Source organism: Eulemur rufifrons, chromosome 30 (assembly GCF_041146395.1).
Source record: "Eulemur rufifrons isolate Redbay chromosome 30, OSU_ERuf_1, whole genome shotgun sequence".
NCBI classification, from domain to species: Eukaryota; Metazoa; Chordata; class Mammalia; order Primates; family Lemuridae; genus Eulemur; species Eulemur rufifrons.
In genome coordinates, this window is record NC_091012.1 from 14,585,175 (window position 1) to 14,657,263 (window position 72,089).

Below are 72,089 nucleotides of genomic sequence, written 5' to 3' on the forward strand. Positions count from 1 at the left end.
AGCTCCTTCAAGTGTTACCACTCCCCAAACGGTGCGCAATGCACTCATTGTGTAGGCATACCCCCATCCCCTCCCCCACCCCCCACCTCAGTCTGATGTCCAATTGGTGTCGTTTCCAGATTTGTATTTAGGTGATGATCAGGGAAACCAATTGTCTGGTGAGTACATGTGATGCTTGTTTTTCCATTCTTGGGATACTTCACTTAATATAATGGGTTCCAACTCTCTCCAGGAGAACCATAGAGATGTCGTATCTTCATCATTCCTTATAGCTGAGTAATATTCCATGGTATACATATACCACAGTTTACTAATCCAATCATGTATTGATGGGCATTTGGGTTGTTTCCACATCTTTGCTATTGTGAATTGTGCTGCTATAAACATTTGGGTACACGTGCCTTTGTTACAGAATGACCTTTTTTCCTTTGGGTATATGCCCAGTAATGGGATTGCTGGGTCAAATGGCAGGTCTACTTGAATCTGTTTAAGATACCTCCATAATGCTTTCCACAGGGGTTGCACTAGTTTGCAGTCCCACCAGCAGTGTATTAGTGTTCCTGTCTCTCCACACCCACGCCAACATGTGTTGTTTTGGGTTTTTTTGATAAAGGCCATTCTCACTGGGGTTATGTGATATCTCATTGTGGTTTTGATTTGCATTTCCCTGATGATTAGAGATGTTGAACACTTTTTCATATGTTTGTTAGCCATTTTTATATCTTCTTTTGAAAAATTTCTATTCATGTCCTTTGCCCACTTTTTGATAGGGTTGCTTGATTTTTTCTTGCTGATTTTCCTGAGTTCTAAATAGATTCTTGTTATCAGTCCTTTATCTGATGTGTAGTATGCAAAAATTTTTTCCCATTCTGTAGGTGGTCTGTTTATTCTCTGGACTGTTTCTTTGGCTGTGCAGAAGCTTTTTAATTTAATCATGTCCCATTCATTTATTTTTGTTGCTGCTGTGATTGCCTTGGGGGTCTTCTTCATAAATTCTTTGCCTAGGCCAATGTCTGTAAGAGTCTTTCCTACATTTTCTTCTAGAATTCTGATTGTATCACGCCTAAGGTTTAAGTCTGTTATCCACCGTGATTTGATTTTTGTGAGAGGTGAAAGCTGTGGGTCCTGTTTCAGTCTTCTACAAGTGGGTAACCAATTCTCCCAGCACCATTTGTTGAATAGGGATTCTTGTCCCCAGGGTATATTCTTTCCCGCTTTGTCAAAAATTAGGTGACTATATGAGGATGGTTCTATATTTGGATTGTCTGTTGTGTTCCACTGGTCTGTGTCCCTGCACTTGTGCCAATACCAGGCTGTTTTAAGAACCACGGCCTTGTAGTATTGTTTGAGGTCTGGCAAATTAATACCTCCCATTTTGTTTTTGTTGCTTAAAATTGCTTTTGCTATACGGGGTCTTCTTTGATTCCATACAAAATGTATAATTATTTTCTCTATGTCTGTAAAGAATGATGTTGGTAATTTAATAGGGATTGCATTGAATCTGTAGATCACTTTGGGTAGTATAGACATTTTAACAATGTTGATTCTTCCGATCCACGAGCATGGTATATTTTTCCATCTATTTGCAAGTTCTGCTATTTCTTTTCTCAGTGTTTCATAGTTTTCCTTATAGAGGTCCTTTACCTCTTTAGTTAGATATATACCTAGATATTTTATTTTCTTTGTTGCTATTTTGAAGGGTATTGAGTCTTTAATTTGGTTTTCCGATTGACTGTTATTGGCATATATAAATGCCTCTGATTTGTGTATATTAATTTTGTAGCCTGAGACTTTGCTGTATTCGTTAATCAATTCCAGGAGTCTCTTGGTTGAATCCTGGGGGTTTTCCAGATATAACATCATATCATCAGCAAAAAGTGAGAGTTTGATCTCTTCCTTCCCTATTTGGATTCCCTTGATTCTGCCCTCTTGCCTGATAGCTCTCGCAAGGACTTCCAATACTATGTTGAAAAGTAATGGAGACAATGGGCAGCCCTGTCTGGTTCCAGTTCTAAGTGGGAGTGCTTTCAGTTTTTCCCCATTCAGTATGATGTTGGCTGTGGGTTTGTCATATATGGCTTGTATCATTTTTAGGTAGGTTCCATGTATGCCTATTTTGTTAAGCGTTTTTATCATAAAAGGGTGATGAATTTTGTCAAATGCTTTTTCTGCATCTAATGAGAGTATCATATGGTTTTTGTTTTTGCTTCTATTTATGTGGTGAATTACATTTATAGATTTACGTATGTTGAACCACCCCTGCATCTCGGGGATGAAGCCCACTTGGTCGTGGTGGATTACTTTTTTGATAAGTACTTGGATTCGATTTGCTAGTATTTTATTGAAAATTTTTGCATCTATATTCATGAGGGAAATTGGTCTGTAGTTCTCTATTTTTGTTGTGTCCTTTCCAGGTTTTGGTATTAATGTTATATTGGCTTGGTAGAACGTGTTGGGGAGAACTCCATCCTTCTCAATATTGGAGAATAGTTTATGTAAGATGGGCACCAGTTCTTCTTTGTATGTATGGTAAAATTCAGGTGTGAACCCATCTGGACCAGGGCTTTTCTTTTTGGGAAGGTTTTTTATTGCTGTTTCGATTTCAGTTCTTGATATTGGTCTGTTCAGGTACTCTATTTCTTCCTGCTTGAGCCTGGGAAGACTATGTGTTTCTAAAAATTTGTCCATTTCCTCCACGTTCTCCAGTTTGTGTGCATAAAGATTTTTGTAGAATTCATAGATGATATCTTGTATCTCTGTAGCATCGGTTGTGATTTCTCCTTTCATGTTCCTAATGGAGGTTATTAGAGATTTTACTTTTGTGCTCTTGGTTAGTCTAGCCAGAGGTGTGTCTATTTTGTTTATCTTTTCAAAGAACCAACTTTTTGTTTTATTAATTTCCCTTATAGTTTCTTTGTTGTCCTTTTCATTTAGTTCTGATTTGATCTTAGTAATTTCTCGCCTTCGGCTGGGTTTGGGATCGTTCTGTTCTTCTTTCTCCAGCTCTTTGAGTCTATTCGTTAGGTTGTCTATTTGCATGTTTTCTGTCTTTTTGATATAGGCATTTATGGATATGAATTTTCCTCTCAGGACTGCTTTAGCTGCATCCCATAGATTTTGATAAGTTATATCTCCATTGTCATTTAATTCAAAGAAATTTTTGATTTCCATCTTGATTTCTTCTTTTATAGAATAATTATTCAGGAGAAGGTTATTTAGCTTCCATGACTTTGAGTAAGAGTGAGGGTTTCTGTTTGTGATCATTGTTGCTTTTATTCCGCTGTGATCTGAGAAGATGCATGGTATAATTTCTATTTTTTTGAATTTTTGAAGACATGATTTATGTCCTAGGACATGGTCAATCTTAGAGAATGTCCCGTGAGCTGATGAGAAGAATGTATATTCTGTGGACTTTGGGTAGAATGTCCTATAGATTTCAGCCATGCCCATTTGTTCTAGCATTCTATTTAGGTCCATTATGTCTTTGTTTATTTTCTGTTTAGAGGATCTGTCCTGTACTGTCAGTGGGGTGTTAAAGACTCCAGCTATTACAGTATTGTTATCTATCATTTGGTTGAGATCTAGTAAGGTGGGATTATGTGAAGAAACCTAACTTGAGAGTTATTGGCATTCCTGAGGGTGAAGAAGATAATAAGGAAGGGTTGGACAAGCTATTTGAAGACATAATCGAGGAAAATTTTCCAGGCCTTGCCAATACTCTAGACATACAGATTCAAGAAGCTCAAAGGTCCCCTGGGAGATTCATAGCAAATAGGAAAACACCACGCCACGTAGTCATCAGGCTGACCAAAATATCCACTAAAGAGTCCCTTCTCCGAGCTGTAAGGAGAAAGAAACAAGTAACTTACAAAGGAAAACCCATCAGAATTACGCCAGATTTCTCAGCTGAAACCTTACAAGCAAGAAGAGGTTGGGGCCCCATTTTCATGCTTCTGAAACAGAATAATGCCCAGCCTAGAATCTTGTACCCAGCTAAGCTAAGTTTTCTATATGAAGGAGAAATCAAGACATTCTCAGATAAACAAAGATTGAGGGAATTCACCAAGACAAAACCAGCCCTCCAAAGAGAATTACACACGGATCAGCACAAGAAAGATCCACGAATGTAAAACTACTCAAGAGCTAAAGATCAAATTCCAGATACCACAATGGCCCAGGAGAGAGAACATCACAATGAAGTTCTACCCAACAAGCTGAACAAAAAACTGTCTAACTTATCAGTTGTCTCAATAAATGTGAATGGCTTGAACTCCCCGCTCAAGAGACATAGACTGGCCCAATGGATAAAAAAATACAATCCAAGTATCTGCTGTCTTCAAGAAACTCACCTAACCTCCACAGATGCATTTAGACTGAAAATAAAAGGATGGAAATCGATATTTCAAGCAAATGGTAACCAAAAGAAAGCTGGTGTGGCAATCTTAATTTCCAATAACTTAGCTATCAAACCAACAAAAATAATAAAAGACAAAGATGGCTACTACATACTGATTAAAGGCACAATTCATCAAGAAGCCATGACTATACTCAATATATATGCACCCAACCTAGGTGTACCTAGATTCACAATTGCAGTATTTTAACCTTCTATATTCTCTCTCATGTTTTGCTTGATAAATAAATAGTACAATATCCTGGTGAACCAAAAGATGACTGGTGGAGACTATTGAACACATGAGACATGAGGAGAGGCAATGCCTGCTGCTGAGGCAGCCACCACTGGGGAAACAGGATGAGCCTCGGGTGAATGCACCCCCTCCCCACTGGCTATTACATTCCAAGTTGCTCACAGTAATCTGGTAGGGCTGGATGTCAGACTGCAGGAGTTGAGGAGATTTTAAGATACATAACAAGGGACACCCTTGCTCCTCCCTTGGTAAGATTATGAGCTGCTATGCCATACTGTAACTCAGTGCCAGCTTAGTTTTTATGGTTGATGGTAGCACCTATCCCTCCTTTGATGGAGGGACTGAAATACAAGCACTTTGGATAGACTAAGTCAGTAATAAAATTCTCCACATCAACAATCCCATTGTTGGGAAAGCAACAGTCCTTCCAGGATATATCAAAGACCTTGGATCTAAATCTTGCAGTTGACCAAGATTGATTGTCTAAAGAGCTGAGCAATAATTTGTTTCAGTAGAGTGTTGCAGGAGGCCAATCTTCTTCCGAGAGGCTAGGGTGCAAGGGATAAGTTGATTTTGAAGGAAACAATAAAACAATTTAAACATGATATTTTTAAATGTCAGTTTTCTAAAAAAAAAAAATACTTTAACTGATTTTAATTATATTACTGTACACCAAACATGAATACTGGTACATATAAAAGGTTTTGTGTTAAAATTGCTCAAAATTTCATCTGTTTTGATAAAATTTTTAAAATGTATTGCAGAAATGCATAAAAATTATATTTCTGGTTTCTGTGAAAGTTAAAAGCTTGTATATTGGAGAAATGAAATAAATCATGCTACACTGAGAAAATGTAAAAGAGAAAAGGAAAGTAACATTTTCTTATGCAGCATTAGTTTAGAATTAAAGTCATCTTCCTTTACTGAGACACCAATATATTTTAATTTATGGTATGAGTTTTATATCACTATTATTATGATTAGTTATCAAATAATCACTATCATAACTATCTAACTAGTTACTAAAAACTAACTTTTAAAATGTTATTAAAATGGTTGTTCTCCTATAATTTAACTAGTTCCTAATAATGTTTGTGTCAATCTTAATTCAAGTCTCCAGTTACTCCTTGAAACTTTAACAAAAGTATATATGATTAATTCTGGTTTTGCATATACATTACAAACAGCGTTAAATTTCATTGACATTCCCTAGAGAAATATGATCTTTATTATCTTAGCATAAATCAAAATGGCCACTAAAGAAGCACCGTAAGTCATTACCTCCTATATTTAATAACTTGAGGAGATGTAACTACAATTTTTAGTTCAGGCGAAATGGCTTTTTCCCTTCAAATAAATGATACTCTCCTTTGGAATACTGAGTATCTTGTTGAATTGTTTTATTACCTCTTTTTTTTTTTTTTTGGAGGCAGAGTCCCACTCTGTCACCCTGGCTAGAGTGCCATGGCGTCAGCCTAGCTCACAGCAACCTCAAACTCCTAGGCTCAAGCAATCCTCCTGCCTCTGCCTCCAGAGCAGCTGGGACTATGTGACATGCCACTGTGTGTGGCTTGTTTATCTTTTGGATATCAGCCCAAGCATTATTTCCTCATAAAGTTTTTATTTTTAATTGCATAATAGTATATTATCAAACTGTATTGCTTTTCCTAAATCATCTTTTTCAGTCAATAATCACCGATACAAAAGTGTGATATTTTGATTACTGTCCTCTTAGCTGCCCCATGTGAAGCCCATAGCTGATCCTGGCTGTGATAGAAGACTCACATCATTCCTACCAGAGCATTTGGTCTGATCTCAGTAATTAGTTTGTTTGCTTTGTTGATTAATTCCTCCTTTTTCCTGAAGTGGAATTAGAAAAGAAAATTGAACTATGAAAGGACTGGTTTATAAAAATAGTGTCTGTCCTACTATCTGATCTGAAAGCTGTGTGCATCACTATTGAGGTGGTACAATTTAAAATATAATGTCTTGAGCCCAGAAAGCTAAGGGAGAGGACCCTTAGTTCCGCCAGCTCACCAAGGCAACCGATAATGTTTAAAGTCTCTTAGTAGCCAAATTCTCACAAACTCACTAATGTTTCTTCTTCAAAAATGCATTACCCAGTTACCTTTTTTTTTTTGCTCTATGGTGACAATAATACAAAATGATCTACCACCAAGTCATTGTAGATCCTTGAACTTATAGTTTTATCTCTGTATATTTTCGTATCCACTTCCAGCAAAAGAAAACAAATAAAAAATTGAAACACTTGGATATCCTCTTTAAAAAAATACTAAATCATATTTTTACCTTTAAAATTCTTGAATGATAAAACATTTATTATTTTAACCATTCTTCAGTGTACTTTAAGTGCATTTACATAGCTGTACAAATATTATCACCATCAATCTCCTGGGCATTTTTTATCTTTTCAAATGGAAACTTGGTCCCATTAAACAATAATTCCCATTCACTCCTTCTTATAGCCTCTGGTAACCAACCACTAATCTACCTTCTGTCTCTATTAATTTGTTCTAAATAAGTGAAATCATGTAATAATTGCCTTTTTTGTGCCTTATTTCACTTAGCATAATGTTTTCAAAGTTCATCTATATTGTGGAATGCGTCAGAATTTTATTTCTTTTAAAGGCTGGTAAAATTCCATTGTATCTGTATATTGCACCACATCTTGTTTATCCATTCATATGTTGATGGACACTTGGGTTGCTAGAAGTTTTTAATTTTAGATGTCCAACTTACTTTTTTTCTGTAATGAATAGTGCCATTTATGCTGCATTTAAGATGTTATTGAGAATCCAAGATCATCTAGATTTTCCCTCATGTTATCTTCTAAGATTTATAGTTTTATTTGTTTTACATTTATTTCTATCATCTATCTTGAGTTCATTTTTGAAGGGTGTAAAGTGTGTGTCCACATTTTTTTTTGCATGTGGATGTCCAGTTGTTCCAGTATTACATTTTCAAAAGTCTATCCTTAATAGAATCGATTCCAGCTCTCTCCAGGAGAACCAAAGAGATGCCATATCGCCATTATTTCTAATAGCTGAGTAATATTCCATGGTATACATATACCACATTTTGCTAATCCATTCATGAATCAATGGGCATTTGGGTTGTTTCCACATCTCTGCGATTGTGAATTGTGCTGCTATAAACATTCGGGTGCAGGTGAAGTATCCCAAGAATGGAAAAATAAGCACCACATGTACTCACCAGCAAACTGGTTTCCCTGAGTGCAGATTTGGGATTAACACCAATTGGGTATTGGTCAGAGGTCGGGGCTGGGTGGAAGGGATGGGTGTATACCTACTTGATGAGTGCGATGCGCACTGCCTGGGGAATGGACACGCTTGAAGTTCTGACTGGGGGGGATGCGGTGGGGGGAGGGGAGGGGTGCACACCTACATGATGAGTGTGATGTGCACTGTCTAGGGAATGGACACAACTGAAGCTCAGACTCAGGAGGATGGGGAGGCATGGGCAATGTATATAGCCTGATCTTTTGTACCCCCATAATGAGCTGAAAAACAAAGAAAAAAAAAAGAATACATGACTTGCAGCAAAAAAAAAAAAAAAAAATAGTATATACAGTATTAGGATAGTGAAAGAACTGAGTAAGGTACTGAAAAAAAAAAAAGTCTATCCTTTCTCTATTGAATTGCCTTTGCTCCTCTGTGGAAGATCAGTTGACTATAGTTATTTCTGGGCCTTCTATTCTCTCCCACTGATTTATTTGTCTATTCTTTTGCCAACACCACACTATCTTAATTATTGTAGTTTTATAGTTAGTCTTCACATTCAGTGTTGTCAGACATCTTTATTATTCTTCAATATGTGTTTTCTATCCTGGCTTTTTTGCCTCTCCATTTAAACTTTAGAATCAATTTGTCGATATACACGAAATAACTTGCTGTGGTTTTGATTGAGATTGTGTTGTATTCTAGAACAATTTGCTAAGAATTGACATTTTAACAATGTTAAATCATCGTATCCATGAACATGAAATATATCTTTTGTTTAGTTCTTTGATTTCTTTTTCTCAGAGTTTTGTAGTGTTTCTTATATAGATCTTCACATATTTTGTTGATTTATACCAAGTATTTAAATTTTTTAGTGCTTATGTAAATGGTATTGTTTTCATTTCCAACTCTGATTGTTAATTGCTGGTACACAGGTAATGAATTACTTTTTATATTAATCTTGTACCCTGCAGCCTTGCTATAATCACTTATTAGTTCCAAAAGTTTTTTTTTTTTTTTCTGTCAATTCTTTAGAAATTTTCTATATACCCAATTAATCATCTGGGAAATGACAGGTTTTTTTTTTCTTTCTACAAAATCTATATATCTTTTATTTATTTTTATGATCTTCAACAGTCCCTGGTGGTCTAGTGGTTAGGATTCCTTGCTCTCTCTTTTTCAGATCTTTTTGTATTAACATTAGCTAGGACTTCCAGGGCAATGTTGAATAAGAATGGTAAAAGGGCATAAACTTCCTTGTTCTGGATATTAGTGGGAAACCATCTAGTTTCTTACCATTAAGTATGATGTTAGCTAAAGGATTTTTGTAGATGTTCTTTATCAAATTGAGGAAATTTTACCTCTATTCCTAGTTTGATAAGAGTTTTTTCATGAATGGGTGTTTTATATTGTCAAAGGATTTTTCTGCATCTATTAGTGTTATTGTGTGATTTTTCTTATTTAGCCTGGTGGTGTGATGAATTTCATTAATTGACTTTCCAATATTGAACCAGCCTTGTCTATCTGGAATAAATCCATTTATTCATGACTTATAATTCTTTTTATGCATTGTTAGATTTGATTGCAAAGTTTTATTAAAGATTTTTGCACCTACATATATGAGAAATATTGCTCTTTTGTAGTTTTCCTTTCTGGTAAAGTTTTTCTCTGATTTTGGTGTTAGGATAATGCTGACATCATAGAATGAGTTCTGGAAGAGATTATAAAGTATTGGTATAATTTATTCCCTAAAGGTTTGATAGAATACATCAGATAACGTCTCTGGTTCTGGTGCTTTCTGTTTTAGAAAGTCAATAATTATTGATTTTATTTCTTTAATAGATATAGGTACATTCTAATTATCTATTTCTTCTTGTGTGAATTTTGGCTGATTGTACCTTAAAAGAAATTGATCCATTTTTATCTATTAATAGATTATCAATTTGCTAAGGATGAAGTTGTTCATAATATATATGTTTCTAGTGTCCACAAGATCACTAGTGATGGCCCTCCTTTAATTTTTATACATGTCCGCTCTCTTTTTTTCTTAGTCAGTCTGGCTAGAGATGTGTCAATCTCACAGATCTTTTCAAAGAACTAGCTTTTGATTTCATTAATTTTCTCTATGAAATTACTGTTTTCAGATTTATTAATTTTTTTCTGTGGGGTTGTTTTAAGATGTTTGCATTATTCTATTTCTTAACTGGGTGATTGTACAAATTTATTAAACTAGCCAATTAGTTTGCATGCACTTTTCTATATACATGTCATATTCCCAAGAAAAATTATTAAAAATAATATGGCTGAAGAAGTGATAACTTAGCAGAGCCGCAGAGATTAACAACTGTCATCAGATGGGTATTCAAGTAAGAAACAGGGCGGCAGGGGGCTTGGGCTATGGCATAGCAGGCGATGGCCGAGAGGCCTTGGTGAACCCGGATGGGGCACACGGGGCGGAGGCGGCGCTGAGCCCGGTGGAGCCGTCTGGGGCCTGGCGAACACAGCCCTGTGCACTGTCCTCCATGCGTTGTATAATTATTTGGGGGCAGCGAAGAGCCCAGCTTTCGAAACGCGTTTTCAGGCTGGGCTGGGCAGCATGCCCACCTACAGCCCGGCCGCCCAGAGCGCCGTAGCCGCCATCCCCACCTCCGCCTCGGCTTCCAGCCCAGCCGCCACTGCAGTCCACGAGGCTGCCGCGCTCCACAGCCTGGGATGCAGCCGATTCCGAGCGCCACTCGCCTCCTGGGGGCCCCCAGCCTGCCCAGGCCCCAGCCCACGACCCCGCCGCCTCAGGCTAACCGCGCGCTAGGGCCACAGCCCTGGCACCCGCACAGCGGCTTTGGGGAGCCAGGGAGGCGTCTGCTGGGGTGGCACAGCCGCCCACCATGGAGCCCCAGCTCTGGGAGCTGCTCGCTCAGCGTCAGCTGGGCCTGGCCCAGGCCATGACGGGGATGGAAGCTGTGCTCAGGCTACTTGAGGACAGGGGAGCGCTCAGCCCCAGGAGGTGGGAGGCGCCCAGGCAGAGCCCTGTGCAAGCTGCTCTTGGCCAAGGAGTGGGACCAGTTCCAGGACCTGCGGAAGTACCAGGACCTGGAGAAGACTCACCTGCTGCCCATTCTCTACTTGAACAGCGTCGTGGGACCTCGCAGAACGCTGAGGCTTCCGCCTACAAGGGCTCCACCTACAGTGTCCTGGCCACCATGTCCTCAGGCTCGGGGAACAGCAGCTCCCTCAGCAGTGTGGGCGCCACAGGGAAGGCGCCATCCCCACCCCAGCCCCTCACTGTCTGGCAGTTGAACAAGAAGGTAAAAAACTCCCCATCCAGCTACCCCAATGACCCAAGAGAGAAAAAGGAGCTGCACAAGTCCCTGCCTTTGCAACGCATGGGTGGCCTTCGACAAAAGGTCCGTCGCAGGCTGAATCCCCACTAGGAGAGGGTGAGGATCCAATGCACACTGGTGCCCGCAGAACCAGCGCACCAACGCCCTGAATGGAGAGGTGCAAGGAGGTGGCCAAGGAGACCGACTTCTACCACACACTCTGCAGCCAGCCACTGAGTGCCGAGACCCAGCTGAAAGATGACACTGCGGGAGCGTGGCCTGCTGCAGCAGTCGCAGGAGGACAAGGAGCGACTCCGCGAGGAGGATCAGAAGACTGGAGACCTCTGGGCCCAACAGCGGGTGTTGAAGCACAATGGGTCATCCGAGATCCTCAGCAAGCTATGGCCATGGACAAGCGGGAGGTACTTAAGAAGGACTATGGTTCCCTGTGGAAGAAGTACGGAAGACAGCTGAAAAAGTCGCCATCTACAACTCAGACCTGAGCCGCTTGGAGCAGCTGGGGGAGGAGAACCAGCGCCTGCTGACCTTGACCCAGCAGAGGGACACGGCCCTCCAGATGCAGCACCAGTAGCGCCCTCTTTCTGAGGAGGTTGGAGGCATCCACCATGAGCTGAACGAGGCCCCGGCCCAGAACAAGGGCCTGTAATGGGAGATGGAGCTGACAGAGCTGAGGACCACACAGGTGAAGACCCCAAGGAGTCAGAGAAATACGGGGAGGAGCGGGCTGCCGTGTACAGCAAGCACAAGCTCATGATGAGCCAGTGGGACCAGGTCATCTCTGAGCTGGGCAAGCTGCAGACGTGGAGTTGGCTGAGTTCAAGCTCAAGAGAAGCACGTCTGAGATGGTCAGCGAGGAGATGTAGGCACTGTGGCAGGTAACAGTGCACTGAATAATGGCAGTTTCATACAAAGGGTGCAAGACTTTTCAGAACATCGAGGTAAAAGCTAATGTGAAGAGGAATATTTACTTTGATGAATTTTTCTTCTATCTCCTAAATCTTAACTCAAGCTTTGATGAAATTTTTGAAAAGACTATCATGTGAATACATGTATAATAAGTAATGATAATGCATTAGAACTTTGTAATTATCCTAGAAAAACCACCAACTCATTTTCGCATCCTGGTATCTGACGACGTAATTGTTGGAGGAAAATGACATCAAATAAGAAAAAGAAAATGAAGAAAAAAAACTTTGAAAATGACTGAGTTAGTAACTACCCTAAAATGTCACAGAATGTCAGATACATGAAAGGTGAGTCTGGGATAGGACAGAGCACATGTATGGAGGGTTTTCTTTTTTTGTTTGTTTGTTTGTTTTTTTGAGATTTTTGAAGTTAACTGTGAAAACTGTATAGAAATGTGGAAAGCACAGAGAAGGACGAAGAACACCTGAATTCTCCAGCGATAAGATGCTGAGGTCTCATGTCTAACAGCAGCTGAACACCCCTCCCGGCACTGAGGCATGCCCTTCAGCCTGAGGACTGGTTCTGGCCTCTGTAGGAGATTTTAGCTGAGCATGAAGTCCACCTGTCAACTGAGGCAGGAATTTCTTCCAGGCACTGTTCCGAGTCAGCAGGCAGGAGAGAGGAAACCCGCCCCACCCCCTTGCAGTATCCAGAAATGAATTTTGGGTTTTAGTATTGTATTTGGTTGTTATAATTGGCTGTAAATTAGTGACAACAGTGCAGCTTTAGAAACAGGAACAAACTGCCCTAAAAGTTCTACAACTATGGACAGGGGTGCCATCAACAAACTTTATGCTAGATTGATTCTCCAAGTTATATTTGATAAGAGATATTCTTAATCCTATGATGACAGTTTTACATGTTCCTAAGAATCTGTGTCACAGTAGTCTTCTCAGGTGAGGCCTCTCCTGAGAGAGCTTTCCTGACTCCTGTCCCACAGCCCTTGTCCTCTTCACCAGAGCCTTCCCACCTTTGCAGAGATTTGCTTATTTATATACCATTAAGGGCAAAAGTTCCATGAGGATGAGGTTCCCATACCCACGCCTGGCCCTAGGCACTTAATGAATATTTATTGAAGGGGTGAGAAAATAATCTGCAAAGTAGATGATATTACCTTCCCATTTCAGGGGAAGTTCTTGAGATTTTACTCCTGCATGGGTCTCATCTTGTGTGAGTTCTTTTTGAGTTTTCCGAGACTCACATACCCCCGCATGTAGGGGTGTGGCCTTCACTACAGCACCTACCTGGAGAGAAGAGTGATTGGATAGATTGTGCACCCATTTCTGATGCTGAGGAGACATCATTTGTGCTTCATCAATCTCCATCTTCTTCATCAAGGGGACCCTGTCATTCTTCAGGGTCACAGAATGCTCCAAAGCCTTTCCCTGTGACCACCAGGAAGCAGACCAGTTGCACCTTAATTCATGAAATTTCTGAGAAGGGGATCACAGCATCAGACTCCTTGGCATCCTGAGGCCAACTATGACCTGAGAAGGACACATGGGGACCTGCTACCAGGAAGGCACTTTGCAGAGAGGTCTGAACCCTAGGGCCCATCATTGCAGGAGGGCTCTCCTTCCCATAACAGTCATTAAGCCACTTCCAGGAAGGCATTTTTTGAGAAATTTAAATGAGGACCAAGATGTTCATCCCAACATTTTTAAAATCATAAGGAATTGGAAAAACAGAAATATCCAATAATAGGGGAGTGTGTGCCCTGGACCTTTTTCTCATGCATAATAACATTGCTAACATTTTATGTTTAAAAATAGATTTGACTGTGACCTAGTGTTTTGAAACCTGCTTTTCCCCCTTCACAGACCCTCTACAAAGTCAATGCCATTCGTGGACTTCCTAATGTTTAGTGGCTGCTTATTTATTTAGTCTAGGACCCTATGTGATGCATTAAAGTAATGCCTTTTTGATGACCACACAGGTTGTTGAAATCACCTGGTTCTCTCTGAATCACTGCACAGACAAAACACGATCTTGAAAGAAACACACAGACTCATACTATATTCTTCCTTTAAAGTTCTGTATTGCTTATTTAAAAGGAATTTTCATTCCTAATTAGAGCTTTAAGTAACATTCTTTGTAGAACTTTTGGAAATTATAAAAATACAAAGAAACCAAAGAAATAAATTTTTCACATAATCCCTATAAGCAACACCCCATTCTTAATGTTTGGCATAGTTCCTCCAGGTCACTTTTTATGGACTTTAAATTTTGAGCTCATACCATACAACATTGGCTATAATTTTTAAGTTATCAATATAATTGCTATTTTAATAGTATATCATCTCACATAAGCATTTCCTCATGTTTTTTAATCCAATTTTTAATAAATGCCTAAGGTTCCAATGAAGGGGCATACATCATTTATTCAACCAATCCTCTATTATTGGACCATTCTCTTTTAATAACAGAAATTATAAAGAAGATTGAATTAGTTTTAGCTGGAAGAAAAGAAAAAAATATATAAGTAACCAAGGGAAAAGATAAAAAACACAATAGAAATAGAAAATGGAATTATTTACAGTCACTGCTATCTCTGTCCTGTCCCAGGGGGCTCTGCTGGCTTGGGCCTTGTACATCAAATTATGTCCTCCCTTCCTTCCTCCCTTCTTTCTTTCTTTCATAGATTACCTGAGTAGTGATCCACCTTCCATATTCAGAGATGTGTGGGAGGCCATAGACAGGAAAAATGCCTTTACCTCTCTTTCCTGCCCCTTAGTGTCATCTATAATATTAATCTCCTCATTATTCACCTTGAAAATGCCTTTGACTGGAACCTCATTTTTCTCCTTTGCTTACCTCAAGCCAGTACCCATATCCACAAAGCCCGTAGATAAAAGAAAAACAGGAAACAACTTAACAGGTAATATTTATTGAGAAGATTAATCCCTTCTGAAACTATGAGAAGGGAACCATAATTAACACATTTTGCAGTTGAGAAAACTAAAGCTCAAAAATGTGGTCCAGATCTCTGAGATAGAAAGTGGTGAGATCCAGGATATAAATCTGGGCGCCATAATTCCAGAATCTTGAACAAACCTCTATTTATACTGGCCTTGAAAGTAACTGGAAAAAAAATTGGATCCAATTTAGTAGATATGTGTCTTGAAGCATAGCATGTATGCCTAAATGTATGGGAATGGCAAGGACAGGTTGAGCATCCCTAAACCAAAAATTTGAAACTTGAAATGTTCCAAAAGCCAAAACTTTTTCAGAGCCAACATGACACACGTGGAAAGTTTCAAATCTGACCTAATGTGATAAGTCACAGTCATAATACAATTGCACAAGACACAGCTTATTCCATATCCTCAAGGGCAAAAAAAAAAAAAAAAAAAAAAAAAAAAAAAAAAAAACCCCTCTCAGTCCCCTTCAGCTGCAATAGCTCTTTTCTGTGCACACCCATATTTCCCCATGCAAGCAGGCCCACAAAGGGCAATACTTAATAAAATGGCATGTGTGCAGGCCAGAGGCAGCAATGGTATGTTCCCCATGGTGCCCCACATAGTTTCAAGACCTACATGTATTGCTTACTGTGTTTTTGCTTATTTTCTGCTTTGTGGTATAAAGATACATTAAATTGTCAAGTCTTGCAGATACTCCTATGGGTAACAATGATAAGAAAAGCAGGAAGCATTTACGTTTATCTATAGCACAAAAAGTCAATCTACTAGAGAAACCAGACAGTGGCATAAGTGTAAAACATGTTACAGAAGAGGATAGTGTTGAAATTATCAACATATATGACCTGAAGAAATGGATAAAAAGTTAAAATTCTATGCTAAAAGTGGCAGACAGAAGTTAGTGAACACTGCATAAAGCTAAAAATGAAGATCTTGATTGTGTATCGCAAAAGTAAATTGAGAGTCACAGTGAACACATGCCACTTAATTGTATGTTGATCATAAAACAAGAAAAGATCACAATAGACTAAACATTAAAGAGAACTGTAAGTATTCCAAAGGCTATCTGCAAGAAGACATCACATTACATTTTTAAAGATCTATAGTGATAAAATGTGCTAATCATGAAGCAGTGGAGAAATTTATTGATGTGTTTACCAAAATCACTGCTGGTAAAAATTTCATGCCAGAATGAGTCTACAATGCTGATAAAACATCACTGTTTTGATGTTATTGCCCCAGAAAGAAACTGACTACAGCTGACAAGACAGCCTCTGCAGGAATTAATGATGCCAAAGACAGAATAACTGTGCTGGAATATGTAATGCAGCAGGTATGCGTAAGTGTAAACTTGCTGTGATAGGCAAATGTGTGTTTCCTTGCTGTTTTCAAGGAGTGAACATTTTACCAGTCAAGTGTTATGCTTTAAAAAGGCATGGATTTCTAAGGATGTCTTTTCTAATTGGTTGAACATATATTTTGTAACAGTGGCTTATGCTCACCACAGGGAAACTGGACTGGAAAATAACCGCAAGACTTTGTTATTTCTTTTTTATTTCTCCAAATATGATGAACAATTTTGCTTGTCTTCCAGCTAAAATTTTCATTAAAAGTAATATTTATGCCATGTGCTTTCCCCCAACGTAATTTCATTAATTTAATCATGTGACCAGGATATTCTTATATCAATAAATAGTAAATATAAAAACACTTTCTTGAAGAGCATGCTAGCAGCAGCGAACACAGGTGTGAGTGTGGAAAGTTTTATAAAGGAGTTTAGCATGAAGGATGCCAATAGCTGTTGCCAACACTTGGAACACAGTTACTAAAGATACAATTATGCATGCCTTGAACAAGCTCCGGCCTGAGACTATTTTTAGTGGTAATGGTGAATAAGTTGATGACATTGAAGTTAGGCATATCAAAAGAAAAAAAAAGTCTGAGCTCCTTACACATGCAAAGCATTTACTTTGGGAGACCATCAGTAAACTGGACAAAGTGGATATTAAAGAAGTTTATAACACTGATAATGAAGCTCCAGTTGTTTATTCACTGACATATGGTGAAGTAGCCAAAATGGCTCTGAATAAAAGTAATCATGATAATAAGAAAGATGAAGATGTTGTTAACAAAAGTTAACAACCTATAGGTGACATGGTGAAACGTGTGGCTGGATTACTGAAGGACTAAGAGTATTTTGCATTCTTACAAAACAAGAAATAATGATGGTTTACAAAATCAAAGAGACTACTGAGATGATAAGCACTGTTAATGAGGCAAATGACTCTGGAGGAAACATGTTAGGTGTTCAGCAGAATGCCCTCTCATTTCTAGAGGACCCACTTACTGGCGGTCCCTTGATTGCTTTGATTCTTCTTCTCAAATAAAAAGGAAAAGAAAAGAAAGTGTGCAGTAATCTTTTAATGAAATCACAGATCATATGTAAAAACTGCAAGCCTGCCATTATTTGTTGTTGCTATTGTTTAAAAGCTGAAACAGATATTCTGGTGATGCTACTGTGCTACGTAGCTACCCTGAACATATAATTTTTTTTTTTACTTCATTAATGGTATATACTTTTCTTTAACTATAAATGTATAAGAAAATTGTTGATTATTAGTAGACAATTAGGAATGATGGTGACTCCATACAACCACAGATTGCCCACACGGATAGTTGAGATACTGACATTTTTGCTTTCTTATGATTTTAATGTACAAAAATTTTACTTCATGAAAAAAATTATTTAAACATATTCTATAAAATTACATTCAGGCCATGTGTATAAGGTATGCATAAAACATAAATAAATTTTAGGTTTAGACTTGTGTCCCAATCCCAAGATATCTTATTGCAAATATGCAAATGTGCAAATATTCCAAAATTTTAAAAATCTAAAATTTGAACCACCTCTGGTCCCAAGCATTTTGGATAAGACATACTCAACCAGAACATACTAATGAAGTATCTGACAGGAGCACACCCAGCTTCCAGTGGCCACAAGAAAAAAAATATATTACAAGCCCTCCATGAGATACCTCATATTATAATCCCAAATCCATACTTTCTTCCTCAATGGTAAAAAAAAAAAATCAAACTTCTGAATTTGGTTTGCTTATTAGCTTTTAATCAAATAAAATAATACAGAATGTACTGTTTTATGCTAGTCTAATTTCATGATATTTGCAAGTTTCATACATATTTTTAAAGTGGCTATAAATAATTTTTATATGCATATCACTTTTGAAAAGATATAAAATCTATTTTATTAATTATTTCTATTATTAAAGCAGAGTTGAGTTGTTTTGGATAGTCCGGTTTGGAACCTGAGAATATCTTTTGCCTGGTGCCTGATTGTTCAATTTGGAGGCCTGACCCCATATATGCTTGGCAAGCAGAAAGCTGGGATTGCATTCACATCAGCACATTTTGCCAGAGGTTGAGGAAGTGGCCAGGACAAATGTCTTGGTGGCATCTGGGGAACATCATGAGCAAACATCAGGCCTGTTTACTGTTAACTTGGCAATGAATGTTTAGTCCTGGCCAAAATGCTTGGATGCAGCATGGGCCCATGGAAAAATCCACCTCCCATCCTTTATCTGTTCATGAGGTGAGAGGGAGCCCAGTTCTTGTCTTGATGGGAGGCTCTGCCAGGGCCATGGATCACAACTCAGGTTTCTTTACAGCCGGCTCATTTGTGAGACCAGACCCAGGTCAGATCTATTCTTGAATGTATAGACAGGAATCAGCTTCCTAGGATGATGTGAGAGGGACAGCATTCAAATAAAATATGTTAGGAACCCCTGACAATAAAGAGTAAAAACACAAACAATATAAAAAAACAAACAGATGCAAGACCTATGAAAACATTTCACAGTAAAAAAAAAAAAAAGTGCAAATGGTCATTTCCCACACAAAGAAGCATCCAACTTCAATGGTGGTTGGAAAAAATAAATTAAATTAAAAATATATGTGTTTTGTGTGACCATCAGATTTTAAAATTAAATGGTTCCTAATCCTATATCTTTTTCTGATCAGTAGTTTGTACATGCTTACACAGAGTATAAAGGACCAAAGAACTTTTGAAGAATAATTAAGGAATATGTGTCAAAACTTAAAAGATGCATGCTTTTGCATATAGGATTCTACATCCTGGAAGGCATCTGATAAGAACACTTGAACATCTGCACCAAAGTGCCCACACTAGCCTGCTGTTGGTGGACATGTAAATAATAGCAAAAAAGGAGAACAAGGAGGAGGAGGAGGAGGAGAAAGAGGAAGAGAGAAGTACACATGTGTGAGGAATCCTCTTGGTCATCCTGGGTTTTTAAGATAAGCCGCACCCCAGAAGGTCACAGAAATAAAACAAATCAGGGAACCCATGAGGACCAAACGAGCAGGGAACTAGAGGGAAAAAACACCCTCAGAGTGCATTTCCTTTCAGTTTGCTGATGCTTCAGTTGAAGTCTCCTGGGAATCTTCCACAGTAGGATCTTCCTTTGCAGCTCTTCTTTCCTGTAGAACAATTTATGTTAAGTGTGTGGACATATCTCAACTTACTGTTTCCCTTGGGAGATGGGAAGAAAGAGTAGAGTCCTTGCTCATATTTGAAAGTGAAGGAAGCACTGAAGGTCTTGCAAACTTTGCCAAAGTTTCTCCTACCCTCATGTTATATCAGTACCCAACTCCAGGCAGTCCCCAACCCCCATAATGTTCTGATGCACAATCAAGATCCACTTTCATTTGGAATCCATTGCTATTCTACCTGCCATACACAGTTTCAAGATATCCCCATATCCCATCCAAAATGATCCTCCAGGTGTAGCATGTGCTCCTGAGTGAGGAATTCTGGAATATACTGTGCTCTTTGTGTATTTCTGCTGAGTTCCTCTACCCATGCTTGGAGAAGGCAGTAAACACAGAGTAAATGGGAGACACTGGGAGGTCCAAGGATGATTTCAGTCCTTCAGATGTCTCACCTTTGCCATTGTTTCTTCTGTCAGTCATGGTGTAGAGGCCCAGAGTCTGGAGTTGCTGGGGCTCCTTTGGCTGCATATTCACCTTATTTTTCTTATTTGCACCCAAGGGCTGTGGGACAGGGCCCCACCTGACTCTTCACTGAGCACCTCCATATCTTTATCATGTGCCCTAAAACCTGATAATCCCTCCACAGTCTCTGTGGGTTGAGAAGTAGGGAGGTTAGTAAGTCAGCATCCATCACAGGCAACTTTCAAAGGTTAATGTTAGGACAGGCTTTTTGGATTTGTGTATTTTTTTTTTTTTAGGACAAGACACAGACAAGTGGCCCATTAGGTCTCTGAAAACTCATAATGCAGTAGTCATATCCTCACCCGTTATGAACAGAAACACAAGGAAAATGTGCCAAAGGTGTAAGAATGATAATAATCCAGCTGAATTTATCGGCTCAGATTATGGATGCTGAATAAATTCTACAGAACACAGTGGAACCCCGGGATGACTGAGGTAAGGTAGAGGGGAGGTTCCCCTTTCCAGCTGCACTCTTTGCTGCCTCTAGAATTAGCAGTCACTTAGGTTAGCATTTTTTGTTTGTTTGTTTTGTTTGTTTGTTTGTTTGAGACAGAGTCTCATTCTGTTGCCCAGGCTAGAGTGCCATGACATCAGCTTAGCTCACAGCAACCTCAAACTCCTGGGCTCAAACGATCCTCCTGCCTCAGCCTCCCAAGTAGCTGGGATGACAGGCATATACCACTATGTCTGGCTAATTTTTTTATATTTTTAGTTGCCTGGCCAAATTTCTTTCTATTTTTTTAGTTGAGACAAGGTCTCACTCTTGCTCAGGCTGGTTTTGAACCCCTTAGCTCAAGCAAGGGCAACGGGAGCCTGTATCTACCCTATAAAATACCTGTGTGGAGTTTCAGTCTTGGATATATTTTATGCAGGAAGAAATATATCAATCCGGATACACTCCTTTTATCTATTTTCATAAACCTTTACTTTATAAACTATATATTTGGCTCTGTGTATTTTTATTATCCTTATTTTACTTTTATTTCTGTTTCCTACTATTTTTTCATCCTTTGCGATGACCTCTGCCTGAGAGACCTGATCAGAAGAAAGAAAAAAAAAACCTCTTTGCGGGGAGCGTAGCTAACTCCCTGCAATATAGGCATTGTCATTTTCCTTATATATTGTTATATTTTATTGATATATTTTTATTGATAGTTTACACTAGGATCATGCAATATTTCAATATATAAATTCGCTTATTTTTTTATGTAGCAAAAATAAAAGCATTTGGCTCTGTTTTGTTCTTTGCCTGATAATTTCCATATTATAGAGGATGAGGTAAACATTCATATTTTCTGAATATTTTAAATTTTAGATAATTATGCATTTTATCCACATGTAATTTGTTTTAACTGCATGTGTGGCTTACAGGTCTGCTTTCTCTTCACTTCTTCTTCATCCCCACCATGGCTTCCCCAGAATGTGCAGCTTTTGTTGTAGTTGGGGAACAGCATTTTATTATTATAGTAAATGGGGGCAATTCAATGATATCATTGATTCAGTTTGAAACCACGACATGTCTTCAAATACAAGTGCCTACATGGGCAAAAAAATTAAAATTTACAAGTTAAAGTTGACAGGGCAGATGAAATTTTTAAAAAAATTGTTAAGTTAAATGGAGACCAGGTCTGAAGAATCCCTGAAATAGGCCTTATTAGTCACCTCAACCTTGCTTAGTTTGCAAACATAAGTAAAACTTAACTTGAGCCATTACTTGCAAAGGCCTATATTAAAAAAAAACACATAAATTAAGCTCAACCAATCAGAAGTAGCCAACAAAATTCTTATGTAACTATGGTCTTTCTAACAAGGTGTGAACTAAAATAAAATCTTAATTCCTCCCCCCCAGCTGACTGAATGGACCACCCCTCATTGGCCAAGATATTAAAAATAATAAGTGAAAATTTTTTGTCCTCATATGAACAGTTGTCAATGACCTATAGCTTGGAAAACAGTAAATTAAAAAACAATGTAGAATGATACAATTTATGTTAAATTATTTTTATATTTATAATTTCATACAAAGTATCCAGAAAAATAAACACCAACGTGTTAACAATAATTTTTTCTATGAATGGAGTGAGTTTGGAGGAAAGGGGAGACTTTCACTTTATAAAGATCTGTATAATTTGACTTTTTTTTTTACAGTATGCATTTCTTTATAATTAAAAAAAGACGAAAAAGTGTTGTTTCCATTTGGTAGGTGGGCAATAGTTTCATTTTCTTCAGTATCTGTAGCATATGTTAGTTTACAGTACAAACCTGTGAAAGCCCAGAGGAAAAAATAACACAAAAAAATCACACCTGCAAAAAGTGAGTGGTTTATCTTTGCATGACAGCAAATGTTCAAGGTGAAGACTGGTCAGGATCCACCATTGCTCCAGCTCACTGGATAAATCTAGCACCTGCCAGGGGGAAAGCAGAGGGCAGGGAAGGCCAAGCTACAGCTTCTTTCCTCCCCGCAACTCCTTTTCATGGAAGTTTCCTATTACTAAGTAGAAAATGGACTCAGAATGCAATGTGTACCTTTAGGGATTCAGGTAGAGAGACACAGAATAGAATATGAGGTCATTGAACACACCTAGAGGCAGAGCTCCAGGCTAAGACTCAAAATGCACCATGAACTTGTGTAAAGCTAAGATGTTACTCAACCTCCTCTCAGTGTTAATTTTCTAACCTATTAAATGAGAATTACATGCCTACTTGATTAATTTGATTTGAGGGTTAAGTTCATTAAGGTATTTAAAAGTGCCTTCTACAAGTGTTTCCATTATTAAAAAAGTAGTATTAGACTGCAAAACACACAAAAGAAATGATGTCAATGAGACCAAAGACAAGATGTCCAGCTTCCTAAGCAGCCTCAGCAGCATCAGAATGAGTGAGATCAAGTAACTAGAATTGTTCACAGCTCCACTGGAGTAGATGAACATGGGGCTACAACAAGAAAAATAGTGGCCAGTGTAGACTTAGGTAGTGAGGGTGGAATCCTGTGACACACAGTTACACAACTGGATCCCAGGAAACAACTGGAACAAACCAGACAACAAAGCAGATATTTCCAGGAATGAGGTGAGCAGGGTAGGATCAGAGCCACAAAATCTAAACAGAAGACACTAAGCCACAAGGAGCACCCAGCTCTGTGAACAGCAGCTGTGGTTGCATCAGGACTGAACTTCTGAAATAGCCACTGTGGGACTGCTGAGACCACAATCTTTGTAGCCACGCACCAAACAGCATTGCCTCTGAACACAGATCACAACACCCTCCTCTCCATTAATCCTTCCTTTAATATGGTGGATACTCTTATGTTACAACATCCCCATCCATCACTTGTGGGATGTTGGAAACTCCCACCTAAAGAGGGCTTAGGAAGGAGTAGGAAGACAATACTTGAGGAATAGGAAGAGATGCATGCCCTTCACCATACAGACTGTCTGCACAAGCCTTATTTAAAATCAGAAAGGAGCCTTAGTATTGTCCTGTGGTCTCCTCCTTCTTTTGCCATGCTTATAGATGACACGATGATTTCTTTCCCTTTCAATACAAAAGTGCTTATGAATGAACATGTAATTATTTCTAAAGAAGTAAACTCTTCACAGAGTAATAGGGTCCAATTTCCATGGTCGGGTTTTTCAATTCTTTTGATAGTATCCCATAGTCAAAAATTACAAATGAAAGCTATTGGAATGCGTACTATAAATAAGGTCTTATTTTCATGTATATTAACAGCCAAGTTTTTACAGATTATATATAACACCATGAAAGCTGGCACCATCTGGGAATTTTTTAAAAACTGTCCCTGAGGGCATAAAAATTTAGGGGCATCTATCATTAAGAGGCTACATGCAAACAGAAGTTCTTCTGGATGTTTCCTTTCTCTAGGCAGAAAAATTCAACAGAACAGGAGTTAAGGTACATCCCTGACTACTGTCATCCAGGACAGAGATATAAAACCTGACGGGCTTCAAATGCCCCTCAAATGCTCCATACCTTGAAAGTCACTTCCACAAAGCTGAAACACTTTTTCTGTTCTGAGGGATCAGGTCACTATCCGTGTCTCTGAGACACTGGCCAGTCAGGCCTGAGTTGAGATGAGGGGGATCAGTTTCAAGTGTAAAGAACTTGAACCATAATCACTTCCAGGTTGATTTGAGGCAGGGGAGGGCCTGTCCACGTAAATGGGTTGGTGAAGGTAGCCAACCACACATGCCTGGGAATTGGGGTTTTCCCTTCTGCTCTGAGCAGATCCTGGGTAATGCAATAATTAGCATGTCTCACCTTCCACATCTGGGTATCAGTGAGGGTGACAATTCCACAAAGGCACAGTCCATGTCATCCCCTGCAAAACTCTCAAGTTGTTCATAGGTGGGCCAGGTGATTGATTTCTCCTAAAAGCAGTGGAACTGTTGCTCTGGCTGGAGAAAGCTGGTGGGGCGTGGGGCGGGGGGCGGTCAGCAGCACAATGGACAGTGTTGTGGGCGTCACTCTGTTTCCATAGCAATTTAGGAAAGCAGGCGGCTCTGTGACCTGGAGGAGGCAAATAATCTGGAAAGATCCCCTGGTGCTGGTGGGAGAGGAAAAGGAGCTGTACAGCTGAAGGTGGAGCGAGCAGACCCACCAGATTAAGGTAAATGCAAGGTGTACTTCTCAGCCGCACACCCTCCTCACTGCCCTGCCTGGACTGGCCCTTTATCTCTGCCCAGAGTAGGTCATAAGGAGGGCGACAAAGAGGCAACAGCTAGCTTCCTTTGGAAAAGGCGAGGCACAGACTTCCCTGTCCCTCCTTCTATACCTGCGCACTGCCCCCGAGCCTGGCGCATGCTGGGATTGTAGTCCCACAGCTCTACAACCAAAGGCCTGGCAGCAGTGATGAGACTACAGCTCCCAGAATGCAGGGCGAGGTGTGCGGCTCCCTACCCCTCCTTCCAGGGGTGCGCGTCACCCCTGAGCCCTTGCATGCTGGGATTGTAGTCCGGCCTCCCTGCACCCAAAAGGCTGAGCTGGTAAAGGATTAAGATACCCTGCAAGCCCTGCGAAGTCCCAGCCTTTGGCCCACCCCAACATGCATGGACAGAGCATTTTCACCTGGTGGACAGGAACCTGGCTGTTCTGAAACCTCTCCTGTCTGTGGTGAGTGAGCATAGTCAGGGCGACCTGTCTCCCCCTATAAGTGTGAAACCACATCTTCAGGAGATGCCATTTTCTGACCTGTCTTGCCTGAAGTTTGATTCTGTACGGACCAGCTAGGGACCCAGGGGCTCTCTCAGTTTACTCAGCATTGCCATGGTTACAGTTGTCTTCCCCGCCCCTTCCATTCACCGTCCACTTGGTATTTCCCTCCACCCTTCCTCACATTCCCTTTTGTCAACCATGGCCTTTCCTGCCCCACCCCCTCTCCTCTGCCTTGCTCTTTTGGACGTGCACAATACTGTTCCTCCATAAGAATGGCACTGAAGGCCTATGGGCCTGGAAGTTCTCAGGTTTCTTGGGAACCAGGCAGAAAGTTCCCTGGTGAGTGCCTAATACTGTCAGTTCATTGCCTAAAATGAAAATACCTGGTCCCTGGTAACCTGGCACTTGCCTTTTCAATGCTCCCATTCTCTGTATTTCTCCAGGCTGCCACAAATCCCGCTCTGCACCCTGGGAGCACCCCTTGGATGACCAGATTGGCAGCATAACTCACATCTGGCTTAGGTCCCTTAGGGGGATGCTCCTGCCACTACCAGGAGGAAAAAACATAACAGGGGAGAAAGGTCTGACCCCTGATTGATACAGTTAGGAAACTCAGTCACATGGAAGAGACACCCAAAGCTGTTTGGAGGCCACATCTGCCACTTCTCTGACTCCCACCCAGGCTGGTTCCAAAGTCCTTGCCATTTTCTCTGCCCCTCCAAATACTTGGTCCCCATCTCCTGGCCTTCACACTTTCTTGATGAGCAGACCCTGCTTAGTGTGTTTCCTTTTGTGAAGATTTTTAAATTTTCTGTGGAGACAGACAAGAAGAATAAATTCAAATATAATGGGGACTAGTGCAAGTTCGATTTCCTTTTATTTGAGGAACAAATGTATCCACACTGCCTGGTGGAGTTTCCACTGGGCTCCTCTGAACCCTAAGGGCTCCATGGCACAGGAAAGGGAGCTTTGTGGAGGCTAAAGTAACTCCTCTTGGATGCTAAAATGGCATATTTACTTCTGATTAATGCCTGTTCTGGGAATGCCTCGGAGGTTTTTACTTTATCAACTGCTCCATGTGTAAGAGCACATATTACCATAAATCCAGCCCTTACATCAAAACAAACTTGAAGTTATCACACAAATTACAGGCCATGAAGTACACAGCATTGGTATTTTTGTCTTTTCCTGAAAGGTCAAATTTAATTGTCCTGCACCTTAACATGTATACCCTTTCCCTATAGTATATAAACACTGTATCTAGGGTGTAACAGCATGGGGATCCACCTGTCTTTTTCCTACCTATGACCATGCACCTGTCCATAAACCCCCCAGTAAGACCCTCTACTGTCAAACTGATTTGTCTGCCTCTTTATTTGGTTTCTTGACTTCTTCTGCATTTGGACATCACTTTGCATGTGTGGGAATTTCACAAAACAATTGATGAGCTAGCCACCACTAGTCCAATAACCAAAGTATAAATATGAGGAAGGAAGTTTTGGAGTGGAAAAACTGGGTTGTTACTCTTCATCTATTTCAGGTGGTGTTGCCAATTTGTGAGATGCATGTGGACTACTGAGTACAGGGATGCTCCTAAAATGCCAGAGGGACTAAACAAGTTTTTAGTAGAAAAATGCATTACACCCTAGAGTAAGGAAGATAACCACGTGGCATTAACCATGGATTGGCCATTACTGGGAACTTTGCAAGTGGTCACAAAGCCAGTTATCAGCTGAGATGAAGGTACAAAAGCTAGGTGAAGAATTACTGTTAGAAAAGCATATGAAAACCTCCACAGTCATGTTATCAGTCAGCTTTGTGGATAAGTTTGAAACCGAGAAGCTACAGCTAGAAACTCTATCTTCCTGTTTTGTGCAGCTTGAAGGATGGAGGTGTGAGCATATGACAGTCCATCTATGCTCAACAATTTCAGGGACAATAAAATCATATAATTACTCTAACTGAATAAGCAGAAAGTTAAAAAGACAGGATTTGTATGAAGGGATTCTGCACCCTGGAGACATGAGATTTGCAAGAAATAAATTTAATGTACAGCAGAGAAACTAAGTTTGCTTTGAGAATTTGTAAGGTCCAGTTTGCTAGTACATCATCAACTCTTCTGAAATTTGTTTTGATCATTGTTTCCATTTTCTTCTGAAGATAGGTACACACACACACACACACACACGCATTTCTTCCTCTATAGTTCTCTTATACAGTTTATTTTTAGCTTGAAATATTGTATACTGCATTCAATGTAAATCTAAACAAAACATCTCTAGGTGTTCAACTATCCCAGAAAAGGACCATGTGCAAAGAAAAATATTGCATAAAATTTTATGCATAGTGATTTAAAATTTAAAGGTATGGCTTTGAATTATGCTCCCATATACTCTTTATTGTAACTATATCAACATACCCATAGTTATAAAAAAGAGAAAAAGGACACAAAATAGTAACTATGAGAGCAATATTACAATAGTATTGAAAGTTTAGGTCCTCAAAAAAAAAATAGATTACTAAAGAAGTTATTCCATTGTGTTACCCAAATACTACATTATTTTTGTCTGTTAACTACAATCTTGGACAACATAAGATAGTTTAACATTGGTGGCAAGGTAACATTTGACTCATTGCACATCACTGTTAAAACATTAGAAACCATTTAGTTTTACTAATCAAAACAAATTAATTAACCCAGAGACTAAATAAAGAATTTTAAAATCCACTATATGCTCCTAGGTCACAAGCACTCAAGAAAGATTATTTTCTGTCTACTATAGTGATCTTAGAGTTATGTTTTCTTTAAATTTAAAGATTGAGACTAACTATTTAGTGCACATTGATTTTAATACATAATGCAACCTTTCAGATAGGAGTTATCTTCACTTTCCTCTGATATATGTGAAGATGTTCTTATTGCTATCACATCAAATAACATTCAATATTTCTATGTCCTCTAGCACATCAAATAGTATTTAAGACTTCTATTTCATTCTATTGTTCAGATATGTCAGTATTTTAAATAATTGGCCAGTTTTTTCTTATGTAAGGAGCAATTGGTAAAATGATTTATTTTGAAAATTTAGGATGTTTTTCTCTTACTTTAATACAGAAGACAAAAACTGATTACCTACTGTACACTTGCACATATCATTATTTTATGCTTCCAACACCAACATCATCTTTCATTATATTTTATTAATTTATTTTACATTTGCCATTAAACTTTCATTAAAAATTGATATTCATCATATACACCTAATATTGAATGGCCTCTCATAGCTCTGATGAAGAAACATCAGAACACATATTTTCATATAAACATTAGGAATGAAGGTATTATATAAACTAATTTAAGAATTGAATTACATTAGGCCGGGCGTGGTGGCTCACGCCTGTAATCCTAGCACTCTGGGAGGCCGAGGTGGGCGGATCGTTTGAGCTCAGGAGTTCGAGACCAGCCTGAGCAAGAGCGAGACCCCACCTCTACTAAAAATAGAAAGAAATTATATGGACAGCTAAAAATATATATAGAAAAAATTAGCCGGGCATGGTGGCACATGCCTGTAGTCCCAGCTACTTGGGAGGCTGAGACAGGAGGACCGCTTGAGCTCAGGAGTTTGAGGTTGCTGTGAGCTAGGCTGACGCCACGGCACTCACTCTAGCCTGGGCAACAGAGTGAGACTCTGTCTCAAAAAAAAAAAAAAAAAAAAAAAAAAAGAATTGAATTACATTAATATTTGCTTTTCAAAAATGTCAAATGCTGTCTATGCGAACTACCCACTGAATATAATTATGCCTGTCTAAATATCAATGTTCTTGTTCTTTTGAAAAATATGATCAGATAAATTATCTAATTGCTTTGACTTCACATTATTCTGTACAATAAATACTCTGGGTTAGTGTAAAATCTGAAAATGTGCTTCAGCTTTTACTTGTGTGAATCCCCTGATGAACTTAGACTTAGGTTTGGATTAAATACTTCCATACATTGCACCTGTAAAGTTTCTTTCCCTATGAACTCTCTGGAGATGTCTAAGTTGTAGATATATTTGGAATAAAAGATTTTTCACAAGTATTACACATATTGGGTTTCTGTAGTATGAAGTTGTTGATGTTGAGTAAGGTGTGAACTACAGTAAAAGATATTGTCACATTTTTTACACTTGTAAGGTTTCTGTCCAGTATGAATTCTCTGATGTTTTCTGAGGCTTGAGAACTGAGTAAAAGTTTCACCACATTCTTCCATTTATAGGGCTTCTCTCCAGTGTGAATTCTCTGATGTTGAGTTAGGTCTGAACGACGGTTAAAGGCTTTATCACATTTGTCATATTTGTAGGGTTTTTCTCCAGTATGAATGTTTTGATGTTGACAAAGGTTTGAACTAGAGTGGAAAGGCTTTGGCACATTCTTCACATTTGTAGGGTTTTTCCCCAGTATGAATGAATTCTCTGATGTTGTCTAAGGTTTGAAAACAGAGTAAAAGTTTTGCCACATTCTTTACATTTGTGGAGGTTTTCTTCAGTATGGACTGTGTTATGTTTTCTTAGATTGAAGGACTGACTAAAGAGTTTCTAACATTTATTATGTCTGTATGAATATTCTCCAATATGAATTCCCTGATTTTGAGAATATTTCCCTGACTGGGAAAAAGCTTCTACACATTCATTATATTTGTAGGAATAATCTTGAATATGGATATCCTCATGGCTAACAAGCTTTAAACATTGATGAAAGACATTCTCACATGTTTTACATTTGTACTGGTTCTCTGGATATTGACCTTTCTGATATTTTCTAGAGCATGAGACTGGGTTCAAGTTTTTTTCAGGTTTGTTGCATTGATAATTTCTCTCATCAATATAAATATCCTGGTAATTCTTTAGGGTTTTATTGGACATGTAAGTTTTTCCCAATTTTTTATTCCCTGATATTGATTAAGCAATGATGATTGGATATACTCCTCACTATACTGATCACAGCTGTAGATTTTGGCATCTGGTGGTAGTATTTGTTGGTGGAAGAATAATAAAGTTTCAATGAAGGACTCATCAAATTGATCATATTTAGAAATATTCTCTTCAATTTTAAATCTCTGGTCTTCAGAAATATTTGAGTGAACACTTAATCCAATCTTATATCCAAAGTCCTGGGTTTCTCTGGTTATTTCAAAAGACTGCTTATTGCTTCCTTTAATATGTAGTGCTGAAAATAATTCAGATATAGTTTAAATGGCAGGCTGACTCTAGTGAGAACAAAGGTTAACAACAATTACAGCAACAGAGAGAGTGCACAACATATGGAATTCATCATGGAAGGTAAAGATTGAGCGCTTTTAACAAGAAATAGGCAAAGCTTTTTAGTGGGAAAATATACAGAGTACTCCAGAGAAGATACATCCTGCCAACAATTTGGAGAAGTGCCCAGAATGTCCAGTGTGGCTGTATGGTGCTAAATTTCCCCTGAACAAAGCCATTCAATAAAAGATGGAATAGGCAGCTTTTTTTTAATGACCAAAATCTCATCAAAAATGAACCAAGACGTCAAAATAACTAAGAAATATAGTCCAATAAAAGGACAACAATAATATTCAAGTGACCATAAAGAAGTGAAGATCTATGAAGTAATTTTATTTTTTTAATATTATTTTATTTCAGCATATTATGGGGGTATAAATGTTTAGATTATGTATACTGACTTTGCCCCAGCTGAATTAGAGCTTCAAGCATGTCCATCCCCCAGACGGTACGCACCACACCCATTAGGTGTGTATATACCCATCCCCTCCTCCCCCTTCCCATCTACCTGACACCCAATGAATATTATTACTATATGTGTACTTAAGTGTTGATCAGTTAATACCAAGCTGATGGTGAGTCCATTTAGTGCTTGTTTTTCCATTCTTGTGATACTTCACTTAGTAAAATGGTTCCAGCTCTATCCAGGATAATACAAGAGGTGCTATATCACCATTGTTTTTTGTGGCTGAGTAGAACTCCATGGTATATGTATACCACATTGTATTAATGCACTCATGTATTGATGGGCACTTGGGTTGTTTCCACATTTTTGCAGTTGTGAATTGTGCTGCTATAACCATTCTGGTGCTAATGTCTGCTTTATAGAATGCCTTTTGTTATTTTGGGTAGATGCCCAGTAATGGGATTGCTGGATCAAATGGTAGTTCTACTTGTATCTCTTTGAGGTATCTCCATATTACTTTTGACAGAAATTGTACTAGTTTGCGGTCCCACATAAGGTAATTTTAAAAGTATTTAAAATAACTTTTTTAAAGATGCCCTGCTGGCTTAATGAGAACACAGACAACTAAATAAAAAGAAAAAAAATGCATAAAGAAATTGAGATTATTAACAAAGAGATTTAAACTTGAATAAAACCCACAAACATAAAGTATGGAGCTGATAAATATAAAAACTGAATTTAAAGATTCACTAATGCAAGAGCAGACCTGATGTAGAAGAAAAAAACACCCCAGCTGCTTAGTAATAGGCCATTTGAAATTATAGACAAGAGAGAAAAAGAGAGAGAGAGAGAGAAATGAGCAGGGAGCATACCTGAAGAAATAATGTCTGAGAACTTCCTAAAGTTGAAGAAGATAGCAGAAAATTTAAAGAAGCTAAAACTACTCTAACTAGAAACAACAGAAAAAGACCCAAAACAAGACACATCATAATCAAAAATTTAAAAGATACTAAGAGAATCTTTAAAATCAGCAAGAAAAAATGTGACTTGGCATGTACAAGGGCACTCCTATAGGATGATCAACAGATTTTTTAGCAAAAAAAACCTTGCGGGCCAGAAAGGTATAGGATGATACAGTCAAAGTGTTGAAAAAATGACAACTAACAACCAGAACACTATTGCTAGCAAAAATTAAAATTAATATTAGTTAAAAATTAAAAATTAGTTGAAAACAAAAAATTTCAAAGATCAAAAAAGCTTAAACAATTTATACTCAAGGGACATACCCTACACAAATTGCTAAAAACAGTGAGTTCTTCATAATGAAAAGTAAAATATTAGCCACATAGTTATGTGAATATATCAAGTTCCATGGTAAATGTAATTGTGTGCATACATATAGTATTCTGTGTTATCATAATGATGGTGAATAAAATACTTTTAATTCTGCTATAGATTTGAGTAGGCAAACCCTTAAAATAACTACAAATTTGAGTTAATGGATACACAATACAAAAGCATATAATCTGTGATATCAATAGAATGCAATGTAAAAAGGCAGGGACTTTGTATTCAGTTAAAGTTTTCAGCTTAAAATAGTTTGTTATAATAGGCAGATGTTTAAAAATAATTATAGTAAACACAAACAAAATATCTATGGTATATACACATCTCAGTGCTCTTGGGGTTTTAAAGAAAAAAGAAAAACATAATAAAATATAGTAGATACACAAAAGGAAATGAAAAAGGAACAAAACCATGTCACTACAAAAATCAGCAAAACACAAAGGAAGACAGTAAAAGGAAACAAGAACAAGATAGCTATAAGACTTACAGAAATAAATAAAATGCAAGTTATTCCCTTTTGTTGAGCCTAAGAATACTGAGTTATAGAAATGCCCCTTGTATTTCTGGAGACAAAATTTGATTTCAGAAGTCAAATAAGGCTTTGCCTTAAAGAAAAAATAAATGTGTTAGTTGAAAAGCTGCCTCGTCTCAGGAGGGCGTATCGCTGGTCAGTAGAAGCTGCACTTCAAAGAGACAGTTGTAAACTGGGCCTTTGGTTCTCATCTGTTTTGAAAGACAAGGCAGGCCTTTCCCTTAGAACCAAAAGGTTGCCTGAGCTGACAGGCGTAGACCCCCAGAGATGAGATCTGATGAGATAGATATGCTAATGCCCAAGCCGGGCCCAGAAGGAACCATGCGGTTAAAGTAATTATCACAAAGCACAGCTCATGTTGACTTCTGAGATCATCTCTGTCTCCAGGAACACAATCACCGGAGCCAAGATGTCTCTGTATTTTGCTAAAGTAATAGCCTTATCATAAAACTTAGAAGTTTGCCCCAAGAAGAATTTATAACTCATTGTTCCCCTAGTTAGAGTTAGTTAAAGGATCTGTAGTAGCCTTTTAGGAGACTTTGACCCTACAGCAAATTGCCTGTTAGTATGAAAATTCTGTTGCCGTTGGCAACCGGAGCCTGTATCTACCCTATATAATACCTGTGTGGAGTTTTAGTTGAGAATATATTTTATGCGGGTAAAAATATATCCATCCGGATACCCTCCTGTATCTATTTTCATAAGCCTTTACTTTATAAACTATATCTTTGGCTCTGTGTATTATTATTGCCATTACTTTATTTTTTATTTCTGTTTCCTACTATTTTTTTCATCCTTTGCGATGACCCCTGCCTGAGAGACCTGATCAGAAGAAAAAACCTCTTTACAGGGAGTGTAGCTAACTCCCTGCAAACTGGTGTAGTCAACTTAGAGATCTGATCAGAAAAAAGAGAAAAAAACCTCTTTGCAGGGAGTGTAGCTAACTCCCAGCACCCTTTCAGTATTTACTTTCTCGAAAATAAATTAAATCAATCAAAAGACATATTTTGTCTGAATAAATTGGAGAAATAAGATCCAACTCTATGCTTTCTACAAAAGACCTACTTTTTTGGGGTGGGGGACAGAGTCTCACTCTGTTGCCTGGGTTAAAGTGCCGTGGCATCAGCCTAGCTCACAGCAACCTCAAACTCCTGGGCTCAAGTAACCCTCCTGCCTCAGCCTCTCGAGTAGCTGGGACTACAGGCATGTGCCATCATGCCCAGCTGATTTTTTCTATATATTTCTAGTTATTCAGCTAATTTCTTTCTATTTTTAGTAGAGACAGGATCTCGCTATTGCTCAGGCTGGTCTCAAACTCCTGAGCTCAAACAATGAGAGTGCTAGGATTACAGGAGTGAGCCACCACACCCGGCAAAAAACTTACTTTAGATGTAAGGGCACAGAGGATTGTAAGTAAAAGAATTGAAAAAAGTTATTGAATGCAATGTCAAATATTCCCACATTGACAAAATATATGTTACGTCAAAAATTGTCATAGGGGACAGCAAAGGGAATTATATAATGATCAAAGAGTCTATTGATCAGGAAGCTATCACAAGTATTAATCCTTATGCATCTACCACTACAGCTCCCAAATATATGAAGCAACTTTTTACAGAATTGAAGCAAGAATCAGACAATATCACAAGAACAGTAGTATAATTTGATAACATCCTTTCCATAATGAAAAGAAGTCAAGAGACAACAAAACAAAATGAAACAGAAGATGTGAACACTATAGATTACATCTAAAAGTCTTATACTGAACTCTCCACTCTACACACTATTTTTAAGCAAACATAGCACATTATAGCAGATAGACAACCTGCTAAGCCACAAAACAAGTCTCAACAAATTTAAGCACATAAAAATCACACAAAGTATTATTTCTGACTACAATAGAATAAAACTAGAAGTAAAAATCAAAAGGAAAGTGATATGTCCACAACTATGTGGAAATTAAACAAAAAACTACTTGAAACACTTATTTTTTCAAAAGCTAAAAGATTTAATATTATTAATATGTCAATGCTACCCAAAGTGATCTACAGATTTGATGAAATCTCTGTCAAAATACCAATGCAAATTTTTACAGAAGTGTTAAAATATTCTAAAATTTCTATGGAATCTCAAAGATTAAAAAAAAAAAACCAGAAGAAACAATATTGTAATAGAAAAACACAGAGGCAACAGATTTTCCAATTTCAAAACATATTACAAAGCTATGTTATTCAAAACAGTGTGGTGCCGGCATAAAGACAGACAAATAGATGATTAAATACATTTAAAAACCCAGAAATAAACACTCATGTATAATAAATATATTGACAACTTATTCTCAGCAATTCTCACCAGAACATCACAGTGAGGAAAGGACAGTCTCTTCAATAAATAAGGTTAGGAATACTGGAAATCCAAACTGGACAAATTAAAGTTGGACCTTACCTTGTACTACACACAAACAAGAACTCAAAATAGACTGACTTATTTTTTGTAGCCTTTCTAAATTGAATTTTTACATTTCTATTTTAGTTTACTGTTAGTGTAGAGAAATAGTATTAGTTTTTATGTTGATTTTGTATTCTGTAACTTTACTGATTTTTTAAGAGTTCTAACAATTTGGGGTGTGTGTGTAGTTTCTTGGGTTTTTTTTTTTAAATATAAGATCACTTTGTCTGCAAACAGGGACAATTTGTCTTCTCACTTTCCAGTTTAAATGATTTTAGTTCTTTCTCCTCTTTTTCTCACAATGGCTTCCAATACTATATTGAATAGGACTGGGGAAAACAGGTATTCTTGTCTTGTTGGAAATCTCAGAGAAAAAGTTTGCAGCATTTCCCTGTTCATTATGTTATCATTTTTTTTATATATGGCCTTTATTGTGTTGATATACATATCTTGTATACCTAATTTGTTGAGTGTTTTTATTATAAAGAAATGTTGTCAAATGCTTTTTCTGCATCTACAATAGCTGTAAAAAATTAAGATATCTAGCAATAAACTTAAAAAGCTGAAAGATATAGATACTAAAAACTATAAAATAGGGATGAAGAAATTGAAATACACATGAATAAATGGAAAGTTACCTTTTGTTAATGGATTTGAAAAATAATTTTTAAATGGCCATACTACCCAAAGTGATGTACAACTTCAATGTAATTTCTATCAAAATACCAATGACATTCATCACAGAAATTTAAAAAAATTCCTAAAAATGTATATGAAACTAGAAAATGTCCTAAATAGTGAAAGCAATCCTGAGCAAAAAGAACAAACCTGAAGTCACAGTATATGACTTCAAAATTTACTAAAAAGCTATAGTAACCAAACAGCATGGTACTGGCATACAAACATGGATGGATCTAAAGGACATAATGTTAAGTGGAATAAGCCAGACACAAAAAGACAAATACTGTATGATTGTACTCATGTGTGGTATGTTTAAAAAAAAGTTGAGATCATAGAAGCAGAAAGTAGAACAATGGTTACCAGAGACTAAGGGAAGGGGACGATGAGGTGAGGTTGGTTAACAGGTACAAAATTACAATTAGAAAGAAGAAACAAGTTTTGGTTTTCTATTGCATAGTAAGATGAATATGGTTAAGAGTAAGGTATTGTATATTACAAAATAGTTAGAAGACCAGCTTGTGGATATTTTCACCACGAAGAAATAATAAATGCATGAGGTAATGAATACACTAAATATCATGATTTCATTATTATACAACAGATATATGTGAAACATCAAATTGTATCCTGTAAATATGCACAATTATAAGTGTCAATTAAAAACATAGACAAAGACTTAAATGTAAGACCTAAACTCCTAGAAGCATATATAAAAGGAAAGCTTCATTACAATTACCCTTTGTAATGATTTCTTGGATATAATATCAAAGTTATCACACAACAAAAGCAAGAATATGCACATGGTACTACATCAGTGTATCCAAAATATCTCAAACTTATTCAAAGCAAAACATGGAATAGATATTTGCACATTTGCAAACATTGCAGCATTATTTACTAAAGACAATACCTGGAAACAAACAAAATGTCCCTTTATCGATGAGTAAATAAAGAAATTGGCATATACATATAATGGAATATTATTTAGCCTTAAAAATGTTCATCTTGACACATATTACAGCAAGGACAAAATGTTGAGGATAATATGTTAAGTAAAACAAAGCAGTCATAAAGAAACAGTCACTGTATTATTATACTCATAAAGTATGTGAAGTAGTCAAACTCACAGAAAGAGACAGTAGAGTGATGTTTTTCAGGAGCTAGAGAGAGGTAGAAAGAATCATTTCTTGTTTAATGTCTATTCACTTTTTGTTTAATAAGATAAAAATGATCTAGAAATATGTTGAAAAACTATGTGAATATACTTAACACTACTGAACTGTATACTTAAAAATGTTTTATATAACAATTTTATGTATTTTACCACAATTAAAAATTTGGCTACCTAAAGAGATAATTAGAAAACTTTTCAAAAATCACCTTCAAATAACAAAATTGTTTCTCTCATAAAATAACATAAATTCAAACAATAAATACATTGTGAATTTAAGACTATTTCCTTCACCACTCACATAGATAGGATAAAGCAATCACTGATAACAAACCAGCACATGCACGTGCACACACACACACACACACACACACGCACGATAAGTCCTGAACAAGCATGGACCATATAAGTCCTGAACCATGTATGAGCAATTTTTATAAAGTCAAAACACACACAGATATTTTATAGGCAACAGACATATGCCCAAAGTATATAGAAATCATGTACCACATTATTTTAGGTGTACAGAGCTAAACATTATCATCCATTTCATAATATTCAGGCTCAAAATAAAAAATACAATGCACTCATCTGAGAAATCATACACTCAAAAGAAACACAGTAATATGGACTTGAAAACAAGAATGAGAGAAATTTTGATACATAAAATACTGAAGATAACATAGATATACTATTTAAAAATAATTCTTTTGTCTTTTCTCTCTGTACTTTAATGGATGCAAATAAAAATAATTCTTTAGCAATAAATTAAGACCCTATCTCAAAAAAAGTAATGCTTTCGATATCTACAATTTTTAATTGCATGCTGCCATGAAGATTGGTACTAGTTTTACATAAAATATAGAAGCAATAATACAGCCTTCTGAAGTTAAAAAATGCTTGGCATTTCCTAATGAACAACATAAATGTTGTAAAATATGGTATAAATTACTGAAATAAAAAGTAAGGTTTTGGGATTAAATTATGCTATCATTTAAATATAGTCTGAGAAAATGGATATTAATTTTAATGATTTCTTCTTGCCTACAATAAACTTGAACTTAACTCCAAACATTTTAATAAATATTTGGTGCCCACTAGTAATCTAATTTGCTTCGTACATAACAGGTAAATTTAGCACTTTATTTCAGAACTTTTGAATCTAAGAACCATGAACAAATTTGACATATATTTCAGAAAGTGAAGCATATAGCAGAGTAACATAAGCGAGATGACAGAATAGGAGGTCTCCCAGTTATATCCCCACAGCATAATGTGATAGCCATGCTCAAACAAAGCAGCCTTGATGGGAGTTTTGCACTCCAGGTCAGAGTTTTTGATGCCCTGGTTGAGCCCAAGTTTGAGGAGGGCCATTTTGAGAAAGCCAGACCATGACCAGGTGGCAGACTTGCCAATAATAGTCCTGGCAAGAGAATAAAAAACGACCACATCCCACTTTAACCTAAGCTATAGCCCATTTGACCTTGATCTTGCCACTAGCACCATCTGTCAAGATACACAGGAAGATTCATATCCACCTGAGTCTCAGGTGAACAGGCCTGCAGACCTTGGTCCTATCTTTGGCCACTGAATCAGCCTAAAACCCACCTTTTTCACCTCTCAGCCATGGTATGGGAAAAATCCTGCCCACATAGGAACACTCAGGGAAAACACTCATCTGTGCTCCTGAATATAGAACCACTAAGAGAAAAAAAAAATAATAACGTTACCTTTGGGGCCCTGCTGACTTCTTAAAATACTATTGAAAAACTGCCATTTCGCTCCTCATCACAAACACCCATTCCTGTGACCCTCTGCTTTTGTCTTTGCCTCGACAACTCAATTCCAAAAAGCCAAGTCAGAGCTGGAAATTATTGTGGGAAAGAATAAATGGTGCAGACAAACCCAGGCACACCTCGACCCTCTGTGAAGAAAAACCACAAGATAAGCCCCCAATCTTCAAGTGAAGTAAGGCAGGATTTACCTCCGCCTGCCAGCGAGAATTCAGTTCAGGAACATTCAGCCATTTTTCATTTTGTTGCTCTTGGAATCTTAAATGTTTTAACAGAACTATTATTATTTTTCAAAGGTGGCAAAAAAATGAGTCCTAAAGGACTGGCTTTCTGTAAACCTTAGAGAACCAAGGCAGATGTTTAGGAAGGTCCAGGAGTCTCCACACAAGGGGCCCCTAAAAGCCCGACTAGCCGACAGTGGGTAGTGGGGAAAGACCTGGCCCTGGCCCCTCCCTGTGCCCCAGGCTTTCTTGCTGACCCTGACAGGCCATAAAACTCCATCCCCAGGGTGGCTCCTCTGTGGTCCTTCACACCTCCCCAGTGAGGAGGAGGAGGAGGAAGACCACCCCCCCGTCCCATTTGTTGCAGGCTTCCCCCACTCCCCACAGGCAGTGGCCCTGGGAGCAGGACTGCAAAGGAGATGGGGACACGTGAATGATGAGCACGATTGACTTTTTAAAAATATGCTCATGCACTAAAAAAAGTGAGACATGAATTTTACATGTTGTGCGCACAGAAAGGAAGCAGCAGATAGGCACTTTCTACACATCTGGAAACAAGAACATGAAATGCTGAGACAATGCACTGGACCAGACACGTGAACCTGAGAAGGCCAAAGGTTCAAAGAGCCCCCAAGAAGCAAGTGTGCACAAGAGCGTGTGCCTGTGCGTTTACACGTGCGTGTGCGCAGTAGCTGTTACCATCCATTAGCGCCTGTCATTTGGCGGATACAGACACATTAGGAAGAATAGAAAGATTGTGATTCTGTTAATTAAAAAAAAAATCTCTTTTCTTCTGATAGGTCATAAGCCATGGTAAATTTTCAATTTAACCCTCCAGAAAAATTAGAATCCTAGCAGGTTAACACAAATCACCTCTAAGTGGGATGTCAGGGAACTTCACCCAAATCATTTCAATTCCTTTTATGTCCCCATAACGCTGGTGCCTGCAGACCTCGAATTCTGTCCTCTTCTCACCACAGAGAGAAAAACACGTATCAAAATGCCTACAATCTCTATTCCTGTAGCTTGCAGAGAAATTAGCAGAAGATGGCCTCACCTTTGTCTATTTCTGAGGGATCTTAGTGTTTTCTCTTTTAATTTCTCTTAGTGTGGTCAGTGGCTGATTACATTTTTATGATAATATTTATAGTTGAACTGTGAATGTCCTGAAGAATGTTTTCTATTTTAAATTGCCTGTGCAGCAAGGATATAGATCCAATTTTTAGGAATGTCTCCCTTCATATTTTGGTTAAACAAGTAACACACGTTGACCAGGTGCAGTGCCCCGTGTGCCAGCAGATGTTGCCCGCCGCGCACATCAACTCGCACCTGGACCGCTGTCTGCTGCTCCACCCTGTGGGGCACGCGGAGCCCGCAGCCGACCTGCACAGCGCCAGGGAGCGGGCCAAGGGACCCTGGCCGCCAGCGCCAAGAGGCGGCGGCTGTCGGAGAGCTCCACGCTGAAGTAGCCGGACACCCTGAAGGCGGCTGAGAGCAGCAAGGGGGAGGGCGAGGAGGGCGATGATGGCGGCGAGACCCAGAGCAGGGAGAGCTACGACGCGCCGCCCACGCTCAGCAGCGCCCGCCCCATCTGCGACTTCCAGGTGGCCTGCTCCAGCAGCCCCGGGAGGAAGGGGTCCGGAAAGGGGCCGGCGGCCGCAGCTGCTACTGTGGGCAGCGCGTCTCCCCACAGCTGGGACGAGGCTGAGGCGCAGGAGGAGGAGGAGGCGCTGGGCGACGGCGATGGCGACAGAGATGCGGACGGGAATGGCGAGGACGACCCCGGGCACTGGGACAAAGACACCGCTGCCACCGCCGCCACCTATGGGGCCAGCGGCGGGGGCTGTGGAGGAGATCCGGCAGATGCTGGAGGGCAAGCCACTGGCCAAGATGCGTCCTGACTCGCTGCAGGACTACATGGGGCAGAGCAGGGCTGTGGGGCAGGAGACCTTCTTCTGCTCGCTCTTGGAAACCAACGGAATTCCCTCCTCGCTCATCCTTTGGGGGCCACCGGGCTGCGGCAAGACCACTCTGGCTCACATCATAGCCAACAACAGCAAGAAGCATAGCACAAGGCTTGTGACATTGTCTGCAACAAATGCCAAGACAAATCATGTGCGAGATGTCATAAAACAAGCTTAAAAATGAAAAGAGCTTTTTCAAAAGGAAAACCATCCTTTTTATTGATGAGATTCATCGGTTCAATAAATCTCAGCAGGACACTTCCTTCCTCACGTGGAATGTGGGACGATCACCGTCATCATGGCAACCACTGAGAGCGCTTCCTTCCAGGTCAAGGCTGCTCTTCTGAGCTGCTGTCAGGTGATTGTTCTTGAGAAACTTCTAGTAGAGGCAATGATGTCTATTTTAATGCGAGTGATCAACTCACTGGGAATCCACGTCCTAGACTCTAGCCGTCCCACTGACCCTCTGGGCCACAGCAGCAACAGCAGCTCTGAGCCCTCCGTGATCATAGAGGACAAAGCAGTAGACACTCTTGCTTACCTCAATGACGGGGACGCCAGGGCTGGGTTGAATGGACTGCAGCTGGCTGTGCTGGCCAGGCTAAGCTCCAGGAAGATGTTCTGTAAGAAGGGTGGGCAAACCTATTCTCCCAGCAGAGTTCTGATCACTGAGAATGACCTGAAGTAAGGCCTGCAGCAATCCCACATTATGCATGACCGTGCAGGAAAGGAGCACTGCAACTGCATCTCCGCCCTGCACAAGTCCATGCGGGGCTCTGACCAGAACACCACCCTCTATTGGCTGGCTCGCATGCTCAAGGGAGGAGAGGACCCACTCTATGTGGCAAGGAGGCTCGTGAGGTTCGCCAGCGAGGACATAGGTCTGGCAGACCCATCTGCGTTAACACAAGCAGTCGCTGCCTACCAAGGCTGTCATTTTATAGGCATGCCTGAATGCGAGGTGCTTCTGGCCCAGTGTGTAGTCTATTTTGCCAGAGCCCCAAAGTCCATTGAGGTGTTCAGTGCCTACAGCAACGTCAAAACCTGCCTGAGGAACCACCAGGGCCCTCTGCCCCCGGTGCCTCAGGGCCTTCTGCACCTGAGGAACATGGCAACCGGGCTGATGAAGGATTTGGGCTACTGCAAAGGCTACAAGTACAACCCCCTGTACAGCGAGCCTGTGGAGCAGGAAGACCTGCCTGAAGAGTTGAGAGGAGTTGATATTTTCAAGCAAAGGAGGTGCTGACTCTTTTAGGCTATGACAGCAGAAGGATATTTCTTTTTTTAGGAAGGGCCAGAAAGAAGGAGTAACTGGACTGTGAAGTTGGTTGCCTGGTAGAAGTTAAAACAGACCAACATTTTGTGCCAGAAATTTAAGAGTTCTGTAGGTGGAGGTGCAGTTACTTCAACTAAATGTGTGACATTGAAATTGTGTTCATTTGCACTCTGTGCAATGGTTATGCTTATGAAAATATCTGGCAGCTTTGTGCAATGAATTAATGTTATAAGGAATTATCTATTTGTCATAATATTTAAGTCATAATGTCATTTCAGAATTCAGTTCTGTAGGATTTTTTTCTTTAAAAAATGTATATTCTGGGTAGTTTTAATTGGTGAAAAAATGTAATTGTGATTTAATACTGCATAGTGTTTTGGGTATTTTTTTATATGCAAAGGTCTTACAAGCCGATAAAACTATTTTAAATAAAAAAAAAACAAGTAACACACGATAACTTGGATGGAAAATCATAATTCAAAAAATAGAGATGAGAAATAAGAAAAAAAAAGATAATAAAAAGTCAACATCCCACCCTCTAGAGGTAATCACTGCCAACATTTTGTGTATGGCCTTGGGGACTATGCATATGTGGGGGTCTGTACATGTGCACACACACAAAATAACACGTGCACTGCAACACTGTGCCCAGGACTTTGTATACGATGCCCTATTTTCTGCGTACAAAACCCCAAGGCTAGGAAGGATCACAAGGCAAGGAAGCTGGGTCTCCGGCAAGTTCATAACAGAAGGACTTGAGGACCCAATGTGACCACAGTCTCCTGATGTCACCATCCCCTCTGCTCCTGAGGAAAGATCAGGGGACACTTCCTAGAATTTCCTTCCCCATGTGGTCCAGGAAGGAGTCTGCCAGAGAAGCACTGGGGCAGTTGGGAAGAACAGTCTTCATCCTCCATCAGCCCTTGCATGTAGCTGACCACCCCATGACTGCATGATTTCTGGGTCCTTTCTCTTCGTGGTGTGTCCTAGCTGAGATTCGCAGCTGGCAAACCCGGGGCTAGTAAGTGATGGGGCAGAGGCCAGAGGTGGGAAGGAAGGTGGGCGGGACAGACCCCCTGCCCATAGAGGAGCACAGGGCCCACCACGCACTGTTACATGGGAGTCCCCTCACACGTGTAGAACCCGGCTTTGTGGATGGCAAAGCTGTGAGAATGTGCAATTGGCCCAAGGCCACACACGGAGCCAATCCATGTCAGAGTGAGGACTCAAGCCCAGCACTCTGGCTCCAAAGCCACTGGGGCCCCGGGAGGCTTCCCTTACACAGAAGGTGCCAGTGGGCCTCACGGTGTGGAGGGGAGAGAGACAGCTGCAGAGTTTCAAGGTGAGATGGAACAGCAGTCAGAAGGAATGCAAGGGGAAGAATGCAAGCCTGCAGAAGAGGCAGTCACGGGGGGGGGGGGGGGCGGGGGAGTGACTAAAACAACTTCTAAGGCCAGTCCCAGAAGCACAGGGACAAGATACCGGGTCAGGGAGCCTCCACCACAAAGGGCTCTGCTGCCAGAGGGAAAGGCAGCCCTCCTGGAGCTTGCCTTGACTCAGGCCCTCTTCGTAGGGGAGACCTAGATACTCAGTACCTAGGTCTGACTCCGGGTCCCAAGGAGCCGTATTCCAGCAGGGTGTTCCAGGAGGGCTGGCTGAGCCTCACACTGTCCTAGACTTACTGCTTCCTAAGTGTGTCCCCTTGAATTTGAATACTCGTGTGCCTGAACTTTTCTTCTTCATTTTTGTAGTTCTATAATAATTTGAGTCTTTGACTTGTAAAATTAGCTTCTGAGTCATTTTTCCCCCTCAGTGACATCTCAGCATTTCCCGTCTCCTAGCTGTGCAGCAAATGCCGATTCCTGTCCTAGACCAAAGGCCACAGGGGGAAAGTTCTGACGAGGGACTGAATCAGTCTCCCGAAAGTTGGAGCAGGTACCAACAGGAACTTGATCTTTATAGCCATGAAAAGGCAACCTGATTTTTGAAATAGCTATTGCCAGGATCCCAGAAGATGCAAGGTGGGGATGAGGCGCCCTTGCATGTGACACTGACTGTATGTGCTGTGTCTGCATCAACCGAAGGGTCTGTACGTCCACCGGCTCCCCCCTCTGCACGCGTCTCCATGCGGTGGGCTGCCTTCGTCTCTCTATCACCCTTCTCCTTTCCCTTTTATCTGGTCGTGTTCCATCACTGGAGTACAGATTTATGAATTTTAGCTTGGTCTTTGTTCCCCATTCTTTAATTTAAATTTACAATGACTAGAGCACTTAATTTGCTTTTTTTTTTTTTTTTTTTTTTTTGAGACAGAGTCTCACTCTGTTGCCCGGGCTAGACTGAGTGCCGTGGCTTCAGCCTAGCTCACAGCAACCTCAAACTCCTGGGCTCAAGCGATCCTCCTGCCTCAGCCTCCCAAGTAGCTGGGACTACAGGCATGCACCACCATGCCCGGCTAATTTTTTGTATGTATATATTTTAGTTGTCCATATAATTTCTTTCTATTTTTAGTAGAGATGGGGTCTCACTCTTGCTCAGGCTGGTCTCGCACTCCTGACCTCGAGCGATCCATCCGCCTCGGCCTCCCAGAGTGCTAGGATTACAGGCATGAGCCACCGCACCCGGCCTTAATTTGCTTTTTTAAAAAGCAAACAAAAGGAAGTACTTTTTATTAAATAACACTAATTGATTTTTCCTGCAGTGGAAAAGAAGCTCTCCTGCCCTGGTCACATGGCCTGTGATGAAGATGAGGAGGCCTGTTGTCATCTGTGGCTCTGCACAACCTGGGTCAAGGGTACCTTTCCAAAGAAGAGCATTTTGGAGGCATGCCAAGGCCTCGAGTCTTCCAGAAGATGAGAGAACTGATCCCATTGTCCAGGTAACTGGCAGGGACATAGATGATCTGGGTTTGTAAAGAAAACAGGAGATGCAGAGAATCCTGTTCTCTGACGCTGTGATCCATTAAAAGAGATTTCCGAGTTCTGTGTGCAGAAATGGTTATCACTTCTGGTGGCAGAAAAGAATAAATACAAGCCAATTTAACAAGATGCCCTGAGGCCATTGGCAATGCAGAAAGATTATAAATCAATAGATTTTTTGTGCTTATACACCTTCCAACAATCTCATTACAAATAAATCCATAGATAAAAATTCACAAAGCATTCACCTTCTAACAGCTGCTAAAGTATTTGCCCTGATTAACAATTTAAAATAATGTTTACAAATAGGAGGCTAACTCTGAAAAACAGTTATTGGTAAACCTCAAAGGAAGGAGGAAGGGAAAACATTACTTCACTTTAGTTTTTAACTTCTATTTAGCATAAAATTATTCAACCTTCAAACTGTGGTAGTTGGTAATGGGGCAGATGGTGCTTTGATGCCATAAGATATGCATGGAGCAACTCTCTGAAACATCTGTTTTACTCAAAAATATTTAGGGAAGACTTTATATTTTTAAAAACCTGTCTATACTATAGCATAGGATATGTTATTAGCCATATAAAATAAAATGTAAGATTTCAAATAAATTGCTATTTATTGTCGAGTACTCAGATGGAAACACATCCGAGTACCTGAGAGAGGAAGTGGCCATAAATGTACACATATATATGTATACGTAATTAACGGGGCTCGTTAATGCAGAGCAGCGACTACAACACAGTGCTCTAATCCCTGTGCATCGCAAATGTTTGTTCTCTGGGTTTATTTTCAGAAATGTTACAATGCTCTACTAACTCATAAGAAATCTATATACATTCCACCCACATTCAGAGTATATATTAAAGAAATGGAGGTATTTAGGGTAATATTAATACTTTACTAGCAACCTTAGAAAATTTTCCAGAAACAAACCTTTCACATGGATAGTAGATCCTTTTCCCTGAAGAATCCTGCAGCAGCTAACACAACACCAAATGAGAATCTGCCCAGTTGAGGGCCAAGCCAGAGAGTTTGGTGTGTGTTCTCAATTAGGTGCTCCAAAGACCAGAGACCAGGGTTTGCTTGTTAGGAACTGCAAAGTGGACACTTTTTGCCATTTTATTCTATTTATTAATTTAGTCTTTCATTCAATAAGTACAGCCTGGAGGGAGATCACATCTGTGTTTGGAGAGCCTGGCTGGGGTCCCAGTGGATTGCACACCAACAGCCTATATTTCTACTTTCCTGCTGATGAAATCTCAGCAATTTGACATTCCCAGGCAAGTCTCCTTCCCAGGGCATGATGTTGACAGGTATGACGCTCCTACTAAGAGTAACATAATCAAAGGCTACTCAGTATTGGACACTGGCATTAGGGTGAGAATTTTAATAGCTGAGTCTTGACTGGCCACAGATAAGACTTTTGGGGGAGAACTCATTGGCATCTGCACTCTGCACAATTCTGGCTCTTTTGTCCTAGTTCTCTGTGTCTACCAGACCTACCTGACATGACTCAAATGGTTACTTGTGTTGTGGGATTACCCAGCATTATTTGTGTTTGCTATTAAAAAAATGGGTTTAGTCCTAAAAGGAGACGATACACTGAACTAACATGGCATTGTGTTTGTGTCTTCTTGGAATCTTATGTTTCCAGTATGGTGCAAAAAGAGCCCATTAGAAGGAAAATTTCTTTCATTTTATTCATAATTCTGATCATTAACATTCCAAATACATGCAAAATACTTTTTAAAACGATGCAATAACTATTAAAAGAATGTGTGTGTATATAGAAAAAATGATAAATTACACAATTACAGGTAGGAGTTGTGTCAAAGCAGTGAAATTACGAGTGCTTTCATTTCTATTTCTCAAAATGTGGTTGGATTTCTTGTTGAATAAAATAACAGCATTGTAAACCCTTCCATCTATTTCCTTGACATCCCAGTCTGTTTGCAGAATTGTGCATTATGACTTTGAAGACTGTTGGAGACGTGCAATGAGGACTGTTGCACTGAGAGGCTGAATCATTCTTCTCAGGGAATGGAAAATGCTCCAGTGTTGCCCAGCTTTCTGTAAAGAATAGATAAAGAAAGAATTCATTCCCCAAAATAAAGTGGCTTACATGTACAGAAAAACGCCCCTGAAGTACAATATCTGAGACTGTCAAATAAAATATATATGCATATACTTATATTTCAAATGTGTGGTTGCCTGAGCACAAAAGTAAGAAATCGTTGGAGGGTATAGAAGGTGATAAAGTTACAGTAGAGAATTTCAGAGGCTCTTACAGCTGCATTTTCTGACGTTTCTCAATCCTGGTGGCTTAGACCATGGGCTTTCATGGCTGTCAGGACAGGAACCTCAAAAAGGGAGGTCATGTCAAAGATTCCTAGATAAAGCTAGATCCCTACTAGGTGACAGATCCACAAAGAGAGATGGCAAACATACTTGTCTGTTTTGATTTGGGCTCCAGGTGGAGGGATAATAAAGAAAAATTCCTAATGACAAGCCTCTCTTTATATGAGCTTAAAGTGTCATTTCATACAATTACTGTAGAAAAAAAAATTAAGAAAGCAAAACACTTAAGTGACAGTGTTTCTAGACACCTTAAAATTTTCAATGAATATAGTCACAAAGACCCTGAAGTCACAATCAAATATTACAAAAAATATAAGGAAAAGAGTTATTGTGAACAAGAGTTGGCAGACAAACACGAACAAAATGCAAAATCAACCCCACAAAAATTGCAGATATTAGAATGATTATCTTAAAAACTAATATAAAGGTGTTTAATATGTTTAAATGTGTATTTTACAAAGAATAAAAGTATGAATGAATTAAGAAGAGCTTTAAAATTTACATTGCAATGTTATGTCAACACATTTGGCAATTGGAGAAAATAACAAATTTCAAGGAAAAATACAAATTGTCAAAACCAACTCAAAAAGAAATAAAATAGTTTGAATTGTTATCTATCCATTAAAGATATTAGGGGCTGGGCGTAGTGGCTCACGCCTATAATGCTAACACTCTGGGAGGATCACTTGAGGTCAGGAGTTCGAGACCAGCCAGAACAAGAGCAAGACACCATTTCTATTGAAAACAGAAAAATAAACTAGCCAGACAACTAAAAATAGAAACAAACAAACAAACAAACATTAACCAGGTGTGATGGGGAGTGCCTGTAGTCCCAGCTACTCAGGAGGTTAAGGCAGGAGGATTGCTTGAGCCCAGGAGTTTGAGGTTGCTGTGACCTAAGCTGAGGCCACCACCCTGTAGCCCAGACAACAGAGCAAGAGTGCCTCAAAAAAAAAAAAAAAAAAAAAAAAAAAAAGATATTGACTCTGTCTCATAAAGAAAACACTAGTTTCAGATGGGTTTTATAGATAAATTCTACTAAATACTAAGATGTTCTAGAAGTTAGGTAATAATAATAATAATACCCAAATTGAAATAGCTCACAAGAAAAGTATTAATTGAGAAAGTAAATCTCTATAAATTACCCAAAATGCAGTTCACAAAGACAGACATATAGAAAATATGAAATAGAGGTTAAGAGACGTAGAGTGAGATTGTCTAATATGCATTTCATTAGAGTTCTAGACAAAGATAATAAATAGATGTGAGAGAACCAATACTGAAAGAATAACTGAAAATTTTCTAAAATTAAGAAAAGACAGAAATCTTTATATTCAGAAATCCCCACACATTCCAAGTAGTATAGTAGACAGATGTTCATAATAGGGACACCACAGTAAAATGATAGAGCATCAAAGACACAGAGGAGATCTTAAGTGACTAGGGAGAAAATATGTCTGTAAAATCAAAATAATTAGACAGCTAACTTCACAAAAGCAACAGTGGCAACCAGACAACAATAGAAATATATCTTCAAAATTCTGAGTGAAGATAAGTGACTCATAACTGTAATAAATTTCACTTAGTAATTTTACTAAGTGAAACACATAGGATAAATGTGATTAGGCAACACGTAAGGATAACTAAAATGAAAACTTGATCTAATGAACATAATAAGAAATGCTGCCTTCAAAAACTAGAGAATGTTTATTCATTCTAAATATGAATTAAATATACATTTGAATATTGGCCACATGCTGGGCCAAAAAGTAAGACAAATTTTAGAGAATCAATATTCTATGGAACACATTTTCTAACCTAAGTTCAAAGAAGTTAGAAATCGAGGACAAATTACAACACTCATAAATAATTTGTTGATCAATGTAAATTATAGTAGAAAATATTTAGGGCTGCATGATAATAAAATATTAGTGTTTTAAACATGTAGAATGTAGTAAAACATTAAATGGGACATTCATAAGTTTTAGAACTTATTAAAGAAAATAAGCTAAAATAAAATTAGCTAAGTATCCAACTTAAATTAGAAAAATAAAATTTAAACAAATCAAAGAACAAGAAATAATAAAATGAGTGGAAATAGAGGATCAAACTAGATAAAAGATGATTCTTTGAAAAGACAAAGATAAGTGACAAATCCCTGACAAAATTCATCAATTAAATAAAGCCACAAATAAATAAGAATAAATATGAAAAGGAGGCACAATTAGAGATGGAGGGGATATTGAAAAAATAGTCATATTAAGTTATAAACAAATTTATGCCAATATAGTCAAAAACAGGAAAAAGTGAACAAATTCCTAGAAAAATATAAACCACCAAAGCTGACTCAATAAAAAAATAAACAAATCTAAATTATCATATAACTATTAAAGATATTGAATTAGTTGTAAACATATTTCTGCAAAAAGAATAAACCATTTCATGTGGGCTTTGTGAGTAAATTCTAGCAAATAGTTAATGAATCAAGAATTCCAGAGCCAGGCACGGCAGCTCACACCTATAATCCTAGCACTTTGGGAAGCTGAGGTTGAACATTGCTTAAGTCCAGGAGTTCAACAACAGCCTGAACAGGAATGAGACCCTGTCTCTACAAAAAAATAGAAAAATTAGCTGGACATCATGGCTCACACTTGTAGTCCCAGCTACTTGGGAGGCTGAAGTAGGAGGATGGCTTGAGCCCAGGAGTTGGAGGCTGCAGTGAGTTATGATGACTCCAGTACACACCAGCCTGGGAAACAGAGCAAAACTCTGTCTCAAAAAATAAATAAATAAATAAATAAATTCCATCCTTACACAAACACTTTCAGAAGACAAGAAAGAAGAAATTCTCCCCAAATCATTTTATAACAATATATCCTTGATATAAAACTAGACAAAATAATTTTAAAGAACATTGATATTGATAAAAACAAATGCAAATGGAAATACAACACACCAAAATCTATGGGATACAATGAAAAGCAGTACTAAGAGAGAAATTGATATCAGTAAACCTCTACATAAACAAAAGTAGAAATATGTCAAATAAACAGCCTAGCAATGCACTTTAAAGAACAAGAAAGGAAAAACAAATGAAACTCAAAATTAGTAGACATAAAGAAATAAAAAATATCAGAGCAGAGATAAATGAAATTGAGACAAAAACACAATAAAAAGATTAGCAAAACAAAAGGTTAGTTTTATGAAAAGGTAAACAAAATTGACTAAACTTTAGTTAGACTAAGAAAAAAAAGAATATCCAAATACATAAAATCAGAGATAAAAAAGGAGACATTATAATTGTTACCACAGAAATTCAAAGGAACATCAGAGACTATTATGATAATCTATTATGATGCCAATAAATTGGGAAACGTAGAAGAAAAGGACAAATTCCTAGACACATACAGCCTACCAAGATTGAACCATGAAGAAATAGAAAACCTGAACAGACCAATAATGAGTAACAACAGAAAAACAGTAATAAAAAGTCTCCCATCAAAGAAAAGCTCAGGACCTGATGGCATCAATGCCGAATTCTATGAAATATTTAAAGAAGAACTAACATGAATTCTACTCAAACTATTCCAAAAACTTAAAGAAGAGGAAATACTTCCAAACTCCATTCTACAGGCCTGCAATAATACCTTGATACCAAAACCAGACAAGGACACAACAAAAAAGAAAACTACAGGCCAATATCACTGATGAACATAGATGCAAAGTCCCCAACAAAATACTTGCAAACCAAATATAACCATACATTAAAAAGATTATTCTCTATAATCACATGGGAGTCATCCTGAAGATGCAAGGATGGTTCAACACATGCAAATCAATAAGCATGATACATCACATTAAGGACAAAAACCATATGATCATGTCAATAGAAGACAAAAAATGTGTTCAATAAAATTCAACATCCCTTCATGATAAAAACTCTTAACAAAGTGGTTACAGAAGGAACATATTATAACTCAAAACAGTAAAGGCCATATATGACAAATATATGGGGGAAAATTGAAAGCCTTTCCTTTAAGATCTGGAACAAGACAAGGTTGCCCAATTTCACTGGTTTTACACAACAGAGTACTGAAAGTCCTAACCAGAATAATTAGGCAAAGAAAGAAATAAAGGTCATCTAAATTGAAAAGAAGTCAAATTGTCCTTGTTTACAGATGACATTATCTTATGTTTAGAAAAACCTGAAGACTGTGCCAAAAACCTTTTAGAACTAATAAATGGATTCAGTAAGTTTGTAGGATACAAAATCAACATATAAAAATCAGCAGTATTCCTATATCCTAACAGTGAACAATCTGAAAAATAAATCAAGAAAGCAATCCCCTTTATAATAGCTATAAAAAAAGTTAAGACAAAATACCTAAGGATAAACTTAACTAAAGAAATGAAAGATCTCTACAATTAAAACTATAGAACACTGATGAAAGAAATTGAAGAGGACACAAACAAATGGAAAAATATCCCATGTTCATGGATTGGAAGAATTAATATTGTTAAAATGTCTGTAGTATCCAAAGTGATCTACAGATTCAATGCAATCCCTATCAAAATACCAATGACATTTTTCACAAAAATAGAAAAAGCAACTGTAAAATTAACAGGGAATGACAAAAGACCCTTAATAGTTGAAGTAGTCCCAAGCAAAAAGAACAAAGCTGGAGGCATTCCATTACCTGATTTCAAAATATACTACCAAGCTATAGTAACCAAAACAGCATGGTACTAACATAAAAAGAGGCACAGATCAATGAAACAGAATAGAGAACCCAGAGATAAATCCATTCATTTACAGCCTACTCACTTTTTACAAAGGCACCAAGAACATACATTGGAGAAAGGATAGACTCTTAAATGAATGGTGCCAGAAGAACTGAATATTCCTACACAGAATAATGAAATAAGACCCCTATCTCTCACTATATACAAAAATCAAACCAAAATGGATTAAAGACTTAAATGTAAGACCTGAAACTATGAAACTACTAGAAAACACTTAGGAAACACTTCAGGACTTTGGTCTGGGCAAAGATTTCTCAAATAAGACCTCAAAGGCACAGACAACCAAAGCAAAAGTTGACAAATGGGATTTTATCAAGCTAAAAATCTTCTGCACAGTGAAGTAAACAATCAACAAAGTGAAAAGAAAACCTATAGAATGGGAGAAAATATTTGCAAACTATGGATTCAACAAAGGATTAATAACCAGAGTGTATAAGGAACTCAAACAAACCAATAGCAAAAATCCAAATAATTTGATTTAAAAAGGGGCAAACGTCTGAATAGACATTGCTCAAAATAAGACATAGAAAATGCCAAAGGTATATGCAAAAGTACTCAACATCGCCAATCATTAGGGAAGTGAAAATCAAAACCACAATGAGAGATCATCTGACCCAAGTTAAAACAGATATTATCAAAAAAAAAAAAAAAAAAAACAGAAAACGAATGTTGGCAAGGATTGAGAGAAAGGGGAACATTCATACACTGTTGATCAGAAAGTAAACTAGTACAGCCACTACAGAAAACAGTATGGGGGTTCTCAAAAAACTAAAAATCAACTAGCACATGATCCAGCAATCCCACACTGGATATATATCCAAAAGAAAGGAATCAGTATATTGAAGCAATATCTGCCCTCCCATGTTTATTGCAGCACTAGTCACAATAGCCAAGATGTGGAATCAACTTAAGTGTTCATTAGTGGATGAATGGATAAAGGGGATGTGGTACATATATATATTGGAATAGTATTAAAGCCATAAAAAAGAATTAAATTCCATCATTTGCAGCAACATGGATGGAACTGGAGGATATTATATTAAATGAAATAAGCCAGTCATAGAAAGACAAATATAGCACGTTCTCACTCGTATGTGGGAGCTAAAAAAAAATTGATGTAATGGAGGTAGAGACTAGAATGATGGCTGGAAAAAGTAATGGGGATAAGGAAGAAGAGGGGGTTAGTTAAAGAGAACAAAACTACAGTGAGATAGAAAGAATATGATCTAGCACAAGAGAGCAACTATAGTTAACAATATTGTGTATTTTACGATAGCTAGAGGAGAAAATTTGGAATGTTCCCAAAACAAAGAAATGATAAATGTTTGAGGCGATAGATATCCTAATCACCAGATTTGATCCTTGCACATCTTATACTTGTATTGAAATATCACATGTACCCTAAAAATATGTACAACTAGTATGTATCAATACAAATTAAAAAGAAAGCAAAAGATGAGGGAGGAAGAAACCTACTAAACCAAATGTTAGCAAACCAATTCTATAATGCATGAAAAGATAATGCCTCATGTTCAGGTTGGATTATTCTAGGAATGCAAGATGAATTTCATATTAGAAAATTCACTTAGATAATTTACCACTTTAATGTATCTTTAGAAACCACCCCTTGTATCTGACATTGGATTCTGGCAATCCAAATAAGACAATAAAAAAAATAAAGGATTTAAGTTTTTTTGAAGTTAAAAAATTTAAAAATATCTTTATTCACAAATGATAGTTTTCACTAAAAGATTCTATAAGGCAATTATTAAAAATGAATAAGAAAGCATGGCAAAGTTACATTGATATGCGATCAATTCACAAAAGTCCATTGTATTTCTGTACACCAGGAGCAAACTGAAATTCAATTTTTAAAACATACTATCTACAAGTGCAACAAAAAATAATGTTTCTAAGAATAAATGCAGCAAACGTGTACAAGACTTTAATGTAAAAAATCCTAAAACTATGTTAAAAGACATTTTTAAAAAAACCTAATTAATGGAAACACATGTCAGATGTACACGTGGGAAGACTGAATATTGGAATCACATCAACTCTCCAACAAATTAATTCATGGAAATAATTAAATCCTAATTAAAATGCAAATTAATGTTTCACAGAACTTGACAATATGATTGCAAAGTGTATATGGAAGTACAGGTTGCCAATAGTTAAGACACTTTTGAACAAGGAAAGCAAGGTGATGGTACCTGTGTGACCCAATATCAAAACATATTAACACAACCATGTGTAGTATCAGAGCCGGATTGGACAAACCAAGCAATGGGCCAAAAAGAGATCGAATAAACTGACCTATGAGTATGGTATGGAAACTTGATTTACTGCTGTTTCTATGGGAAAATCTGGACTGTTCACTAATTTAAGTGCATGAAAATGAATCCACAATTCACACCATACACATACAAAAAAATCAATCCAGATAGACCAAAATTTTTACTGTCAAAGGCAAACTCTAAGACTTTGAAGAAGGGGAAAAAAAACCACATATAGGCAACGGAACCTGCAAAAAACAGCTTGGATTCAGAGACGCAGCTCTGGTTGGGTTAGGGGCTGTGGCCCTGGAGTTTTGCTGCCTCAGTTCCAATCCCAGCTTCATCACTTCCTAGATGAGTGGTCTTGGGAAAATTACTGAATTTCCCCAAGCAAGTGTCTTTATCTGTAATAACGGGGTAATATTAACACCCCCTGCAGAGGTTTTTGTAAAGGTTCAGTGAGATCCTTTCTGTAAAGTGCGTAGCACAGGATCAGCACGTGGTAGAAGCTCAGGAATGCCGCCAGGACAATGACCTGGCCATTTGGACAACCGTGGGAGAATCCAGGGAGCCAGAGCCACATTTCCTGGAGAAAAGCAGGAAATTCAAGATTTGATGCCCTGGTGAAGGAGGCTGAGGATTTTGTGATTTTCCAGGGGGAAGAGCTAGTTCTGAGGGAGACAGATGCCAGAATACAGAAGAAATGTTTAACCATTTAAAATGGACCAATGGCTGTTTACTCCAGCAGATTTTGCTATAAGATGAGGCAACTATGCAGCCCATTTCTCTTTAACCTCATTTTGTCTGTAATTTCATATGTCACAGACATCTCATCATGTCAATATATGCAGATCTGCCACATTATGGATTTGTCTAAGGTCCTGTAGTGCAGATATAATATAATTTATGTAATTGATCCACTCTTGATGAACATTTAGATAGCTTCCATTTTATGTTTTTTTATTTTAAAACCATAGGGGGAAAAATGAATCAATAGAAATGTAAAAACAAGCACATATACGCACCTACGTGTGCGTGTGTGTAGATAAAGCATTTCAAATTGGAGTGGGGATGAAGAGACCCCATTCTGTACCAATTTCTGTGTAAGTGAAATCATAGAATCATTGAATGACAGGGTAGATGGGGCCTTAGAAATATCCAGTGGGATGACTTTCAGTTTATAGCGTTGTTTGTTGCAACACCATTCAAAGTAGCCAAAATATGGGATCAGCCAAAAGGCCCATCAAAGGATAAACAGATAAATAAAATGTGCAGAGCACTAAACACAAATGGAAACATGTAATTGCTGAATGTTATAAACTCCTACTCTAGGCTTAGCTGGAGGTAGGTGCTCTGCACATGTCACTTATCCTTACAACTCTCTTCTGAAGAAAGTACTGCTAGAGTGACCATGTGACAATAAGGAAACTGAAGTCATATTGTTAGTAAGTGGCGCACTTGGCAGTCCAACAAGTAAAACCGAGAAGCCTGAATTACTCTGGTGAAGCACATGTGGGACTGCACAAGCCTACCCGACATGCTTGCTGTATACACACACCTCTGGCTTTTCCACTACCCCCGGAAGATTCCCAGACCCAATTGCCATATCAGTTCTTCAAACTGAAGATGAGGCCCAGAGTCCTTCAGGGATCCAGCCAGCAGTAGGTAGTGGCCAAGGCAAGACAGGGACACCGTGGACCTGAGGCTCCTCAGCAAACTGCTGCCTAGGCAGAGAGCAGCCAGGCGGGCCCTTGGGTGGATGGAGAAGGGGAGCTTTACCCGGGAGAAGCCAGAATAGATGCTGATGAAATCCCTGAGGTTCTGTGATTCTCTGACAAGGAAGGTGAGGTCTTCACTTCCCTGCCTTTTCTTAGCCCTCTTCAAATTGTAGCAGAGTGCAGACACTAAGACACATAATTTATCACCACCATATCCTTCTTTCTAAAATGTTCTCATCATCTAATCACATCACGACTCAAGAATGCAGAGGTGTCGCTCTCGGCCTGCAGAAAGGCTATTCCAGTTGCCCCGGGAGCCTCTGCTTCCTCGGAGACAATCTGGGCATCATGGAAGAGGAGTGAAGGTTAGGGCACAGGTGACCAGGAACATCTGGGTTCCCCTGCCCTCTGTTAAATTTGTATTTATTAATTTTTAAATTCTCATACAGTAAAATTCACTTGTTGGGTGCATAGTTCTAGATTTGACCAATGCATAGGATTGTGTAATCACTATCACAATCAAACACAGAGTGGCTCCATCACCCCCAGTGACCTGTGTGCCACCCTCGGCCCCTCCCCGCTCGGTGGTCCTAGGTCTTTTGGCCTTTTCCAGAATGTCAGTTAACTGAAACCACACAGAATTAAGTCTTTGAGTCCAGCTGCTTTCAGCGGGCATAAGGCATCTGAAATTCATACATTCTGTTGTGTTAATCAACAGTGTGGTCCTTTTTACTGCCGAGAGGTATTCTGTCAATAGATGAGCCACAGTTTGTGTATACATCCACCCACCGATGACTTCAGTTTAATCAGTTTGCAGTTTGAGGCAATTATGAATAAAGCCACTATAAATATTTACATACTTTACAAATGTAAGCACAGTTTTCCTTGTTTGTTTTTTTAACTTGGGTATATTCCTAGCTGGGATTACTGAAATGGTAAATGAATGTTTACCTTTCTAAGAAACTGTCAAACTTTTTGAAAGTGGCTGCACCACTCTGCATTGCTGCCTGCGATGTACAAGTTTCAGCTCTACACACTCACCAGGACGTGGTATTTCCGATTTTTAACTTTACCTACTTGTAGCGACATCACCTTGTAAAGGAATTGGCATTTCCCTAATTGCTTGTAATGCTCAGCATCTTTTCACGTGCCTTTTGCCATCAGTATATCTTCTTTGATGAAGTGTCATTCAAGTCTTTTGCTCATTTATTTTTAGAGAGGTTTTAGATTCACAGCAAAATTGAGTGGAAGTTATAGAATTTCCCATATACCCCTTCCTCATATATCTAAAAATTTGAAAATTTTACATGTTATGCTTACCTCTATGATATAGTTTGCATTTATTTTTATATCTTTGCATACACTTTTCTGATTATTCTAGCATCATTTTTGAAAGGGTTATCCATTCTCCATTGATTTGTTTTTGCACCTTTGTCAAAAATCAATTGATCGCATTTGAGTGAGTCTCCTTCTAACTCTCCAATCTGTCCCATTGATCGAAGTGTCCATTCTTTTGCCAAAGCCAGACTGTCTTGATTACTGTTGCTTTACAGTAAATCTTGAAATTAGATTATATGAGTGCTTCAAATTTTCTTATTTTCAAAGTTTTTTGGCCATCTCGGCAGCCCTCTTTTAGTTCTGCTTTTACCTGTTTTATCCAATGAAAATCACTGGCCTGCACTGGCATCACACGTGATTCTCCAGCTTCCGGCCCAGCTCCCCTTCTCTGGCCACACACTCCCGCCTTGGGCGGTGAGCCTCCCCCAGAAACAGCCTCCGCCCTTCTCCTGCTCATGAACTCTCCCCAACCTACCACCACCCTCAGCAGCACCCTCACCATGCAATCTCCTCTGACACTGTCACCTCACAATGCACAAGAACCTTTCCTTCCCGAAGCTTCTAAAGCACTTATTTTGAGATTCTCCTTGATCCCTTAGTGTGGATCTGTGGCCTGGCGACATGACAATCACATGGGGAGTTATGAAAACCCAGATTCCTCCCTTGCTGACCCGCTGTCCAAGAGCCTCCTTGGTCATTGGTGGAGCCTGAGATTCTGATGATTTCACATTGGCCAGATGATTCTATGGCAGTCGGGTGTGGGGACCCCTGTTATGACACGTATCCTGAACTACTCGTGTTGCTGGTCACTCTATCGTGCATCTGTGAATACGTCTCATGCATAGAGACCTGGTCCTGCACTTCCGTGCTCTCCCCAAGCTCTTTTGTGCTCTTTGAATGTTTAGAATCCGTATTTTTAGAGGTAGTTATTGACTGAAGACTTGGTGGTAATCCAAAACTGCACAGCAGAGCTGAGCAGTTGCCAAGGAGACTGCATGGCCCTCCGAGCCAATCACATTCACTATCTGGCCTCTGGCAGGAAAGTGGCTGCTGTTCTAGAAGAAGCAGTGGGTTGCAATCCTGATTGAGCAGCAGAACCCCATGGAAGCTCCAAGAGCTCAGACCTACTGAATCCCCTGCTCTGGGGGAATCAGTTAACTGTGAAAGTTCTCTGGGTGGTCCCGGTGCAGCCCACCCCCTGCAAGAACCACTGAATGGGGGAGGGGCAGAGGCCGTCCTGGCTCTACTCTAACCTGCCTGTCACCTTGGGCAGGTCCTCTTGCCTCCCTGCACTTCAATTTTCTCATCAAGAAAAGAGCTGAGGAAACAAAACATCTCTGAGGGCCTCGCGATGGTAACATTCTATGATCCTGTATTCTCGTAACATTTGTCATAATTAGGCCGTTTAATGGTGAGATGCCTGATACCAGTGGATGTCCACTAGGGGTGCACTTGCTGAGTGTGGGGACGACAACGATGATTTGGGAATGCTACGGCTGAAATGTGCCCCTTCCAAGTTCATGTGTTGAAGCCCCAACCCCCAGGAGCTCAGAATGTGACTGTATTTGGACCTTTATATACTGTATTTGGGGTCTCCAAAGAGGCGATTAAGTTAAAATGAGGTCATTAGGGTGGGCCCCTACATGCCTGGAGTTCTTCTAAGAAGAGGAGATTGGGACACAGCACAGAGGGAGGGGGGAGCCCACCCTGCCAACACCCTGACCTCGGAGTCCAGCCCCAGAACTGTGAGACAGCAGTTTCTGCTGCCTAAGCTGCCCGGTTGGTGGTACTTTTTCATGGCAGCCCTAGGAAACTAACGCTAGCACGGGGCTGTGGCTGAGAGAAAGTGCTGGATTTAGGGCTGCAGCATGCTGACATTGGGCTCCCAGAGTTAACCAGAATGATTCCTCTTGTGGGACCACTGAGTCCTGGCTTCCACCCGCGGACCTCTCTCTCTCGGGATTGTACAATCCTTTGTCTGTCAGGCCTCAGCGGGGCCAGCCAGATCTGTTTGAAATGGTAAACAAAAGCTCAGCCCCATACAATAGTGACATTTACTTCCCTCATGTTCATTCTCAGAATCTTCCATTGCAGCAGGGAACACATTATCCAGAGTCCTGTGAAAGCTGATGCAATGTGGGCCTGGAAGTCTCGGAACAAGGCGTGATGGTGCCAGAGCTGGATGCAGCTCAGCATGCAGGAGCCAATACCTGCGCCTTGCCTGCCCCAGGGTCCCCTCCGCTCCCTGCAGTGCCCTGACACCAGGAGCTCATTCCTGCTGCAAGTGAGCCTGCTGCAGTTCATTCTCTAGCCTGCGCTTGTCTGCCAAAGTTTAAAGGCTGATGTGACTAGCGTTCACCTCTGTTTGGTATCATGTCTGAGCATCCTTTCTGCTCTGCCCCTGGGGTCTGGTGGCTGGGACTTGTATTCAAAGCTTTAAGGTGTTTAGGAAATTTCTTAGAACTGGGTCATACTGATCTTGGTCCCTAAAATTCCCTCTATGAAAAATAAAAGACAAAGCCCTTGTGCTGTGGCGAAAGAGACTTGCTTCTTCGAGAAAGTTCTAAGGAGATTTCTTTTTCACACACACACCCTCTGCATACTAAATAACCCCAGGTGTTTTATTCCAGGTACCAAATAAACACCTGTGGTGTGAGCAGGGGGTCACCTGTATTTGGCATCCCCTCTGGCTGTGCCTCTGGTCACTGCCCCCACGCGCTGTCCTGGCCCAGGGGAATATGGAAAATGCAGAATCTCCCCAAACAATGGTCTGGTTGAGTTTTTTGTCATCTTAACTCCAGGTCATTAAGGGATGTCTGTAAATATATAATCTTGACACTAGAAACAATATAATCTGAGAAAGTGACTTAACTAGACACTAATTTTGCTTTAGGAAAAGCATGACAGCAAAGAGCCAGACAGTGTAAAATCTGTTTTTTCTGTTTGAAATGACATTATTACAAAGAGCTGCATGGTTCTGGATCTCTAGTCATGATACTAATGAGACCAAAAATAAAAGAGAAAAGACTAAGCATGCCTCCTGTCTTATTTTAATAAAGTCACCAATAACAGAGAGAGGAACATGGCATGCTATTCTGATTACCAGCATGGACGCTATTCTTAGAAAAATTTACTATTAAGCAGCATAAAGCCTCTTTTTCTTCCCATATACAGATTCAATGCTTTGGGGGAAACGTTATTAATATCTCAGCTTCCAGAAGGAAACTGGAGCATCTTCTGGTCCCAAAAAGGACCAGTCTCTGAATGGACAGATTTAGACTCCAGTGACCCCACAGCTCTACAGCATGCCAGCCCCCAAGTATTCTCCTACTTCCTGACAATGGAGAGGTCACCATTAGCGTTTTCTTCTTGCAGGTCACCTTGTCTCAAAGGATGAGCCTTCCAAACTCCTGTGTCAAAATCCTTTGGTGAGGGAGTTGTTAGCAATGCCAATTCTCATGCCCACTCCTATGGGATCAGACTGTTTGGGAGTAAACTACTAGAATCATTGAAGGAACCAGGGACATGAACAGGAAACTCTGAATCTGTAGATAAATAAGAAATGAACACATTCACTTTGTATCCAATGTCTTTCCTCCTTTGCTAATCATTAATGACCGGGTCAGTAGAAATTAGTATTATAAAGTATTGAAGGAGATATAGGTCAGTACTTCTCAAAGTACATGTGGCAAAGGAATACTTTTGTATATTTATAAACTTCCAAGTCTCTGTGGACCAATACCAGGCTGTTAAACAACTCAAGCCTCACTCAACCTACCTCACAAATCCAACAATATCTAATTTGGTACATATGTTTGGAGGTCATGACCATGTCAGATTACTGAAAACGTTTCTGAACTTTTACTCTCAATTTCTGCACTTATGCCTTTTGCACAGACAGCCAGCCGACAGTTCAAGAATCAACACAGGTCCACAGATCGTTCTTGGAGAAGTACTTCTGTAAATGACTTAGGCACAAGTCAGGAAACTTCCAGAACATGGAGTTAAGAGACCTGACTGAGAGGCCAGCGGGTGGAGAAGAGCTGGGAAACACTCATCCTCATGGCAACCCCAGGCAGGATGGTGCTCCAGAGAGATCAGCAAGACTGGGAGTCAGGGAGTAAATCCTGGGACCATGTGGCATTGTTCCTGTATCACTGCAATACTGGCCAATGCGAAGATGTCGAAGATGTCGACTTAGAAAGCAGATACAAAAGCATCACAAAAAAAGGAGCATGTTTTAGCAGAGGTCAGGTAATTGACACACAATGAAGAGAGTTGAGCATCTTCAATGCCCCAGACCGGCACAATGCACAAATGTGCAAAATGCAAGGAGCCAAAGGTGAAAGGTCAAAGACTAACAGCAGGATTTGTTTATAGTCAAAAACTCTACACAGGAGAATAAAAGACAAATGGAATGTAGATGTTACTAGGGCAGAAAACAAGGGCCAGATTTATGTTCTGATACCAGTTAGGTGAGCAACCTCCTGGACTTCCTGGATGATTTGAGAACTTCTCTAGGTTTCAAGGGGTTTTATTTCTCACAGAAAAGTAGATGGCAATGGTTATTTTGGGGTGTCAATTTGACTGGGCCATGGGTTGCCCAGATGTGTAGTCAAACGTTATTCTGGGTGTTTCTATAACAGTGAATTTGGCTGAGTTTAACATTCAAATCCATAGACTTGAGTACAACGGGTTGCTCTCCCCGACGGCAGCCTCACCCACTCTGTGGAAGGCCCATGTAGAGCAAAAAGGCTGCCACTGCCCGGGTAAGAGGAAATTCCTCCTGCCTGGCTGCCTTTAACCTGTGATACTGACTTTTTCCTGACTCAGGACTAGAACGATCCTGTTAGGACTCCTGGTCCTGGCCTTTGGACTCAAACTGGAAATATGGCATCGACCCTGCAGGGACTGCAGCTTGCTGACTGCAGATCTGGGGATGTTTCAGCCTCCACAGCCACGTGAGCCATTCCTTATAACACAGATACAGGTAGAGACATGGTAGAGACAGAGATGGAGACAGATCTCCTGTTGACTCTGTTTCTCTGGAGAACCCTGACCAATACAGTAAGGATATAAGCAAAAACATAGGGAAAACAAATTGTTTGATGTTGAGTTGGCTAAGATTTCTTAGACAGGACACAAAAAGCAAGGGAAAATTTTTAAAAAATAAATATTTAACTTTATCAAAATGAAAATCTTATACTCTCCAGAAGATGGTATTAAGGGAATGAAAAGATAAATTATAGACTGGGAAAAAATATGTGCAAAATTACATATTTGATAAGAAAAAACTTGTATCCAGAATATAGAAAGACCCTTGTAATGCAAGAAAAAGAGGAGGGAGTTTGAGGAAGAAGAAGAGGAGGGGAGGAGGAGAAGGAGATGGCTTTTTTTTTTTGAGACAGAGTCTTGCTTTGTTGCCTGGGCTAGAGTGAGTGCCATGGTGTCGGCCTAGCTCACAGCAACCTCAAACTCCTGGGCTCAAGCGATCCTCCTGTCTCAGCCTCCCGAGTAGCTGGGACTACTGGCATGTGCCACCATGCCTGGCTAATTTTGTTCTATATATATTTTTAGTTGGCCTGATAATTTCTTTCTATTTTTAGTACAGACGCGGTCTCGCTCTTGCCCAGGCCAGTCTCGAACTCCTGACCTCAAGCGATCCACCAATCTCGGCCCCCCAGAGTGCTAGGATTACAGGCATGAGCCACCGCGCCCGGCCGAGATGCCATTTTTTTTAACGGGCAATAGATTTGAAAATTCACTTCACCCCTAAGAAGGCACCAAATATGATGGCAAATAAATATATGAAAATATGCTCAATATATTTAGTCATTGAAGAAATGCATATTAAACTGCATGAAATGACACTACACATTTGTTGGAATGTATAAAATTTAAAAGACTCACCACACGGTGCCAATGAGGATGTGGGGGAACTGGAACTCTCATATGCTGCTGGTGGGTGTGCAAAATGGTGCAACCACTCTAGAAAGTATTCTGACACTTTATTGAAGGTGAAAACTGCATTTACTATTTGACCCAGCAGTCCCTCTCCTAGATATTTGCCCAGGAGAAATGAAAGCCTCTTTCTATCCAAAGGCCCATATGTGTATGTTCATATCAGATTTATTCATAACAGGTTAAAACAGCAAACAATAGAAATGTCCATCAACAGATGAACTCATAGACAAGCTGTGGCATGTGCATGTATACGTGTTTTCCCACTGTGAAATGCTACTCAGTGATGAAAAAGGTAAAGGAAAAGACCACATGCTACCTCTCAAATGCAGCAGGCTAAGCAAAAGCCGCCTGCATGAAAGACAACATACTGTGTGGTTCCGTTTATGTGCAACTCCAGGAAAGACAAAGTCAAGGTGAAAGGAAGCTGATTGGTGGCCACTATGTGCCAAGGGCCGGGGGTGACTGATGACACAGTGTATGAGGGAAACTGTGGGGATGGTGGGAAAGTTCCCTCTCTCCATTGTAGTGGTGGTTACACAATTATACACACTTGTCAAACTCATCCATCTTTACAATTGAAAAGAGTGAGTTTTAGTGTAGGTCAACACACTTCAGTAAATGGACTTAAAAGTTTGGGATTAATTGAATCAAATGACCACCAAGTTCCCCGCAGTGCTGAAGACCCGAGACTCCATTGCCGGCCCGCTCCAGCCTCTGCAAGCGGCACCTGCTACCCGCCCTTCCCCCCGTGGCTGGATGCTTCATTCTTCAGAAATTACACCAAATGCAAGTCAGTCTTCTGTGTATCTGGTTCAAGACTGTTCTAGAAAATGCTCTCTCTGGCATCTCCCAAACCTTCCCATGGCTCCCTTGGGCACTCCTAGTCCATGAACACAGTCACCCCATCATCCCAGCCAGGTTCCCTGTACCTCCCTGTCTCCCTGAAGGACCAGCTGCTGTGGCACCCCAGCAAGACCCCTCACACTGCGGGGTCTCAGACTGGATGTGCGGACAGTGTCTTCATGCTTCCCTCCTGTAGCTGTGGGAATATAACTCTTCCCGTCTCTGGGGGAAAGTCCATGTGCCCTTGAAGTCCCTGTGCCGTTCTGCTCCCACCGTCAGTTCCTGTCTACCGCCAATCCTTCCTCATCATGGAAGCGGTGGCCAGAGACCTTCACTGCGTGGAACCAGACATGGTCTCCAACTCAGATACTGCTGGGCTCCAGGATGACCTTGTGCTGTCACAAACTCGCCATCCCACACCTCTCAGTCACATGGACTCCTCATTTCTCATCACCTTCACCTCTGCCCCTTTTAGCCTTATTTCATGGCCATACTTAGGCCCTATGGTCACCCAGCAATGTTGAACTCCTGATATCACAAATTAAAACTCCCATTTCTGACCATAATTTCCCATTCTTTCAGGTATTAACGTTTATTATACCTCGTTCCTCAATGTTCTCCAAATGTCCCATCTGTGGGCTGCTGTACTGTCTTCCCCCCAAGGTACACATCTAGAGCCACTCCTCTCCTGGGAGTCCATGACCCACCACGTCCCTGCCCCATGGCAGTGTCTTAACCCCCTGTGTCACTGTATGTGGGTCTGTCCTACATGCCTCCCAAGACCCAAACAGGCTCAATTCTCTGACTTCTGCTTATTTCCATAAGCTATGCCACGGTGTCCTAGTCAGCTTGGGCTGCTCTAACAAATTTCCACAGGTTGGGTGGCTTGTAATTAACAGAAATTAATTTCTCACTGTTCCGGAGGCTGGAATTCTGAGATCAGGATGCCAGCTTGGTGGGGTTTGGGTGAGGTCCCTCTTCCAGGGGGTAGAAGGCCTACGTCTCCTTGTATCCTCACATGGTGGAAAGAGGGCAGAGCTCTCTGGGGTCCTTTCTGCAAGGTCACTAATTCCATTCCTGAGGCTCCACTCTCATGACCCAGTCACCTCCCAAAGGTCCCACCTACTAATACCATCCCCTGGGGGGTTAAGATCGAAAGATATACATTTGAAGGGAAACTCAAATATTCACCTTCAATATTCATTGCTCAGAACAGACAGGGTCACAAAAAACTCAAGGTCACCAGCCTCAACTGCAGTCCCAAATCTGATCAACAACTCAAAGAATCTCTCCTCCAAGGCATTGGAGTGAACTAAAGGTTTAAGGAGATAGGGAAGAAGGTCACGTCACAGCAACACAAAGCCCTGAAGCTGAGTGCTGGCATTCCTTGTGGTTCGATGCCCTTTGGGGATCACCTTCAGTGTCCCTCCTTTGCAGTGAGCTGCCCACTCTGTGGCAACGCCTCCTGATCCCTGGTCCCTTCTGTGCAGAGCTGCTCAGCCGCCTGCTGTTTCCGAGTCTTCCTGTCAAGCTTGCCCTTAGGGTGCCCTGAAGGGCTTAGTTTCTCATGGAAAGGGACCATCCACTTGGTTCCCCAATGGAACATACACCCCCCCCACCACCCCTGTGAGGATCTGTCTAACCACTACACATGGGGTGGGGGGTGGTTGGGGCGAGGAGGGACGACTTCTGCGTCTGCCTCACCCACCCCTTTCCTGGCACCTGGCTTTGTGCTGTGCACCGGGCAGGCCCTTATGCATATGAAAATGTGTTGGATAAATCAAGAGAGGAATAATGAGTAAATACACCTGTTGTGATGAAAGAACTTAAGAAAGAATGTTTTTTAAAGCAAAGCCCTCACAGACGCGGTGTGCTGACCTGACACCTTCCTTCACGTCTGCGCATTGCCGAGTTCCCGCCCTGTTTCCTCTCACTCAGTCGCACATGCAGAGGAACACGCAGGCGCTCAGCCTTGCTCACGCCGCTCGTCGCTCCCCAGCCAGAGCTGAGAAGCGGTGTTAGCTGTGGTTTTGATGGGATGCTCCTCCCAGTCTCTCTTCAGTGCTCCTGTGCAGAGGCAGCTGTCCTTGTGGACACATATGAGATTGGGAGGTGGTCTCTGTGTCTCACCACCGTGGTCCTCCCTCGCAGGGTGCATTGATCCGCAGTCGGCCCAGCTCCCAGCACTAGCAGGCAAAGGTCACCCTGCAGGGAGACTGTGTCAGGGCACTTCCCCAGCCAAGCTTCATGGGCAAGAGCTGATCACTGATTTGCATTCACCCCTCTCTCACTCTCTCAATTTCTTGCATTTCTTCATCACACCACATTTTAACATTTCCTTCTCTTTTATAGATCAAATAGTAACTTCAGCCAGTGATTACCATAAGCATTGTGATCATGATTAATGATTGACTCCTAACTACCCTGATAATATTAATATTATTTAGTATTAATTAATGTTAACCTATCTGGGGAGATTAAATATGCCTTACCCTGACACCTCCCAATTGGCACAACTGTAGACAGCTCCACAGAAAAACTAAACAAAGGCCTAAGGTTTTCTAAGGAGAAATTAGATGATGAGATCAAACTATTTAGTCTGGAAATAAAGGATATGAGGCCACTCAAGCATCATGAAACCTCATAGCGTGGTTTGCATGGAAGGCAGACGGGAGGAAGTGAGCTTACGCGTTAGACTGACATTGGAATGGCAGCTCCACATCTTTGCATTCATTAGAACCGCATGGCAACCGTGTGAGGGAATGTCATTATTATCCCATTTTAGAGATGCAATGATTAAAATAGGAAGAAATTATATGACTTTCCTGAAGGAACTAGCAAGAAAGTGAAAGAGTGCATTCTAAAGCCAGGGTTTTTCAGCACTCTGCTCCATTGGCTTCCTTTATTTCTGTTAATAGTGTGAGTACCAGTAGCAAGTACCTAACACATGTTAAATGCTTCTGTGTGCCAAGTGCCATAGTAAGAAGTTGTACATGGATTACTTCAGGGTTGAGTTGGGTATCAGTTTATAAGAAAGTTCTCACTAGTATTTTCATTGTACAGATGACTGAACTAAGGCTTGGATGAGTTAACTCATTTGCTGGGTGCTATAAAGCCAGAAGGTGATGCAGCCAGGAGTCCAAACACCGCACTGTCCCCAGAGCCAACTTCAGGTCCTGGAACCTTTAGTTACATGGCAGGTACTTCTCGACACATGGTCAGCTGCTCTTGTTCATCCCACAGGCAAGGCCAGCTTTGTAGAGAAAACAGCCTGAATCATTTAGACATTATGCTCCTGTTGGTCAATGGACTTCCTGCTCCTGTTACAGGGTCTGGGGATCGGTCCCCTCTCTTCACTAAACAGTAGTCACAGCAAGTATGTTACACGTGCATCACTGAAGTGACTATTTATATCAAAGAAGCTCAGGTAACAATGAAAGGTGAAGAAAGGCAAGATTTTCTATGAAGTGTTCACCCAAGGGAGAGAATGGAAGTTTGAAGGTTGATAGGAACAGCTTTTGTTCATAGATGGTGTTGAGTCAACAAAGGTGTGGAATGTTCACCTAGGACATCAGCTGCAGGGTAGAACAAGATGTGTCCTCGGGAGAGCACTGCTTTGGTGACAGGCGTGCTCCCACTTTCCGTGGAGCGTGCTGCCACCCAGGGGAAGAGCAGCATTCGGGGACTCTTTGGGAAGGCTCCTGGCTGACATGGTTCACTGGCGGTGGTCGTGGGCTGCTTCTGTCTCTGAACTCAGACAAGGAGGACAGACAGGATGAGGGTCAGGAGGTGGCACTGACCCCAGATAAGTGAAGTGGCAGGAGCCAGACCCCAAGCACAGGCTTCACAGATACCCTCCTGGTCCCTGAGACATCAGCCCCTCCCTGTGACTCCAGGTGGTCACTGGCTCATGCACCAAGAGGACAGCAGGACCCTGCTGGGTCCCCTGGTTCTCCTCCAGTCCTCTAGAATTCAGCCAGTTCTGTGACTTTCAGGGAAACTTCATTTTGTTCTTTTGCCTGAACCTGCAATGTTGCATTGAGCAGTTTGGAAGTTTCCACCACCGTGCTCCGTAAATATGCCTGGGGAAGGGGCGAGGAAACCCACTCAGCCTCCTGGGTGCCCTCAGCATCTTGGACTCTGCCTGAGAGACAAGTCCGTCAAGCCCTGGGACAACTAATTCACACATTTCTTTTTTTTTTTTTTTTTTTTGAGACAGAGTCTCACTCTGTTGCCCAGGCTAGAGTGAGTGCCGTGGCGTCAGCCTAGCTCACAGCAACCTCAAACTCCTGAACTCAAGCGATCCTCCTGTCTCAGCCTCCCGAGTAGCTGGAACTACAGGCATGCGCCACCATGCCCGGCTAATTTTTTCTATATATATTTTTAGCTGTCCATATCATTTCTTTCTATTTTTAGTAGAGATGGGGTCTCGCTCTTGCTCAGGCTGGTCTCGAACTCCTGAGCTCAAACGATCCGCCCACCTCGGCCTCCCAGAGTGCTAGGATTACAGGCGTGAGCCACCACGCCCGGCCCACACATTTCTATCTTGCTCCAATTCCAAGCAAATGGCATTGTGTCATTTTTAAATATGATTAATTCTAAATGCACACTTCTCCCTGCCTCCTCAAAGAGTGCTTACAGCAGTGATCAATGGTTCTTCATTCTGATTCTTTGTTAAAAAAAGTTTGTTCAGAGTTTTTCTTATGTGCTGCAATACAGATTTTCAGAATCATTAAAATGATGTGGCAGTTACACCTTTAGAAGAGCATGACACATATGTACAAAGACTTACTGCCCAGCTGCCATGCCTTCTGCAGGTGGGCCCTGTTCCCTGTGGCTAAGCTCAGTGCTGCAGGCAGGGGCGAGCCCTCTGGCCTTACTCTTTCCCCTGTGGAGACAAACAGCTGACTCAGCCCTGACCACGGGGGAGAACCGTCCCCCCCAAACACGTCAAGAAGCCTCTTTAGTCAACCCCACACCTTCTATTCCTGAGCACAGGAAACACAGTTCCATCTCTCCTGTCCCTGCTAGCTGGTGTTTCCTAACCTCTGATTGTGTAGACACACTGAATGCACCCCGTCCCTCAGCCTGCAGCTCCAGTCCTTGGGTTGAAGCTTCCGATGTAACCAAAGGAGGCCACAGCCACTGGGAAGGACAGAGGCCACAAGGTGTTTCAGACTCTTCAAACAGGTGGAGAATTGAGATGAAACAGGGACACTCATGGGTGCTGGATCTTCTTTTAGGATGGCCCTCACTGGAAAATAAGCATTGCCCTGAAAGGCACTGATGAAACAGAATGCTTTGGGAAAAAAGCAAATAAAATAAGCCAAGCTCTGTCTTTTCAAAGTTAGAATCTAAGACCACAGGGTCTGGGATGATCGTACTCACAAAATAAGAGGATGCGACCAGCCAGGGTGACCGGCCCGCAGGATGGAGGGTCCCATGCTGTGCTCTCTGGGCACCCACTGCTCATGTTCCCTCCCTCCTTTCCACCCCCTTGGCCGCACAAACCAAGCACATTGCTCTCCTTCCTAAAAACTATCGTGTCTCCCTAATATCCAAGTCTTCAGGCCTTCGTTGGTTGTGTTAGTTATCTACTGATGTTTGATAGACTACCACAAAACTTCATGGCTTCAGACAGCAAACAGATACCATCTCACAGATTCTGTGGGTCAGGGATTTGACAGCAGCTTAGCTGGGTGTTTTTGAAAATGTGAGTTTTATTATCCAAGTATGGTGAAGCCAACAGGTCAGGAGACAACTGCCATTGAAAGACACTTTGTTACTCATAGTTCCCAAGAGCAGGGGGCACACCACATCTTGGGGGGCCCATGGGGACACCCCAGGTCGGATGGGGCAGAGGGCACAAAGCAGGAGGGACATAACTAGGTTTCCTGTGCTCAGGAAGAGAGGGTGTGGGGTTGACTAAACAGGCTTCATGGCGTGTTTGGGGGGGGCAGTTCTCCCCCTGTGGGCAGGGCTGAGTCAGCTGTTTGTCCCCACAGGAGAAACAGTAAGGCTGGAGGGCTCGCCCCCTGCCTGCAGCACTGAGCTTAGCAGCACAGAACAACAATCCTGACTTTCTTGTGGTTTCTGCGGGAAAGGCAAGGTGAGGCGTCTAGGCAGACTTCGGGTTGTCTGGTGTGAGTAATTTCAATGAGCTCTGGGGGAAGGGGCTGTTAAGGCAGGTGAATAGTGGCCCAGGGTGCCAGAGCCCTGAAGGAGGCGGTTGAGGTGTGGCTCTGGTTGGTTTGCTCATGCAACATGCCGGAAGGTGAGTTGTATGCTGTCTAGGAATTAGCTAGCCCTGGAAGGGGCAGTCCATCCTGGCTCAGCAGGGATCCATAGGTCAAAACATCACAAAGTAAAAAGGCAGGATTCACACAGGTATTTCTGACTCTTAGTGTCTCACTAGGTTGCAATTCAGATGTCGGCCAGGGCTGCCATCATCTGAAGGCTCAACTGGAGCCAGAGGATCATTGTCCCTGTCAGTCCTGCAGCTGTTGGTGGGAGGTCTCCCATCACACACCGTCACCTCCACCTGATTCTACTCAGTCCTCCCCCAACCCACGACCCTCCTCCCATCTCTCACTTTTTAGCCAGGGCTCACATCAAAATCACAAAGGGAGACTTTTCAAATCCAGACACCTGGGACCCGCCCACCTACAGCACGCAGAGGAAGGGACATGCCAGGTGCCCTTGGGGAAAGTACCTCAGGTGATGCTGATGAACTCTCTGATTGTGGACCCGGTCCAGGGACACGATTCAGTTTGACCACTGTCCACGTTTGTTGTGCTCCTGGCATCTCCATGGACATCTCAGGCAGCTTTGTCCAGAATGCCCTTCCTTGTCATCTATCTGGGTAACACTCTTCTCATCTGCATCAATGCCACCTGCTATGAGAATCCTACTCAGGGCCCTCACCTGGCACAGTGAACTGCTCCTTATCAGTGTTCTCAAATCTCTCCAGACACAGCCTCATGAAGCCCAGAGCAGGTGGTGATTAACTCAGAGTTCACAAGCCCCTCCTGGGAGGCACCACACCATATTTACACTCGCATCCCAGCATCTGTCACTCGGGAGGGGGAGGAATTGCACTGGGTAAATGAATGACCACAGGAGCAATACATGGTCAGTCTCTGAGAGCATCTTCAAGAGATGTTTGGGGAAAAGGCAGGTTTCCTCCCTAAATGTTAGTCTATCTGCCAAACAAGTTCAACTTCCTATAATTGTTGCTGATATAAAGATTATATGAACTCTCCTTGGATTGCTTGTTCCCATTCACGATCCTTCCATCTGCCACTCTCATTTCCCGCAGCTCAGCCCCTTCTCTCCAGCTCAACTCAGACCTTCCAGGCCTGGGCTGCCCTCCTCCTCTG

The 72,089-nt window shown here is 40.4% G+C and overlaps 1 pseudogene; it reads left to right on the forward strand.

Moving 5' to 3' along the window:
* Positions 1 to 11,895: 11,895 nt before the first annotated feature.
* On the forward strand, positions 11,896 to 42,464 carry LOC138378770 (ATPase WRNIP1 pseudogene; annotated as a pseudogene).
* The last annotated feature ends 29,625 nt before the right edge of the window (positions 42,465 to 72,089 follow it).